General features: G+C 37.1%; 1 pseudogene; it reads right to left on the reverse strand.

The window, feature by feature from the left end:
* Window positions 1-41,254: 41,254 nt before the first annotated feature.
* On the reverse strand, window positions 41,255-42,873 carry LOC109023953 (pre-mRNA-splicing factor RBM22-like; annotated as a pseudogene).
* Between the last annotated feature and the right edge of the window lie 19,549 nt (window positions 42,874-62,422).

Raw genomic sequence — 62,422 nt, forward strand, 5'->3', positions numbered from 1 at the left:
CCCGGACTGAGTACTTGCTGTGTATGGTGTACTCTTCTAGGTCTTTGGGAAATGAAGTAATATTTCCAACAGCTATAAAAAAATAAACAGGGTCAAGCAGGTACTAGTCAAGAAAGAGAATTTTATTTTATTTTTCCTTAGGTCTTAAGGAATGTAGAAATTGAGGTTTTTCATTTGTCATAGTGAAGAAAGATGACTTTTATATTATAGAAGCAGGTTAAGAGCTAAGCAGAATGTATCTTAAAGTATTCCCCAAATGAAAATGATTTGTATCTAGTTATACATTCATCTCTGGGTCTCTCCATTTTCTTATCAATAGGCTTTAAATAAAAGTCTTATTTAAATATGTAGCCTCTTTTCAATTTTGCTACAAAAAGATATACTGGATGATAAAGAAGAAATGTCCCCACAAGCCAGGAAAGTGTTGATGGCAGGAAAAATGAGGGAGGGGTCCTCAAGGGAAAGGTGTAGTCAGAGGATTAGAGCTGGGGATAGAAGAGTCTATTTCCTCCTTCAGATGGAAAGTCTTTTTCCATGGCCAGCTTTCAAGGTTAGGGTTTGATTTTATTGGTTGTGGCAGTGTTTTCTTTTTTATGTTGATTTTATATAGTGTGAAGAACTGTGCTAGGTTCTTGGAACATAAAACAGATAAGACCTAGGCATTGCCCTAAGGGTGGTCAAGTTATCTTGATTAATTTGACTTTTTTTTATCACGGCAATTTTGATTTGCAGGGCATTTGTCGCGTCATTGCGTTGAAATATAAAATCACTATTTTAAAATAGCAATAATATTCTTAATCACACCTTACCTAATTTCTACCCCTCTTCCCAATTCTTACTCCTCCTACTCACTGGGCAGGAATGGAGCGGAGCCAAAAGTAGGAAAAGAAGCGCTCATTTTTTAATTTTAAAAGCTTGAAATATAATGGCTAATTGTTGAGGCCATGTAAAACTAGCTGTTTCATTGTAACCACATCTAAATGGCTGCATGAAATTGTTTACAGGGAACTTCCTTGGCCTCCTGACTCACAGGTTTCAGTAGAAACACGAAGCTGTCAGCCAGGTCATCTGGGTTTTCCAGGAGAAATGATTCAGAGCTATGGTTTCCAGCAGGGGAGGTGCAGTACCATTGACTGTTTTTGCAAATACTTAATGTTGAAAAAGTTAATGATTGCATCTGCCTTAAATCTAGAGCAACCTTGGAGAAGAAAGGTTTCACCCACAATTTCTCTTGCTTGATTTGATCAGAATCTCAAATGAGACCAACAACTGATTTGTTGACTTGGTTGATAGTTCCTAAGGGTTACTTTTGGCCAAATAGCTCTGTGCACTTCTGATTTAGAAGCTAAACTAGATTTGATCCTCTTTTAAACCTGTCACACCAAGGCATGTAGTTTGACTTGTGTGTTCGTGCTTGACCGCACACTGAATTGTAATTAACTACTCAGACAGTTCCTTTCAATGTAGTGAGATGTGATATCCCAAACTACTCATCTTCCCAGTGTAGAATTCTCCAAAGTATGTGCTACAGAACATTAGTGACCTGAGCTTTTAGAAACTATTCTATGAAAGACAAGATTTTTTTGGTTAAATGAGTATGGAAAACCTTGGTCTAAACAACGTGGAATGGATTTATTTACTCCAGGATTTCTCAACATTTCAAATAGCGAAGTGAGGGAAGTGAATTAGCTCTGAGTCCTAGCTCTACCTCTTTGTAATTTTTACCTTGAGCAAGTTATTTAATCTTTCCAAGGCTTAATATACTTATCTGTAAAATGAGTATACAAATATCTATGTCACAGAATTGGTCAGCGGATTAAATAAGATAAAATACCAAAAGTGATAATTTTTGCCATTTGTTTTCAGGTGTATTTTGTATCACTGTGTTTCTACATCATCATACAATTTAGGTTATGTTTTGGCATACCAAAGTGTAGATTCAGCTTTATTTTAAAAAATTTTATATTTTTTTATTTACTTTTAGAGAAAGGGTCTTGCTTTGTCACCCAGGCTGGCGTGCACTGGCATGATCATAGTTCATGATAACCTCGAACTCCTGAGCTCAAGTGATCCTCTCACCTCAGCCTCCTAAATATCTGGGTCTACAGGCAGGGTCTACAGGCATGTGTCCTCTCACTTCCAGCTATTCAGGAGGCTGGGGTGAGAGGATCACTTGAGCTCAGGAGTTCGAGGTTATAGTGAACAATGATCACGCCAGTGCACACCAGCCTGGGTGGCAGAGCAAGACCCTTTCTCTAAAAGTAAGTAAGAATAAATAAAATTTTTTAAAAATTCTATTTAAAATCCAGTTCTAATTTTAATTTGCAAACAAAGCAGAGGTATTGATGAGCATTTAAAATTCTACTCAATCACTCTTCTATTAGATGCCCCATTGGAAATCACACAGCAAATCTCTGGGAATTATCTGACCATTTAATGTCCATTTTTATGTGACCTTAGTATTATCCTATACTAGTCATTGATTTTTCTGTTGGAATTCTATAGACCTTTAAATGGCCTTCCACTAATGATGACAATGTGTTTTAAAATATTGGAAAGGTAAAGCAGTGCTTCCTACATACCATGCATGCTCTCGCTGAGAAGCTGAATCTCATCAGAGGCCCTGATCTTTGTCTCATACTACACTGAGTTGAGTTGCCCAGATTACTATTCAAGAGCCTTCAGGATGTCTGAACTCTGGGTTTCCAGCCATTTACCTTATTTATTGTCACATTATCCATCTTCATCAGGGTACAATAAACATCTCTGCAGTGGGCACTATCTTGAAAATAGTTCAAGTATTGGGTTCAGCCCAAGAAGAACTTGAGTAAATCATACCTTTTCTGCTCTTTAGAATCTTTCCAGCCTATTTCATAAGAGATCCCATTTCAGAGACACAGAGGACTTTATATATCCTTCAAATACTACTTTGTAAGCATGCCCTTTGGTAAGAAGAGAGAATTGTGACTACACATAAGAAACCTAGTGATACACTACTGTTCACCTCATAGCGTTCTCTCTCCCCCATGACTGCAAGCAATAGGCATTACATTTTCAGTTATTATATGAAGATTCTGAAGAATGGTAGCATGTAAGTCCAATTCTTTTTTCGTACATGACTGTATTAGATATGAAACCTAGGTAAGAGCTAAATAAACAGCGTTTGTTGTTTCCTATTAGGCATATATAATATCAAAGATGGGGTGTCTCATCCACCTGTGGGACAAGGAAGTTATAGTCAAGATTTTCAGGGAGGCTGTGGGCTCTGTGTGGCAGGATGATGGTCCCTTCTAAGTACCCAGCTCATGTCAGTCATAGTGTATTGAGGACACCACAAGTGCCTTCTATATGCCAAGCTCTAAAGAGTAGCACAAAGGACCTCTGTCCTCAAAAGTTTATTTTTAATACCAGGACATTCGAATGATGAAAGGCAAAAATAAGGCAACAGATAAACGCATGGTGCATCTGCAAACGCTGCGGGAAGTCAGAGGAGAAGAGATGCTAGTGGGCTGTAGACAAGCAAAATGACTTTCTCGGAAGAAAAAAGTCACTGGAACCTTTGAACCAGAGTAAGATTGGATTGGCCAAAGAGAGAAGGAAAGGATTCCTGGAAGTAGGAAAGGAGTGGCAAAGAGCAGAGTGTGAAGAACCCAGTAAAACAATTGCTGTGAGTGAAGTGAATTAAGAAAATAGCACACACTTTGGACAAGTAGCTTAGAGCAAGTTGAAGAAAAATTCTGAATCTATAATTTGGCTTTGATGGGTAGATTGTGGGTGATATTGTAGGTTCTAGAAATGACTGTAGGAAAACAGAGCCTCAGGAAAATGGATTGGGTAGTTTTGTGCAGGAAAAGTTGGAAATGAAGAGTAAGGAGAGAGGTCACTGGGATGACCTAAGGGTGAGGTTACTGAAGACTTGGATGAGGGTCAAATGAGGCGGGCAGAGACGAGATAAACAGAGAAACATTAAAAAGAATATCTTGCAATGCATGGATGATATCCTGAAATGCTTAGAAAGTGTAGTTAGTCAATGATGTGACGAAAGTGTTATGTTTGAAATGTACGTGAAATGCTGTAAAAGTTATGGAGTTTAGAATTGTACTTGAGTTTGAATCCAAGCTTGCTTCTTAACAACCAACAGTGATCTCAGGAAAATCATTAAATTATTTATACTTAAATTTTCCCAAATCTAAAAGGAGGACAAAGTTGTTTATGTGAGGATTAAACTAACACATAAAATGCCCAACACTAGTAGGCATTCAAAAAACATTAGGCCTTGTTTCTCTTAGGTAATCCTAAATCATGCCACAGGGAGCTAGAAACAAGAAACTGGAAATCAGGTTGAAGTTCAGTGGCTAGAAGTGAAGTTAACCACCATCTAAAAAGAGGCGGCAGTTTGAATCATAAGTAAGGTCCACAACTGTGTTGAGGAAATAACCAAATAAGGAAAAGAAGAAAAGGTGCATAAGATTTAGAGAAAACTTAAGATGAGAAAAAAAAGAGAAGCACTACATAAAAAGATGAGCAGTACATAAGTGGTGTCTTTAGTATGTAATCACTCAGTGAAAACTAGCTGTTACTATTGTTGTTGTTATTATTGTTAGAGATGATCAAAGGTGTAAGAATGAACCCTGGCAAGAACAATGTCATGATCATAAACCAGTAAACTAAGAGGTGATCCTCTGTGTCCTAAGGTGCCAAGAGATTAGGATAGGATTGCAAAGCCATTTCATTCAAATGAAAGTAGTTGGTGACCAAAGTATTCGACCTTTGTAATTCTCATCTCTAGTGGAAACTCCATCTTAATTTAGGAACAAGACTATGTGATGCTCACATAACTACCTGAAATATGAATGATGCATGATTGGGTTAACCATCACCAAAAATACCTCTCCAGCTGATACCCAACCTGCCACAGAAAGAACAAAGAATCAGGGTCCTTAAAATAAATGCAACTGGCAAGCTTTTCTAACATAGAGAAAAATAGGAAACTATGAAATATCAAAAAATATAATTCCCTGTGATGATTTTTAATAAAGCCAAATGCCAAATATTGGCTTTCCCTTTTGTTGGAAAATGAATAAACAGTTTTGCAATGACCTGGAGGCTTGGATAGAGAGAATAAATAAATTATTGACACATGAGGAGTAGACAATTCTCCATCCACTGTTGAGCTTTTCATTTTTTTGTGGAGCAGATGGTCTAAATAAAGCAGCCAAAAATAACAGGTGGGTTTTATTACATTAAGCCACTGAAAATACTAAACATCTACAGTTTAAATCATGTTCAAAATATTAAGCCTTAAAATAACTTTTTGAAAATAGTCTTTCATATTTGCAAGACACCTTTGTCCATCATCGATGATATCAAAGCACAGGGACCAAAGCATATATGAAAACATTTTTAGGGACAACAGGGGAAAGGCAGATAGGAAGGAACAGCTGCTCTTCGTAGAAATGATTTTACATGGGGTTGTTAAACCATGTGGATACACACTAACTGAAATGGATAACATCACCTCTTCTGGGGCCAAACAAAGCTTGAGTCTAAGTCATTGCTATCATAAGTCTGGTGGTTTCGCATGTCCTACACATCGTCATTCAACATATGAACAGCAACTACAAAGAACTCAAATACATTATTCCTCCTGTAATTTGTCAAACACATAACTTTAATTAGAATTCAAACTTCATTCCAATAACACCTAACCTATATGCTATGTATGTGCCTTTTAATGTATATTTTCACAAGTCAAGGAAGGAAAAAAAGAGTCTGCAACGTGGGAAGAGATAAGAGAAAATACATTGCCTGGCTCCTCAATGGAAGAGATAATGTAGCTAGCACTGTTCAGAGATTGTTGTTGTTGTTGTTGTTTGTATAGTATTCCTTATTAATTAAATACATTTATTAATTAAATAAATTACTATACATTTTGTATAGTATTCCTTATTAATTAAATACTAGTTTTAAAAATAAAAATCGTGTCTTCTTACCATCCTTCTCCAATCTCCCTCTTCCCTGGAATAACTACCATTAACATTTTCAAGAGTAACCTTCAGAATCTGAGCATGTACCTTGACAGTTGAAATGCTCAAACCATTAAGCCTACAATGAATTTTAAGAATCTTTTACATTTATAAAACATCTACATCCCTATTGAATAATTTAAAACCATAGGCACCTTCCTGGGTATGAAGCATGAATTATAAAAAATGGGATTATGTCTCTACTCAATGTTTGAAACTTGCTTTAAAAAAATTTCAACATTGCTTCATGGATCACTTTTACATGTACATGGAGATCTACTTTATACATGCCCTTTCTTTAGGTATATCCTGTTTATTTGATTATTCCCCAAAGGATGGGTATTTGTTACCTTCAAATGTCACTAACATAAAGCTCCAATTAATACCCTTGCTTATATATGCTGTTACTTGTGCAATCACACAAGTATTTCTAAAGAACTTATTGCTAGAGGAAGGCTTGATAGAGCAAAGATTTTGTGGATTTTCATTTCAATACCTCTTGGAATATCCATTTTCAAAACTTCCTTTACTTTCAATAAGTCATACTACATTTTTTCCTCTTTAAATCTAAAGTCCCTATTTATATATAGACATCTATGCCTCTTATTCTTTCATCTCAGGCTGGCTGCATTTGAGAATCAATTAAGAATTATGTACTTTTGCTGATCATCTATGGGTCAGGGAACAGGATCTGGTGAAAGATAAAACAGTTTAAACTGTAAGTCATGAGCTCAGATAAATATTGGCATTGTCACTGGGACATGGAAGTAGTAATAATTAGGATTAATGGTGTATATTTCATTGATAAATCACTTGATGTATAAATATGCCTTTTGGGCTTTGATTGCCAAAAAATCTATCTTACATAAGCTCAGTATGAATACAGATGCTTGCAAAAGAAAATATAGGGGGTGGGTATGTGGTGGTGGTATGGGTTAAGAGATAATTTCTGCCTGACATAAAAAAGGAAAGGTGTGACAAGTTGTTATTATGGTAGTTGGAATGAGCCTATATATACAAGAATAAACACAGGAATGAGAAAAATAAAGAAATCGATCCTTTAAGAAGATCCTGAAGAATTGGAAATAAGAGCACCTTTTGATATGCAGAATACAGAGGTGTTAACTAGCTATGAGTGTCAAGGAGCTACCTCAGGTCTTGTCTCCCAAGAATCAAATTATATTACATGAAAATAGACAGTGGAATTGTGGTAGAGGCAGACTAGAACTAGAAAGCACAGCAAGTAAGGTCTGAGCAGGGCCAGCCTCACAGCAGGAGACATGAGAAGGAGAATCTGGAACTCAGAAGATCTGGAACTTGGAAGATTCTTCAGTTGCTTAATGCAACAGTCCGGTGCATCTGGACTCTGAGGAGTGTCTGCAATGTGATTTCTTTTATATAGGTTTTAGACTCAGTGGAGCAAACACAGATAGGGCAAATAGAACTGTCCCCAAATAGTGAGCTATTGAAGCCAAGAAAGGTCACATCACTCATTTCTACCGAGGAAAGAAAAGCCAGACCTGGAGCACACTCCTTTGACCCATTGAACTTATTTCCTTTTAGCTGGGATCTCACTGTCCAGACCCACAGAATACCTCCTTTCTGTAAGTAATATTAGCACTGAAGCTAGAGGATATTAAGTATTGTTGGCTTATGTTTTCCTAGTGTAGACTGAGTATTTTGTGGTTTTGCAGATACATATACAGATACACACTGGTACATGTGTATCCCAATTTAAAGCTATACAGAAAACTAACTGAGGAACGGACTATGGGGTCGTTGATCTTCCTTCTCATCAAACTTGCATCCCACCAACTTCGGGCCTGCTGCAGCTAATTATTCTTGGTGAGTCAAGGTGACTGAGTTTCCAAGAGTTATTTTGGTCCATATGGAGTACTGTTGTATTCTTCCCATGTTTACACTTTCTCCAAGTGTTCAAGAAAATGATTGGTCCTTCTGTGACTGACTTGTTTCACTAGCATGTCTTCCAGATTCATCCATGTTGTCATATATGACAGGAATTCCTTTCTTATTAAGGCCACATAACAACCCATTGTATGTGTGTATCTCATTTCATGTGAGCTAAAATAATTCAACTTATAGAAGCAGAAAGTAGAATGATAAGTGCCAGGAGCTGATGGGAGGGAAAGATGGAGAATTGCTCAAGAGGTGTAAAGTTTCAGATATCCAAGATGAATAAGTTCTAGAGGTCTGCTGAACAATCTTGAAGTATACTTCACCATACTGCATCATGGACTTAAAAATTTTGTTCAGAGGATAGATCCCATGTTAAATATATTTACTGTAAAGAAAAAACCCCAACAATAACAACAACAAAAATAACCCAGGAGCATGAGACAACTTTTGGAGGTGATGGATTCATTTATTAGCTTGATTGTGTTAATGGAAACGGTTGTATTCATATGTCCAAACTCATCACATTATATATATTAAATATGTGCAGTTTTTCGTATATCAATTGTATCTTGATAAAACTGTCAATCAATCAATCAGTCATCAGATCTGTCCCTATTTACATATTTAAAAGAAAAGAAAAGATAAGGAAAGCCAATGGTAGTTAGGAAGGCAGGGATTAAGAAAAACACTGAACAATTTAAAGGCAAATATTCTCCCCATATCATTGTCTACTCTGCGTATGTCCATAATTACCTGCTCACCACTGGCAGGCTGGCACTGGTTTCTAATCAAATGTTTTTGTGTGTTGACTTTTGTGTGTGTGCTTCACGCTCCCTGTCCCCCTAGTGCCAGAGTCTGTACAGCAAATCTGTGCTTTCCCATTGCTGCTCCAAGATCAACCTTTCTTCTTTTCATACTATAATGCTTTAGAACCTTAAAATCCTTGCTTATGTCAATCATTACTCTCACTGTAGCTTCCTTTCTTCTGTCCTTCCCTTCGTCCTTTTTTCCATTCATGATGGTTAAACACATGCACTCTAGAGTAAGATAGCATTTGTTCAATATTGGCTGTATCTATTAAACAGTAGTGTAATTTTGCTTATTTACCTTTCTGAGGCTCAGTTTTCTTATCACAAAGATCAGGAGGAGTAAATAAGTTGCTCATTTTGTGTGAGAATTAAAATGTGATAATGCATATCAAGTGATTGGCATAGTGTCTGGTACCAGTCTGCAGTAACAAGAATAATAACCTATTAGCCATATTGTTTATTATTCTTGTTAGTATTAAGCACCTTCTATTTTCTAGACACTGTGTAAGGTACTGAAAATACAAAGTTAGCTTATTATTTAAATAAACTGTGGCCCCTTGAGAAATTTATAATCTGGTCAATGTTTCCAGCTAGACTTTATTTATTTATTTATTGAGACAGATTCTCGCTCTCTCGCCAGACTGGAGTGCAGTGGCATGATCTCGGCTCACTGCAACCTCCGACTCCCTAGTTCAAGTGATTCTCCTGCCTCAGCCTCTTGAATGACTGAGATTACAGCCATGCGCCACCATGCCCAGCTAATTTTTCTATTTTTAGTGGAGACAGGGTTTCACCATATTGTCCAGGAGGGTCTCAATCTCCTGTCCTTGTGATCTGCCTGCCTCGGCCTCCCAAAGTGCTGGGATTACAAGCGTGAGCCACCGTGCCCAGACAACTTTATTCTTATTGCTGGTGCAAACACCTGGCGAGGTTTCTAGCTACCTTTAAAAAAAGTTTGAACAGAACTAGAACCTCCAAAGTATGTTGCTCATATTTTAACTCTATAATAAAAGTTTATTTTATAAAGAGTGCAACATAGCAAAACCAGCCCAGTCTTTTGGACATACGGTCAAGCTCCTGACTCTGTATTTCTCTTCTTGTGTGAGCAGAGAAAAAGCTCTTTATAACCATATTTATTGTGTTTTATCCTGTAGCCATACCTCTGGTATCAGGACAAATGATTTTATCCTCCTCTACCCCAAATTTTCTTGGGCAGAGGTAGTTGGAAGAATTGGAAAAATGATCCCGTGTTCTTAGTTCCTACAATCGGTCTGTTCTAAGCATTTGATCTCTCCCAGGGAAAGGAAGCCACTCCTACTGAGAACTAATGGAGAAAAAGAGGTTTTTACCTCCAATGAAACAAGGAAGTTTTCACAACTTCAAACTATAAGCACACCTACCAAATACTGCAACAAATATTCCTGTATCACAGAAGCATTCAACCTGTTAGGTTTCAATGAAAAGATCTCTGAAAAGGTCTCTGAAAAGATCTCAGGGTAGATGTAAGATTTCAAAGAAGAAATTATAAGACAAAGGATGAAGAAAAAAATGATCTAGCATGATCCAGAGGAAATATAAGAGAAAACTAAACCATGATAAAGATAAAAGTCATATTAGGAAAAAAAATGATCCATGGAAACAACAACGATTGCTTGGAAGTTGATATGTATGAAAGAAAAAGAGATCCTGTCTATACGTAACTGGTGTCTCTGAAGAAGAGTATGGAAAAAATGGAGCAATTAAAATTATAAAGCAATATCACAGGTGAAATGTCACAGAAATGAGAACAAACTCAAATCTGCAAATTGAAAGTGCACCCTGAAAAATTGACACAGAATCATCTGAGACATTTTGTGAAACTGGACTTCAACAATGCAGAAAAACATAATATGAATGCTATGGACTGAATGTGTCCCTTCTGAAATGTACACGCTGAAATCCTAATCCCCAATGTGATGGTATTAGGAGGTGGGTCTTTTGGGAAGTAATTAGGTCATGGAGCTGGAGCCCTACGAACGGGATTAGTACCCTTATAAAAAGACAAGGGGCCGGGGAGAGGACACACAAGTGGGCACTTCCTTTATCTCTCTCTGCTCTCCCTCATGAGAAGGTACAGAGGTAAGAAGACCATCAACAACCAGGAAATGTGCCCTCACTAGATACCCACCAGGATCCATTGGTGTCATAATATTGGACTTTTTATACTCCAGATGGCGAAAAATAAATCTCTGCTGTTTAAGTCAACCATTGTGTGGTATTTTTGCTACAGCAGCATAAACTGACTAAGACAATGAGCATGAGACAAGAAAGGCAAATAGTGTACAAATGGGAAAATTCGGTTGGCTACAGATGTCTTTAAGGCAACATTCAATTCCTGAAGACAGTAGACAATATCTGAAAAGTCCTGAATGAGTGGCCCAGTAGTTTATACCATCTTCTCTTCAAACAAAACACGAGACATTTCCATGAAGTCAGCAACTTTGTTAACAACTTAGGGACCAAAGCACTCTTTAGTAGAATGGATACCAGTCAGACAAGAGATAAAGCATAATAAAAACTCAATTATGAGCCAGACATGGTGGCTCACACCTGTAATTCCAGCACTTTGGTAGGCCAAGGCAGGACAGCTTGAGCCCAGGAGTTTGAGACCAGCATGGGCAACATGACGGGACTCTGTCCTTACAATTTTTTTTTTTTTTAATTAGCCAGGCATGGTGGTGTGTGCCTTTAGTCCTAGCTACTTAAAAGGCTGAGGCTGGAGGATGGGTTGAACCCAGGAGTTCAAGGCTGCAGTGAGCCATTGTCGCATCACTGCTTTCCAGCCTGGGTGACTGAGTGAGACCCTGTCTCAAAATAAAAACCAAAAACTTACATATGGAGAAGACATGGTAAAAAGACTGGCTGTAAATAGTGAATCAATTTAAGCACCAAATTATGGTTTCAAATCAAAAATAAAAATAGATACAATTTAAAACAGAAAAGTAATTTTGTATAAATCCTTTTATATTAAAATGCAAAGATTTTTAAGGGATTGAATATCTCTTGAAGAAACCATTATTTCAGTTTTACTTAGTTTCTTTTTCTTTATTTGAATTCCACAATTTTCATTTTAAACAGCAAATATAGTATGATAATACTTTACATAATTTTTTTCATTTTAGGTTCTGGAGTATATGTGCAGGTTTGTTACATGGGTAAATTGCATGTCACTGAGGCTTGATGGATGAATGATTCCATTACCAAAGTAGTGAGCATAGTACCTGAAAGGTAATCTTCAAACCCATGTTTCCTCCCACCCCCTACACTCAAGCAGTCTCCAGGATCTATTATTCTCATCTTTATGTGTACTCTTGTTTATCTCCCACTTATAAGTGAGAATATGTGGTTTTTGGTTTTCTGTTCCTGCATGAGTTTGTTTAGGATAATGGCCTCCAGCTGCACCCATGTTGCTGCAAAGGACATGATTTCATTATCTTTATGGCTGCATAGTATTCCATGGTGTGTATATACCACATTTTCTTTATCCAGTCCATGTTGATGGGCATCTTAGTTGATTTCATGTGTTTGCTATTGTGAATAGCATTGTGATGAACATACAAGTGCAAGTGTCTTTTTGGTAGACTGATTTATGTATATAACCAGTAATGGGATTGCTGGGTCGAATGGTAGCTTTGTTTTATGTTCTTTGAGAAATTATACTGCTTTCCACAGTGGCTGAACTAATTTACATTCCCACCAGCCATGCATAAGTGTTTCATCATCTCTGTTACCTCGCCAGTATCTCACCAGCAACTTAATAATAGTCATTCTTACTGGGGTTAAATGGTATCTCATTGTGGCTTTTATGTGCAATTCTCTAATAATTAATAGTGATGAAGATTTTTCATATATTTGTGGGTCATATGTATGTCTTGTTTTGAAAAGTGTCTGTTCACATCCTTTGCCCATTTTTAACGGGTTATTTGTTTTTTGCTTGCTGATTTGTTTAAGTTCCTTATAGATTCTGGATATTAGACCTTTGTTGTATATATAGTTTGTAAAAATTTTCTCTCATTCTGTAGGTTGTCTGTTTACTCTCTTGATAGTTTCTTTTGCTTTGCAGAAGCTCTTTAGTTTAATTAGATCTCATTTGTCAATTTCTGTTTTTTTGTTGTTGTTTTTTTTTTGAGTCAGTCTCACTCTGTCTCCCACGCTGGAGTACAGTGGAGCAATCTCGGCTCACTGCAAGCTCTGCCTCCTGGGTTCACGCCATTCTCCTGCCTCAGCCTCCCGAGTAGCAAGGTCTATAGGCGCCCACCACCACGCCTGGCTAATTTTTTTGTATTTTTAGTAGAGATGGAGTTTCACCGTGTTAGCCAGGATGGTCTCGATCTCCTGACCTCGTGATCTGCCCGCCTCTGCTTCCCAAAGTGGTGGGATTACAGGCGTGAGCCACCATGCCCGACCAATTTCTGTTTTTGTTGCAATTGCTTTTCGGGACTTAGTCATCAATTTTTGCCAAGGCTGATATCCTGAATGGTGTTTCCTAGGTTTTCTTCTAGAGTTTTGATAGTTTTCAGTTTTACGTTTAAGTCATTAATCAATCTTGAGTTAATTTTTCTATATGGTGAAAAGAAGGGGCCTAGTTTCAGTCTTCCCTGTATGGATAGGCAGTTATCTCAGCATCATTTATTGAACAGAGTCCTTTCCTTATTGTTTGTTATTGTCAAGTTTGTAGAAGATCAGGTGGTTATAGGTGTGTGGCTTTATTTTTGAGATCTCTATCTTGTTCCATTGGTCTATGTGTCTGCTTTTGCACCAGTACCATGCTGTTTTGGATAATACTTTTTGCTCCATTTCCTACTGATCTCTCTGTAAGGAGGTGTATGAAATGGTGCTCAGCAAATAATAACTAGAGTGATGTGGAGGTGGTGAAAATTCGTATGGTTTAAAGAACATGTTTTCTTTATACTTTTTGAACTGCTTGGCTTTTTCTAAACAAGCAACTATTAATTTTACACAAAAGGCATTTACTTAGCTTCAATTCTAATAACGTAGGAGAAGAAATGTGAATGGAAAGGAAATAAAGCAGTAACTATCTACTCTTTCTGAAATATCATAACTCAATCAGTGAGTTCAAAATCAGTTTAGAGACTGGTCACAGAATCATACTATTCTGTCTACATTTGTATATATTTAATATTTTCCTTAAGACAAATTTTTAAAACACTCAGTTTGTAAGTTATTGAATAAAAGACCAAACTTTGGCATACATATAGTCCAAGAACATCTTATTATTGTGCCCAAGTTTCGCTGTGAAAATAAAATGTCCTTCCTTTCTTTTGTCTAGTTTGGCTGTTTCTCATATTAATGACAAAAATATTAGAGTCAATCAGGGATGAAAATTATTACTTCTGTAGGTTGTCATTTACAGAGGTGAATTTGTATATAAATTTTTTAGTCAGGAAAAACTGAGTTACACAACCTTTCTTTATAGTTCTCATCTTAAAAAATTGTTTTTCATTTGATTTAAAACCAGACTAATTCAATGACAAAGTAACAAGGCAAGTAAAATTATGACAGATGAGGCTGGGCAGGCAGATGAATTTTGATGTGATATTTGAAGCTAAAACCATGTTATAAAACTCATGTGATTCTATTTGTTTTAGTGGAATTACTAAGCATTTATTCACCTCTCATGAGCAAAGTGTTTCATTACTGTATTACAGAATTTTTGTAATGTCCAACAACCTTTTGTGTGCCAAGAGAAAGAGGGAGGGAGGGAGAGTTGAATAAAAATTTAAAAACAGCAAACAAAATATTTGTCTCTCTTTTACAAAACCATTTAAAATTCATTGAGTCCCCTTTATTAGCTAACCCAGTGTCACAAACAAAATACAAGGGAGAAGACCATAATGTAACTTTCTGAGGTCATGTAATGATCAGATTCGTGAAATGCTGAAATAGGAACTTTACTCTCCTGACTCTTCTTCCTTGTAGTCAAGCAATGAAAGGAAAGAATGTCTGAAGTGACAACTTATGACCTTATTGGGACTCTGAGTGGTATAGTAAATGTGATTTTAGGGCAGAGAATAGAAAATATTCTATCTGCTATTTTCTTCAAAAGGTTTTAAGAAGTGCTTACCAAGTCCCTGCACTACCTAGGAGGTGACACTAATACATTTAAGCAGATACAACTCCAGTTTTTCCAGAGCAAAGGTTTTTAACTTGGAGACCATGGATCTGTTGAACCAAGAATAAGTTTCAGAGGGTCTATGAAACTTTTACGTTTCTATGTTTCTATATATATGACTAATAGAGGAGAGGATCAGAAGTTAAGAACAAGTGCTCTAGAAGTTATGTATCTGAATGATATTACAAGAAGCAAATAATTTTTAAAATTACATTAAATATTAATTTTTTTTGGAAATAGCATCCCATAAAATGTTGGGCTCACAGGAAACCTCCGAATACTAAAACAGAACTTGTTCTATACATTTTGTAAACCTACAAACTAGATTCTCCCAACCAAGAACACTCATAAACTGACATGATTACAACATACCTCAAAAATCCCAAGTGTACGTATATCTTCTGGGCTGGCGAACATGGCCTCCAACTCTTCAAGTTTTATGCACAGTAGTAGAGGCTAGAAGAGGAAGCTCAATTTGAATCCCAGGCAAGTCTTTCCAAATTCCCCCACAAACAAAATGTAGTTAGCATTTACAGAATAGAACAGTGCTATTGCATTCTTTTGGAATTTTAGTAAACTATTGTATGAGCCATGATATTTTTTACTTCTTCTCTTACGAGACTTATCTGAGAGGCCAAGAAAAAAATAACGTGTGTTATCAACATTACTTAAAACTCTATAAGTCAACTTTATGGGTTGCAGGTATGAAGGGAGGGTTACAAAGCCCACCAGCTACAGCTTTTCATATATCTCAGTAGAACATCTCTTGGGTCATATCTAAGAGCATATTAATTTTCTAGTTCTTTTCAAAGTAGTATATCACTGAGTAATGGTCTTCTGTTGGCCATTTAATAAATACTTCATCTGTTCTTGTGATGTTGACGTGTCAGAATTTCAAACCTAACTGGAAGAATGTTAAGGTGGAGGAATAATAAACTAGATCACCTTTGGAGCCAAAAACTGACGTGATCATGCCAAGAAAACATAAAGTTACAGTTTAGTGTTTTTGGAAACACTGAACTCTATACTTCCATTTTTGTTCCTCAAGTGCCAAAAGGCATTTATTATGTTCTCTAATTGTTTGCTGCTCATATATGATGGAGTATTAAGTATAAAAATGGCACATCTCTTTTTTTTTCCAAATTATACATGATTTGGTAGAAATGGGAGGGAAAAGAAAGGAACAAGTTAGTTATGTTCTTCCCTATCCCTATGTCTCTTGTCTTTCCAAGTGCAAGAATATTGTCTTTCCAATTCCTTCCATTAAGTATGCCACTTTTGGATTCTGTATTTGTTCTGTCTTTCTAAAGAGTAGCTGACATGCTACTATTTTCATTATCATCTAGAACTACAGGAGACATTCTTCACTGAGAAAAATTCTCAGCTGAAAAGCTATGAAGTAAGTTAAAACCGCAGTTCTTCTAGACAAAGACGTGACTACAACAGCAATTGACTTAACTGGCAATATTCTAAGCCAAAGAATATGATTAATTACTTTTCTCTATTGTTTTCCACCTTTTAACAGGTGTTACTATAAATTTGGAAACAATAGGATTCCAACAGCTCATGAATTGTTCAATGTTAATGCTGTCCATGAAATATTGTGTCCTGCTTTCTACAAGCAGTGAATGTGTTTGCTTTCTTTTAACACTCTAAAATTTATTAGCATATAGATTATGATGTGAAACACACTCATCATTCCACCAAGTTGCTATAATCAACGTGCCTAGAAGACCAGCATTATTAAGTCACTCCATATATCTTGGTGACTGAATGGTTGATCTTTCTCATCCCATTGACTAATGAGGAGACACTTGAAGTGATCTCTAAATTGGTATGCAACATGCTGTTGATTTATAGCAGCACCAAAACTTTATACTTATGAGTTCTATGCCGCAGAGGTACCTGTAACTATAACATTTCTTCCAGCGAAAATAACTATGGCACATTGACAAGTCAGCAGAATCTCTTGTCCTCAACTCTTCTTTTTCTCCCCTCTTTCCTTCAACCTTTCAACTATTACCCAAAGTCCAACGGGACCACATTTTGATATTTTTATTTTGAAAGCATTGTAATTCTAAGCTTTTAAGAATTATCTTTATCACTAGTAGATAAAGTCCAGATAAAGTCACATGGGGTAATTGTGGTATAATGGTGGCATTGACAATACCTGTTTGCAAAACACATTTCAGTTAATAAGGTTTTATCACAAGCATAATTATCTCTGTATTACCAGTAATCAGACTGGATCTCTAGGAGGTTAATTGACATGAGCTATGTCATGCCGGACTGACTGGCGGATCCATGATTTGGGCTAGTTCTTTGAGGTCTAGTTAGGTGCTCTTTGTACTACATCATATTGTGACTATGCAGCCATTTTGTTCCCAAAAGCAACATTTTCAACAAGGAAAGAGGATTTTATAAAGGCCTACATAAGGAGACAACGACAGGATATGATTTGAGCACTGCTATGTGACAGCGTGACAGAAAAACTCACTCATCTTTAAATCCCTCTTCAACTAGACTATAACAAATGTCTAACATTTTAACATTAGTAATACATTCCCTCGAGCAAAGACTTATTTTTCACACATACCCCTGTTAAAATGCAAATATTCCAAAAAGGCAAAAATTCAAGTGACAAAGAGAGTCCATTTGTTACATTTATTTTTAATGCTAGGTGAGAAGAAATTGAACACAGGCAGGTGAGTATTGAGTTTAGGAAGATTTGCTATAAATGTGTCCTGCTAAGGAGGGCAGTTCTGAGCATTTTGTGACAATAGGGTTTTTTTTCTGGATTAAGTCTTGGCAACATTACAGTGCTAATGTGGGCCTCAAGTGTTTTTTTATTACTGTTTATTAGTCTTGAGTGTTTGTATTAGTGTTTCTTAACACACTAAAAAGAAGCCAGATTTTCCTAGCAACAGAGTCCAAGGGAAAAAGAAGAAAAAAATAATAAAAGGGAGTCAGAAACATTGTGAGATTATTTATTTGGCATGCTGTTTAGTGACCACTTTTAACCACCTCCTTTTTCAATTATTCTTTTCATATTTTCTTGGGAAATTCTACTGCTCAGGGTAGAAGGTAGACAATGGGGACAATGAAAGGAAACTATAGGCTTGGTGTATTACTCAGGGTTTTCCAGAGAAACAGAACAAATAAGATATAGATAGATAGATAGATAGATAGATAGATAGATAGATAGATAGATAGACAGACAGAGAATTGGCTCACCAGAAATTGTGGGGGATGAGAAATCCTAGCATCTGCTGTCTGCAAGTTAGAAAACCAGAAAGCTGGCGATGCAATTCAATCCCACTCTGAAAGCCTAAGAAAGGGGTGGGGGAACTGCTGGTATAAGTCCCAGACTCTGAAGGCGCCAGAACTAGGAGCTCCCATGTCCAAGGGCAGGAGAAGATGGATGTTCAAGTTCAAGAAGAGAGAGAGAGAATTCACCGTTCCTCCTCTTTATGCTCAGGTCCTCGGTGGATTGGATGATGCCTGCACACATTGGTGAGGGTGGATCTTCTTGACTCTGGCTATGATTCAAATGCTAATCTCTTTGCATAAACACATTTAGAATTAATGTCTTACCATCTCTCTAGGCATCCCTTACTCAGTCAAGTTGAAACATAAAATTAGTCATCACACTTGGGGTCTGGAATAAGGTGGAGGAAGCAAGACTAAAGAAAGTCTGTTGAGATCTCTCTGAGATGGAATTATCACATCAGCAATGCCTAGTCTTTCGAGTTATAGACATCTTTATATATTTGATAAAAGCAATCACTCCTCTCTCCAGAAGAATGTATATAACATGGCACAAAATTTTACATAGAATTTTGAAAGAATCATGAGCTACCTGAACACCAAACATAGACTACTAAGAGACCTATGGAACTTACATATTAAAATTTGCACCAGAGGCCATGACTCATAAATATAGGCACATCAGTCTTTTTATTATTGTAGCCTCAGTGCCAAATATCATGTCTGAGCACATGGAAGGTACTCAACAGCTAATTTCTAAATAAATAGACTTCAATAGTAGTAGGCACCAGCAAGAAAAGAATAAATGACTGCTATATACAAACACATGTGTTAATCTTAAGAAAAAATAATGCAGTTGGGAGACAATTGTCCTTGGATATCTCAGGGTGTATGCATGACCTAGGCATTCTGAGTAAAGGAGATGTTTTGGCAAACATGCCCTAGAAGCTAGAGATGGTGTCTCCCTAAAGATACAAACCCATAGAGACATGCAAATTAATAAAGTCTCTTTCCTCTCTTTCAGATACATTTGTTCACATTACAGGTTAGTAACCTTATCTTCTTCTTCTTTCCCAGAAGATATGTTTAAATTGCAGAGTAAAAGCCTTTCTCTCTGGGAAGGAGAGTGACAGGTGTGCCAGCCAGTATATGTAAGTTGCAAGTCTCATAATTTGGGGTTCCTCCCTTGTGATGCAAGCCCATTGCATATGTAGGTAAGCATCTGGCTGTCACTGCATCAGCTTGTGGGGATTGGAGAACAGGAAACTGCTGCTGAGATGCTGCTTTGGCTACTCTTTTCCTATAAGTAATAAACAGTCTGTGTCTCTTACATAGAGCTTTGTTTCCTTTGTCAGCACAGGTATATAAAACTATGACAAACTAATTTGTTATATTACACATGGAGGTAATCACAGTTCTGTTATAGTTTCAGACAACATGAAGGAAACCAGACATTAATAGAGAAAATTTTGTATGATTTCTCTTACATTCAGGAAAAAGCAAAACTAATCTTCAGTGATAGAAATCAGAGTTGTGTTTTATTCTGGGGTATAGGAACTGAAAAGAGAAAGGAAGAAGTCTTCTGGAGTGTTTAAAATGATTTATATATTGCTTTAGATGGTGGTTACATGAATATAAATATTCAATTATCACCTAAGATTTGTGTAGTGTACTGCATGTATGCTATACCTCAATAAAATATTGCATAATAGAAAGGCCTATAGAAAAATGCCCTTTAAATTTCAGCAAGAAGTTAAGCTTAAGAAGAGAGCATATGTCTCCAAAAGCTTTTTATGAGGTACCTGACCCAACTTCTCTGACATATTTTCACTGTTACATAGCATCAGAGTGTGCCATACATCACCTAGTTAATTATTCCTGCTGCCAGAGCTGGGAAACTTGGAAGGCTTGTATAATGGCTAATTTTATGTGCTGACATGGCTAGGCCACGGGTTGCCCAGATATTTGAAAAGATCAAACATTATTTGGATGTTTCTGTGGGATGTTTCTGGGTGAGATTAACATTTAAGTTGATGGACTTTGAGTTAAGCAGAAAACCCTCTGTAATGTGGTGGGCCTCATCCAGTCAGCCAAAGGCCTGAATCAAACAAAAAGATTAGCTTCCCTTGAGCAAGAGAGAATTCAGCAGACTGCCTTCAGCCTTCATCGGCAACATCAGCAATTCCTGATTCTATAGCAGATGGCCTCAGACTCGAACTGGAATATCAGCATCAGCTCTCCCGAGTCTCTAGCCTGCCATCCTACATCCTGCAGATTCCGGACTTGCTGGCCTCCATAGTAATGTGAGCCAATGTTTTACAATAAATATTTTTATACACGCTCCCATACACAAAGATGATCCCTGACTTACAATGATTTGACTTATGATTTTTTGACTTTACAATGATACAAAAGACATACGAATTCAGTAGAAACTATGCTTTGAATACCCATAGAACCATTCTGTTTTTCACTTTCAGTACAGTATTCAACAAATTATATAAGATATTCAACACTTTATTATATGATAGGCTTTGTGTTAGTTTTGCCCAACTTCAGGTTAATGGAAGTGTTTTGAGCACATTTAAGGTAGGCTAGGCTAAGATATGATGTTTGTTAAGTTAGGTGTATTAAATGCGTTTTTGTCTTATGATGGGTTTATCAGGATATTACCCCATTATAAGTCAAAGAACATCTGTGTATACACACACACACACACTTTCTACATATATATGTATGTGTTCATACACACACACACACACACACACACTTGTACCCCCACACACATGCACCCTATTGGTTGTGTTCTCTTGAAAACTCTAATAGAGCTTATCACTCTCAAAACTTCAATATCACCATTGCTTTTACTAATTATACAGCTTTGCCTGTCCTGTCTGATTGTCTTCAAATATGGCAGAAAACCACTTCTCAATCCTTACTATATTCTGCCTAAAGTCCATTCCTTCCTTCTGATTAATCATCTCTACTTCTGCTTGGTGTTTACTGAAATAACAGGTGTGCATAGACAAAATCGTGAAACCATATTGAGAATATCATGTGATTGGGAACTCAGAAGGGCCAAAACCTGGGATGTCATCAAAAATCAATCAAAATTTTCTAGAAATCAATATTGTAACAGTATCTTTTTTTTTTTTTTTTTTTTTTTGAGACGGAGTCTTGCTTTGTTGCCCAGGCTGGAGTGCAGTGGCATAATCTTGGCTCACCGCAACCTCTGCCTTCCAGGTTCAAGCAATTTTTTCTGCCTCAGCCTCCTGAGTAGCTGGGATTACAGGCAACTGCCACCATGCCCAGCTAGTTTTTGTATCTTTTAGTAGAGATGGGGTTTTGCCATGTTGGCCAGGCTGGTCTTGAACTCCTGACTTCAGGTGATCCACCTGTCTCAGCCTCCCAAAGTGCTGGGATTACAGGCGTGAGCCACCGTGCCTGCCTGTAACAGTATCTTTAAACTAGCCTGCTCCTCAGTTTTCCCCTCTCCTTTCTGCATTTTGCTGTATTCTTCATTATATTCTTGCTAAATATGCTACCTCCATTGAACATATGACAAGATACAGCGTTATTCAATAGTGGATGAGGATTGGAACATATAATTCTGGCTTCCTGATTATCATGACTCTTTTATATCCATTTACCTAATGTCTTTAGAAGGTATAGTATATAGAATACATTTATTTTAGTTGAGTTTTATATCCAGTAACAGCTATTAAATTTTACATTTAATCCTAACTAGACTAGTTCAAAATTCATAAGACTAAACACATTTCTCAGTTTTTGCTTTTTTCTTTTAGTTGATTTTATAAAGCTATATAAGACCAACATTCACATAAAAGACAACTTTTACCAACTATTGTGTTTTCTGGCTCCTAAGTTAATTGTACTAATACATATTTTAAAAGAAATTTGTCAATCAGATAAATGTCTTTTTAGATAAAAATATAAGAGCGGCAGTGATGGCTGCTGACATTTATTGGAATATGCACAAATGTCTCACCAAAGCTTGTTAAATAACTATTTTCCTGCTGAAAATATGTTTTACTTTTACCACCTTAGCAAAAGTGGATCTGATAGCAATTCTCAGAGCAGGTCTCTAATTTGGTAAATAGCCCACAGAGGTATTTTATTGACATGTTTCAAATCCTTTTTCAAAAATTAAGGTCTACGTCAATAAAATGGAGGGATAATTTTTACACATACACACACACACACACACACACACTCTCTCTCTCAGACTTTATCTCTAAGAAGAGTATGGTGGCCATGAGAATGGATTTCACAAATCACAGAGCATAATTTTCTGATGGCTTTCACTTCTGTATTCTGAAGTTTATCTCCACATTCTGACTGAGGCTATGGCTTCCACCGGCTGCACCCAGCCAGTGCCTGATCGCATCAGGGATGTTAAAGCAGGCCCATTCCTGATACATGTAGATCTCCTTTGATGATGACTTTGGCTCCAGACCTCCCCCCAGGGAACTTCCCTTTGAACTATAGGGCAGGCTAGGGGCTTCCACCTGGAGCATCCTCACCCCCGTCTCTCCTCTCAGGATGAGACCTCCGCCACCGCGGTCTAATGGCTTTCCAGGTCTCCCCAGTATCCCTCTCTATTTTCTCTCCCTGGTATCTTCCATAATAGGTCATTGGCATGTTTAATTCTTGATATCTGATTCTCAAAGGACAAAAACTAACAAATACAGAGTTATATTTTATTATTGAAACAGTTTCTTGAGATAAAGACTATGTTTTTAATGACGTCTATATAGAGAAAGAATACACTAAAGGATAACAGAGAAAGGGAAATAGAAAAAAGAAGATGGTACTCAAAGGGCTGGCAGAGAAACAACATCAAAGAGAGGAGAAAGATAGAAGAGGTGAAAGAAAGCCAGAGGCTCCCAAAAAGGGAGGTGGAGACAGATAGTAAAAAAGAAATAGCATCAGATGATGAATACAATGGAAAGAAAATCTGACTCCATGTTCCCAAACTTGGCAATGCTGTCAGCTTCTTGCTTATCCTTCACCCCAGGGTGCTGGAGGTGAAGGAGACGGAAAAGTTACCGAAGAGAACAGAAACTCATCTAACATCATCTTTCATCTCTAGTCATTCTTCATGTGGTTCATCCTTCTCAGTCTGAATAGCAAAGTTTCTCTAGAAGCACCAGTGTCTACAATTTCAGATTTTAAAAGGCAAAATTTGCAGCTTTTTTTTAGTTCTTGTAAACATCTAGCATATTTTATAATTTAGATATCTATTTAAAAAGACTGGTCCTGTTTAAAATGCAGGATTGATCAATTAAGGGACATTTTCCCTCATCTTAAAACACTTAGCCAATCTTAGTCAATTCGGACTGCTAAAACAGAAGGCCATAGACTGGGTGGCTTAAACAACATTGATTTTTCACAGTTCTGGAAGCTGGGAAGTCTAAGAGCAAGGCATCAGCAGATCCAGTTTCTGGTGAGGGCTCTCTTTCTAGTTTAAAGACGATGATCTTGTATCCTCATATGGCAAAGAGAGATCATTTCTCTCTTGCTCCTTCTTGTAAGGGCCCCAATACCATTCATGAGGCTCCACCATCATGACCGAATTACCTTCCAAAGGCATTACCTTCCAATACCATCATAATAGGAATTAGAATTTCAACTCAATTTTGGAATGACACAAACATTTAGTTCATAAGAGTAGCCAAGATGTTCTTTCATTTAATCTTGTTCCTTTCTTTTATTCCTTTATCTCCTGTTGCTTAAAGGAATCATCATTTTTCTTTTCTAGGTGTCAACAATTTTGGCATTGCAGAAGACCATGGAGACAACTTTTTTATTTCTCCATCACACAAGGACTGAAGATACAAAAATGAGTTTTTCTTTCCTATGGCCTTGGACTAGCTATATACGATAGTAATTAGCAAGCAGGCTCTGAATTACACGAGCCCCTCCCACTGACTCTTGTACATTTTAGCTATAAGAACCTAAGCACGAACTTCGCAGAGCTCCAGTGCTTCTGTTTTGAAAAGAGATAATATTTCCTATGGGATAGGGTTGTCTGGGGGTACTAAATGAGAAATACATACAAAGTACTTAATGGAAGGTATGTAGGACTCAATAGAGGTAGCTATTAAATTGTATGTAAGTAACAAATCCTGATAATGTTCAATTCTGAATAAAACTTAGCAAGGTAGTTTTATTGTCTTTATTATTTTTTACTGATTAGAAAACTGATCCTAAAATAAGTTAATTAATTTTCCCATAGAAATACCCATTTATTGTACAAATTGGTGATTTTCGAACCCAGATCTATTTTCCACTGTCTTGCAGCAATGCTGTGCAGAGCTGGGCCTGCCTCATGCCCTTGGCATAGCTGTGAGTTACTGTGTAAGCTGTGTTCACCTGCTAAAGAGTTCATCTTCCAGAAAAATCAGAGAGATACTATGGGCAAAAGCCCAGAATTCCTTAAGAGTATAGGAAGATGTACAATGAACACTCCCACCCACTAAGAAGGAAGAACAATTAAAGGCTGAACTATGGTGATGCCATATTTTTACATCCGAAGGCACTGCACCACAGGCCCACAATGAACATTTAGCTCTCATAAGTCTCCACATTCTTTATTCTGTTTTTGGAAAAGCTTCCTGTTTCTAATTTGACAAGCCATCTGCCTTGTTAGCTTTGCTTCCTTTATCATTTTTTTTTTTTTACCTTTGAAAATAAACTCTAGAAGCAGCCCCACGTAAGGCAAAGAAAAATAATGAAGAAAAACATGTGCCAAGGGCTTCACTGACACAACGTTCATCCCTAGTGTTTTTAATTTGTCGATTTGTTTTGCTTGATTGGAGGTCCACTGAATAGGAACATAATTTCTATGCTACTGCCTGTATGCAAATACAATCATTCACTATTTCTTAATATAAAATTGCAAGATGGCTTACTTTTAGAAATACAGAGGGAAATGTAATTAAGTATTGAAAACAGTTTCTCTTTTCCAGTCAAAAGTGTCTGAATAACTTCTATTTATATACTACTGTGTAATTGCCAAAGCACTTTTATATGTATCATTAGATTTAATCCTCCTATTTACCTTCTCTGGGATTAAATTAGCTTGTAGTTGAGGATGGGGTGGGGTAGATTTTGTGAAAGTTCTACAGATTCTACTGTGTGTTCCCTTCTTCTTGTTTAAATATTGGAATTTTAGGAATCTGCACAGGTCTCTTAATTTATCACATAGGCTTCAGGTAAAAAAACTGGTTTAGGCACAGGGTAAAAACAGACTTAACCTGTCCCTTCCAGGTAAACATTTGTATTTTAAGTGCATTTAATTATCTCTGAAATTCCACATTTGACCTTTTCACCTTCCCCAAAAACTTCTTGGGAAAGAAACCATTGGTTTGTACTCCTTGAGAAGCCTCATACAAGTTGCTTAATATTTAAAGGTTAAAAAATAATTACTTGGGCTCAAAATTGACAGGTTTTTGCTTGTATTCCCTGTGATGTATGAGCAGATTACTTTATTAGAAAATCATTAGAGCATAATTTGCTTCTACTTGTTGCTGACATCAATTTTTATTTCTTATAATTAAAATACAGGTTCTTATAATATGTCATTATTGTAAATAGCATGCTGCCAGATATTGATGTGAAATTGTCATTAACCCTAACACCTATGCCTTTTTTTAAAAGCGTGTGAGTTTACCAAGGTTATGCCGCATTTAGACCCCTTCACCCTACTTATACACAAAGTGCTGTTTCTACAGACAGCCTGGGATGGGTCTCACAATGAATTTCCATAAATATTTCCTTTTGTGTTGTCTTGCTTTTATTCTCAAAAGCCATGAAAACCCAACTGAATTGGTCTGGATGATTGTGAATGAGTTTCTTACTGATGTAGGAAACACAATATGAGCAAAAGCAAAATCAGAGTCTAAGCAGGACTGAAGAAGATGGGAAGTCTGTGATTTATGCTATTATAAGAGGGAGGCTGGAAATCAGGATATTTAAGAGACAAGGATGCACAGAACCCCAGCTTAAACTTTCTGTTAGAATTTTAGTCTTGTCGTCAAAGTCTTGCCTTACAAGACAAATATGTCTTAGTTTTACAGTTCAACATGCACCAAAAATTTTACCTAGCTAGAGTTTCTAGGCTATTCTCTCCTTGGAAATAAATTATACCTCTCAGAAAATTCAGCCCAAGAACCAGTTCTAATGCTTATGAGAGGGATTCAATGATCAGCCCATATGTGACGAGAAATAGAAACCAGAAGAAAAAAAGAAAAGGTTATTATTTTAACATGCACACTCGGTAAGAAAGCATGTGAGTGTATGCATGCAGACAAAGTGTAAGTCTTCTACTGTGCGCACTTTCAAACTAAATTAATTTGTTTAAAGTTTAACAGTCATTTTGTGCATGCCCCTTTTCTTCATTGCCCATGGTTTCACTTGGCTATAATCAAATAAAACTGGATTCACTGGTTCTCATAACAATAGAGCAGATTTGAGAGCAGAAAATAGGCCTTTGGGATTCAGCATGTGTCCTGCTTTGGAAAACCTTGAAATTTAGCGAAGAGTTCTTGACAATATATTAAAACTTCTGTAGCCTCTTACAGACCCATTTAACTTACACTTAATCTCTTTTTTTAAAGACATGAGTCCATTCCATGAGGTTTTTTTTTTCTTTTCATGATAGCTGATTTGTAATGCCTTCCTCTGTGTCACATGGTTATAGAAATCATTATAGACTCTAGATGATAGAAGAAAATGTAAGCATTCTATATCCAATTCTCTGTGCATGAAGAAAAACAAGCCAAACAATGTACATCCAATAGCTATTGGCTGTGCTGGAACTAAAATTTAAGCTATTTACTCTGAAATAGTATGTACTGTACTATGCTGTCTCAGGAATTTGTCTTCTGAAAAAAGACTTCTAGGAAGGAAAAACTGTGTACTGTTCTATTGGAATCTCCTCTCTGGTAAACTTTCTTCCTGCCCTGGTCTCCAATCTGGGAGTTCCCAGCTGACAAGTGTGTTAGTAGCCTTGCCTGTCTGCCATTCAGGAGCTGTAACATGGGGGTTCTGTATCTTAGCTACACATTCCAAATCACCTGAGGAGTCCAACAAAAAAGAGCTTCTATTTCTGGCCATAATTCAACAACTGGTATTGAACTTACCCTAAGTAAGTTGTAAAGAAGTATAAAATTGAACAAAATACAAGGCAATTGTTTTCATACATTAGACAGTCAGAGTCAGAGGACTGTGATATTAGAGAGGATGAAAATTTAAGAGATATGACTCATTTTGCCCCAGGTTTTGCCTGGTAGTACTTTCCCAATCTAAGAATAGGAAAATGGAATGTGAGTAGAGGGCAGGTGCCTCTCTGAGCCACCGGGCTAAGGATGGGAGACAGAGAATGCAGCTTAGGATTGCTGAAGCAATTCGGGCTTGTGGAGCAGGATGCAAGAGAATAGGGAGTCATGTAGATGGTTGTCCCAGAAAATGGCACAGTTTCCCTGCAACACCCTAGCCAAAAGCTGCTCTGCATGTGCAGACGGGAGATTGTCAGGCCCAGCAGAGAGCAGATGCTGCAGGCCCAATTGCTGTACAGAAATCCCAGAGGCCATGAATGTCTGGGAGAGGTTAGTGGTCTAGGCTGGCTAGAAAGGTGCTGAATTTTGTTCTGGCAGCTGGTTAAATTGCTAGTATATCCTATTGTATCTGTTAAGCTTTGTCTTAAAATAGGAATATAGTGTTTTATTTTCTTTATCCTAAGTCATGGTTAAGGTATAAGTCCTTACTCTCATTACATAGCCTTTCTGGATCTCAGCTGCATGCTCAGCAAACAAAGAACACCACATCTAGGCATGTAATAGTTACACTGCTAAATACAAAAGATAAGCACAAATTTTAAAAGTGGTCAGAAATAAAAACATATATGCAAATGAACAATGATATGAATGATGGCTAGCTATTATTAGAAATAATGGCAGCCAGGAGTCTATGAAATGGCATATTTACAGTGGTGAAAAAAGATACTGTAAACTCTCTCCTTCAATAATGATAGTGAAATGAAGACTCATTAAATAATAGCTGGGAAAATTTGTTCCCAGCATATCTGCACTAATAAGAAATGATAAAGGAAATTCTTGAAGCTGAAGTCAAATATTATTACATAGAAACTTATAATAAAAAAGAATTTAGAGCACCCCAGAAGTGGTTAATATGTGAGTAAATAAAAAGAACTATCTTTATTTAAAAATTAAAAGAGTATTTTAAAAAATTAATATTTATTGTGAGATCTACAGTGTATATAAAAATAAAATATATAAGAATGATAGCACAAAGGATAGGAAATAGATGGAGTTAGCCTATTATGAGGTTCATACATTTCACATAAACTAGTATAATATTAATTTTAAGTAGACAATGAGAAGAATGCATATTGTAATTCCTGAACAGCACTCAAAACTACATAAAGAAATATATCTAAAAACACATCAGAGAAAACCAAGTATAATAATATTAGGATTTTATGTATATGTATATGTATATATAAAAAACATACATATATCAACACACACACACAGACACACACACCCACATACACATATTAAGACAGCATGGCTAAATTTTCAGGATCCAGTAACACAGTGCTTAAAGGGACACTTGTGTTAAATGCATATATTATAGAAAGAAAATTGATTGAAAACAAAAATCTAAGTTTCCACATGAAGAATCTAGAAGGAGAAGAGTAATACAACCCAAAGTCAAGAAAAGTTAATAATAAAGGGAAGGGGAGAAATAAAAAAGAAAAAAAACTAAAAAAAAAATTAAAGTCAAAACTGGATATTTTGAACAGATTAACAAATTAACAAACTTTTTGCAAGATGATCAAGAAGAAATGAGAAATACTAATTAATATAAATGTTAGTAAAGAGCCTATAGATATTAAAACAATAAAACACTTTACACCAATACATCTGACAACTTAGAACCACAATTCAGAACCACAGGTTATCAAATTTGATGCAAAAGAAAAGGAAAGCTAAAAACTTTTTATATATTAAAGAAAAAAACCTTGAAAAAAAACTACAGGCCTTAATGATTTTACTGGTGAATTCTTTCAACCATTTACTGCAGAAATAATACTAATGTACAAAGAATCTTTCAGAAAACAGAGATGGAGGGAGGGAGCACTTCCCAACTCATTTTATGAGGTCATCATAATTGCAGACCAGTATTACTCATGAGCCCAATATTACTCAAAAATCCTCAGACCAATGTTACTCAAAAATTATTAACAAAATATTCATAAATGAACCCTAAAATATCTAAAACAACTTATATTTAAACTTTTTCATAGGAATGCAAAACTAGTTTGTTAATTCAAATGTGAATCAATACAATTCATTGTGCTAACAGAAAAAGGAAAAAATGTCTTATAATCACTTCAATAGATATAGGAAAAGCATTGAACAAAATTCAATATTTATTCCTGAAAAGAGAGCGAAATTAAGATGGGAGGTCGATTTGTCAATCTGATAAAGGCCATCTATGAAAAATGTACGGCTAAATATTTTACCACTAAATAGTAAAATATTTAATGCTTCCTAAATACATGCAGTGATATATCATGTATATTGATGGATAAACACAATATTGTTGAGATGTACATTTTCTCCAAAGCAATCTATAAACTCACACAATTCCAACTTCAAAGGAATTCTAAATCTGATTCTAAATTTTACATGGAATAACAAAGATTCAAATAGCCAATATGATCTTGAAAAAGGTCATCTAAATTGGAGTATTTATACTACTTAATATCAAGAGGTACTATAAATTGAAGTACAGTGTGTAAGGGCAAATAGATTAATAGGACAAAGTGGAGTACAGACATAGACCCAGCTGATTTTCAGCAAATGTTTCAGAGCAGTTCAGTGAAGAAAATACAGCCTTTTCAATAAATGGTTATGAAATACTTCTGTGGAAAAGTAAATGTATGAATAAGTAAACTTGATCTCTTTCTCATATTGTATACCAGGGGTTGGCAAATATTTTCTGCAAGGTTAGCGAAGTAAATATTTTTACCTGTATGATCTCAGTTATTACAACCATTGAACTCTGTCATTATAGGGCAAAAGCTGCCATTATGTAACTACCTGAGTAAAACAGTTTCGATAAAACTTTATTTTTTTAAAAAAAGGTGATGGGGTAGACTTTGTCGGCAGGCTGTAGTTTTTGCCCACCTTTGACATTGGAAAGTTTTAGATGAATCTCATATCTCCATCCTAAAGCTAAAATGGCAAGTTTCTGGCACAAAATGTAGAATATCCTTGCAACCTTGAGGTCAACAAAGATTTTTAGATAAGGCACAAAAGTCTCTAACCATAAAAGGAAAAATAACCAGAAAAATAACTTCTTTAAAATTCAAAAAAATCTGTGTATCAAAAGACACTATAAAGAAAATATAAAAATGCAATCTACAGGTTAGGGAAAAAACAATTACAATTAAAATGACTGGCTACACAAAATAGAAAAACCATTTGTAAACATTTGTCAGCACTCACTGAGTTACACGCTAAAGATCAGTGCATTTTGCTATATGTAAAAATTTTAAAGCACACTGAATTTCAGCTTTTAAGTGAAAACAAATGATAACACTGATTCCACAGCTCCCTTTACCCATCTCCCATCCCGATATTCTGCTTTGATAGATATGGTGGGTGGAGCTTCAGTGTTTCATGGCAGGAGAGGATGGATGTCCCAGTTCAAGAAGACAGAGAGAGAGAAAACCATTTTTCTAAAGGTTGGTTTTTGTTCTATACAGGTCCTCAGCAGATTGTATGATGCCACCTGTATCAGTAATGGTGAATTTTCTTTACTCAGTATGCTGATTCAAATACTAATCCCTTCCAGAAATATCCTCAGACATACCCAGAAATAATGCATAATATTTTACCAACTATCTGGGCATCCAGTCAAGTGGGCATATAAAATTAACCACTACATCAATAAAATACATTTTTTAAACCTTCACTAATATTACCTGTTATTTTTCAAATGGGATTTTCTAACAAACGCTGTGCTTTTCTGATGGTGAGGATGTTAATAGGAATAGAGTTCCTTCTCTACTAAAAGCACAAATTCATTTTATCATATCCCTAGTAACACTACTCAAAAAATTAAGGGATTATATTCTAATGATTTATTTCCTAATGAAATTCTTTATATTTTAGTAAAAAGGCTATGCAAACTCTTGAATGCTCTAGACAAGCAGATAACAGGAAACAGAAAAAGAGGTAGCTAAGGAAAAGCAATGGTCCAGACTACTGTTATTTAAATAACTACATATGCAAATTATTTAGTAAAGAATTACTAGAAATGCTTAATAAAAGTATAATAAAACCTCTATAGTTCATAAATATGTATTATATAATTGCAAATTGCTAAAAAAGAAAACTGGGAGCTTATGCATATTCCTTTTCTGTAAACACATTCATTCTTTAATTCAACAAACATATTTTTAGCCATCTATGACATATCTGGCATTGTTCTGGGCCTAGGGTTTTATCAGTAAACAACACAGCACCCTCTACCCATGGGGCTCACATGAGGGATTTGAAATGTTGGTGAAATATAATAGATCCACATGATGGAGTCCTAGTGCTTACAGAAATAATTTAAATGGAAAGTAGCACCTCTGGTATAAATACCAACCTAGGGAATCCAAATTGAAAAGAAAATATGAAATGCCCAGAAGAAGGCCATATATAAATTTTGAAATTTATAATGTCTGGAAAAAGTGAGACTAACTCCTCAAAAATTTATGTCTACTTTTGAAAATCTAACCAAGATTATGAACATCATATATAATGCAAACAAATTCCATGGGGTAAATGAATATTAAGGTAAGATGACATGTACTAGATGTTGGGGTGTTATGAAAAGTGAATCCTAAAAATAACCAATTTCCTTTGAAAATATTGTGAATTCTACATACACGACTATCTTTACTATCTTTTAGCCTAGTATATTCTGGAGAACTGTTGCAATGGAAGACAGACAATGAGTTCCTGGTTTTCCAGCTGAAAGATTTTACTACTTTAAACATTTTAAAATCTTAGGAAAATCTACATGATATCAAAACCATTATTTGTTGAATACTCCTTGTATTCTATGCATTATGATAACTGATTTATGTACATTATCTCATTCTATCTATTCTTCTGACATACCTGTGGAGTAAGTTTTATTGTCCCACTTCATAGAGAAGGAATTTGAACAACAGAAAAGTTGTTCACCTGTGATCACAAAGGTAGTGAATGGGAGAGCTGTGATTCAAACCCATATTATTATGATACCCAAAACACTGCCATATGTTATAGGCTCCCCAGGCTGTTGTTCATGACATTTGTTCATGTGTTCATTCAACAAATATTTTATAGAACATCTGCTATATTTTAAGCGAAGCGCTTTACATTCCATCTTACAGTTTATTTAACCCTTGTGACAACATGGATAAATGCTTCTCATTATCCCAGCATGGCTAGGATAAAAGTGGGCAGAAGAACATGGAAGGACTAGACTGACTGAATCTTCTGGCCTCCATCTTTCTCCCATTCTCAATGCTTCCTGCTCTCGAACATCAGACTCTAAGTTCTTCAGCTGTTGGACTCTTGGACTTACCCCAGTGATTTGCCAGGGGCTCTTGGGCCTTTGGCCACAGACTGAAGGCTGCACTATCGGCTTCCCTACTTTTGAGGTTTTGGGACATGGACTATCTTCCTGGCTTCTCAGCTTGCAGATGCCCTATTGTGGGACTTCACCTTGTGATTGGGTGAGTTAATTCTCCTAATAAATTCCCCTTCATAAATTCATCTATCCCATTAGTTCTGTCCCTTTAGAGAACTCTAATTCAGTAGGTGACAATGTTTCTCAAATATTTGAGCAAAAGCTCCTTGTCTATTTGGTATCTGAAGAAGACAGACACCTAGGATATAAATTAGTAATTCAGGCTATCATTTTAGCAGAATAATAAAGCCTCAATGGGAAGAAATAGAGGCTAGTGTCCAGACTGATTTCAAGAGAGTGGTCCCAGGTGCCCAGAGATAAACAGGCACTGCCAAAAGGCAGTTTGCTTCAAGCATTTATAGGAAAAATTTCTGAGGGAGTTACAAAGAACTGTGTCCCTCCTTTTTTCCCAGGAGGTATGAGCAGAGGGGAACAGAATGATGGCAGTAACATGCAGTCTCAGCTTTACGCTTGTTTTTCTCTCTGAGGCTCTCATCAATGTAACATGCTATAAATGCAAGCTGGTGTCTTTGATGGAAGAAATGGTGAAAAGGTAAAAAGGATTGAGGAATGCCTTGCAGGACTCTGACAAAATAAGAAAGCCAGGAAGAATAAGTCCCCAAGGAGACAACAGGAATGAAAACAGATGTCCAGAGTTGTAGCTATAAAAATGCGACATAAAAGAAAAAAGAAAGTTCTTCCATAGCATGCATAATGGGTGGTAATTCCAGGCAGCATACTAAACATAAGCAGTGTCAAAACTCTGAAAAAAAAAATAAAGTGATTAGCTAGTGCTGGAAGGTGTAAATGTAATCTAAATGCCTTGTTCAGTAAAAGGTTAAGGGCAAAGTTATTCTCCAGTTAAATGGTAAGCCCTTTTGAGGGCAGGAACCATGACACATTGTATTAGTCCATTCTTGCACTGCTATATAGAAACATCTGAGACTGGGATTGGGTAATTTATAAAGAAAGAAGGTGTAATTGGCTCATGGTTCTGCAGGCTGTACAGGAAGCATGGCTGGGGAGGCCTCAGGAAACTTTCAATCATGGCAGAAAGGGAAGCAGGCACTTCTTACAGGGCTGAAGGAGGAGGAAGAGAGTAAAGGGAGAGGCGCTACACACTCTTAAACAACCAGATCTCATGAGAACTCACTCGCTATCACAGCAAGGGACAAATCCATCCCCATGATTCAGTCACCTCCTACCAGGCCCCTCCACCAACACTGGGGATTACAATTCTACATGAGATTTGGGTGGGGACACAGATTCAAACTATATCACACATATAAGTTTCTATCTTTTGAAGCTTGCACAATACCTAACACATTAGTGTCTGTTGAATTGACTAAACATACACAAACACATACAAACAGGAACTGGAAGGCATGGTAGATATCTTCGAAGGATATAATAGCTCTGCAGATCTCAGAGTGCTTAAAAGAAGCAAGAAATACAGAAATAGTTTGTCCTACCAGGAAGAACCAATCAGCAGTTACAAATAAAATGGAAAATCATGAACTACGGTGAGTAATACCTAATGTGAATGATAACAACCTCAAAAGTATGAAGTCAGTGGTTCCTTGGGAAGGACACAAACAAAGAGAGCCAGCAACTGAAAGCCCTTCTGAAGGCCTGGGGCCCAGAAGCAGAGAGCAAATATTAGAGGAAACAATGGCCAGTTTGTAGAGAGCAAGAAAAAAATGTATGGAAAGTATGAAGGAGAGAGAATTCACAAGAGAAACAGACTTCATAAGGGATTAATTAAACAACAAGTGAATTGCAAAGAGTATGCCAATTTTCTGCAACATAAATAACAGAGCAAATGAAACATTTGAAAACCTAGAAAATCAGCAGTGTCTTGAGGCACTAGCCTAGTCAGGCTGCCTAATGAACTGTTACTGACCATCAGTGTGGAACCCCAAATTTAAATTACCGGATCATAACTGACAGAGATATGGATGTAATTAGTTTTTGGAAAATAAAAAAACTATAATTCATAATATTTAGTTTCACTATATAAACTTTTATGTTCACCCACAGCTCAAGTTGTATTTAGATAACCCTATTTTGCCTAAATGCATAATATTGAAACTATAATAAGGCATCTCAGAGTAAACTGAATTGAGTAAACTCTGATTGCCTTGTTATAGGTCAGAGATGGGCCATGCCTCGCTGAATTTTCTGAACCTCTAGTCATTTGGCAGAGAGGAACAAGGGGTTACAGCCTTGGTATCCTGACATGAGGAGACATTCCAATGAATCCTATTAACCAGGAACTAATAGTTGGGGGAAGTGGTAATTTCTGGGTCTCTATTAAAGGGTATAGAGGTAGCTCACCAGGAGGCAAAAGCATGAGGTAGGATGGAGAGAACTTTTAAAATTCATCACTTTCTTTTGGTGTCATTTACTTTTCAGGAAAATTGGAATTGAGGCTATCTTCATAAGAAAGTTGGAATGCATTTCTAATGGATGGTTAATAGATTTTTTTAAGGTTATGAAATCATTTGAAAGGTTTGAATCTTCTCCCTGGAAGAATTCATAAAAACAAAAATGAGCAATTTTATGAAATTCTCCAAATCTTCTGAAGTTTATCCATGAAGTCATATAGATTCCATAGAAGTTGGGTTAAGAAGCCAGCCTCCAGTGACTTTCAAGTCTTTAGTTAAAAGCTAAGAGACTTGGAAAAGTAGAGAATTTATATTTTTGACTATGTTTTAAATTTAAAGTTGTGACTTCACAAGGTATGAGAACCTAATGATGTCAAAATTACAGTTTAATTTTTGAGTCCAGATAAAATTTTTATGACATTGAGACAAACTTTTTTTGAACCTTTACCTGATAGTTCTGAGGCTAATATAAACTAACTAAATAAAATAGATTGCCTCTCTAAAGGTTTAAGTTAAGAATTTTGTGTTATATCAAAAGACAGAATTGAGTCATTTAAAAATAAATTGGACAGAATAAACTGAAGATCATAGAAATGTTTTCTCTAGGAGTGAGAGTCTAGAATGAAGAACAGAACTAAGAAATAGTGAAGATGCTGACCTAAAGAACAATGGGAAAGAAATTAACTCAAAAAAATTCAATGCTCTGACAGACAGGAAGAAAGAGAAAGAGAAAGAGAGAGGGAGAGAGAGAGAGACACACACAGAGAGAGAGAGAGACAGAGAGAAAGAAAGAAAAACTCCTGCTTGCTTTGTTTTCCAGAGAAAGAGAAACTCCTGCTTGCTTTGTTTTCCAGACAGTTAATTTTCTATAACATATTAACAAATTGGAAGAAAAGAAAAACCATCAGAGGTATTAAAATTACCAGACAAGGCCTAAATCAAAGCAGGAAAAACTAAAAAGTCCTTTCACCCTTGACAAGTTTCAGATTCCCTTGAAATATGAGCTTTAGCCTCAGTGACAGTAATGGGAGTTATACGTGCACCTGGAGAAAGGAATCACCCAGTTATGACAGCTGCATAACTAAACACCATGAATCATGTTGGAAAAGTTCCTAGGAGCCAGATCCATGGCCAAAAGCCATGAAAACCCCCAAGGAACGAATGAATCCTGACTTTTTAGAGGGCTGACTGTTGGGAAATTGAGGGCCCATTAAAATCGTTTGAATGCCGCTTTTTCAGATGGTGAAACTCTGACATAGAAAGAGAGCCCGAGTAGTTTGTCCCCTACTCTGAATATAATTTCTAACAATGCCAAAGGAGGAAGTCTTACTTCAAACCATGGGCAAAGGACATAGCCTGCGGAGTAGAACAAAACAATTTTCTTAGCTCTTTGTAACATACCAACAAAACAGATAAAATTGAACTATCCTCACCATAAGCAGTTTCAAACCATTCTAACAGTAAGCAAAAACTAGTTGTTTGCCTAAATGCTAATGATGATTCTTCACTATCACAGTGGATTAAATTCTATGTAGTTTGGTGTTTTGATTTTAGTAAGGTAATATATTTCCCAGGATCGCTGGTGCAAAAACGATTAGTCCACTCATAATGGTGAAGAGTCAGGGCTGGCCTTGTGTGGGGGAAGTCATACATCTCATTTCAAACCCACTGGAGGGTCCCTTTGCTTAAACAGTGACCTACTTACCCTGCTCTCTGATGTTCAAAATGTCAAAAGTATATTCTTTTATTTTTTTTTGTTTATACCAAATAGACACTTTGTCTTAAAATGTAAATATCTCTTAAAGAGGGAATACTTCATGCTTTCTTAATCATTTGCAACTCACAAAGATATTATGTGCAATATCTTTTTTTTTGAAATTCTGTCTTCATAGATCTGATTCCTTACATTCTGTGGCAAGATAAAGAACCAGAGCTGGAGACAATGCAGGTGGCCAAACAGTGTGCTGTGGGGTCAGCCTAATACATATGCAGAGTAGGGAATGCCCATGAACCTGTTGGAAATTGGCGTGTTACTATGATTTTCAGTCTCTGCAATCATATTTTCCACAGGTACATATTTTTAGTCTTTTTTATGGCAGAGTCACCATTTTGGACATTCTTATGTATTAGATACAAGAGGGTTAGTGAAATGCATTCTTTTTTCTTGGTCTACAATAGTATATTTTAAAAATCTTTTGAGATTTATATTAAAAATAATTCATGTTGAAAAAAGTTGCTTTTTTTGTGGAAAAAAAATGCAGTTAGCACTGATGGCTAAACCAGCTGAAAGTGCATTATTAACTACATAGTAGAGAAAAATATTTTAATATATTTATTTTTTAAATGTGATTTATGCCTATAGTTGAGCACGGATATAAAATGTCCTTCAAATTCATTTCAAACAGTCTTTGAAAATGCACTATTTGTATCAGTCAGAACACTGGTGCACGTATTCATGCTGATCTACTATAATTTTTTTAGGATCCCCTTAATTTAAGGAAAATAGCTCCTTACAGACCAATGTAAAAGCGCAGCCTGAGATATCTCCCATTACTTGTTCTCCAGTCTACTATGTTCTATGAAGTTATAACACATTAAAGTTGCATAAAAAGACTTCTGAGACATCTGAAGATTTGAAAGAAAAAAGGCTCTAAAGGCCAACTGTGCCTACCGGTACAGAGATTTGAAAACTATGGCCGTCATGCCTATGCACCTCATACTCCAACAAGTGAGTAGTGCAAAGTTCACCAGAGGGCCACAGAAGCAGAAAACAACGGCTGTAAGTGCTTTCTTTGTACCTGGACTCCTGGACCTAGGGAACCCTAACAACTGTGTATTAGATCCAAAGGTAAAAAGGCCTCTGTAGGGAAACTGAGTAGAAACTGTACTGAAATGTACATATCATGATCATTGTATAAATGACCAGACCGAGACAATCAAAGTGAAATTGATAACATGAATGACCCTATAACCATTGAAGATTAAATTTAATATTAAAAAGCTCCTAAAAGGAATTTCCAGGCCCAGATGGCACTACTTGATAATTCTGCTAAACATTTAAAGAGGCATTAACATAAATTTTACACACTCTCTCCCAGAAATAGAAGAGGACTAAACACTTCCCAACTCATTTTATGAGGCTAGCATTTTGCTCATACTAAAATTAGACAATCAGGTAAAGATAGTTTTAAAAAAGTAATAAAGAAAAAAAAGAAAGATGGCTACAGATGAGTATCTCTCATGAATTTAGATTCTCAAGTAAATATTAGCAAATCAAATCCAGCAGTATGTAAAAATAATTATACACAAAGACCAAGTGGGATTTATTCTAGGTATGCAAAGCTGATTTAACATTAAAAAATCAATTAATCTAATCTACCATATCAACAGGCTAAAGAAAAAATCATAAATCATGTAATCATATCAACTGATGCAGAAAAAGCATTTGACAAAATCCAGCACTCATTCATGATAAAAGCTCTCAGAAAACTAGAAGAGAGGGAAACATTTTTAAGTGGAAAAAAGCCCTATACAAAAACCCTGCAGTGAACATCATACTTAATGGTGAAAGACTGAATGTTTTTTCCCTAAAATTAGGTAGGTAGAATAGAAGAATGTCTGCTCTCATCATTCTTATTCAAAGTATTGGAAGTTGTAGACAGCACAATAAGGAAAAAAAAGAGAAAAGAAAAGAAAAAGGCATCCGTATTGAGAAGGAAGAAACAAAACTGTTGTTATTTGCAGATGACATGATTGTCTATGTAGGAAATCCCAAGGAATCTACAAAATACCTCTTAGAACCAACGAGTTCATCAAAAGCAAAGGATAGATCATCCTAAAAAAAATTAATAGCATTTCTGTAAACTAACAATGAACATTTGGACATTTAAAATATAGTATGATTTGTAATTGCTCTAAAATAAAATATTTGATATAAGTCTAACAGAACATATACAAAATCTGAATTCCAAAAATTACAAAATGCTGATGAAAGAAATCAAATATCTAAATAAATAGAAACTCATACAAAGTTAATGGACTGAACAAATTAACATAGTATAGATGCCAACTGTCCCTAAGTTGATCTACAGGTTGAATGAAACACCTGTTAAAGTTCAAACCAGTGGTTTTTGGTACAACACAACAATCTTAGTCTAAAACTTATATATAAAGGCACTGGAGCTAGAATAGCTAAAATAATTTTGGAAAAAGAGAATAGAGTGGTAAATATAACTCTATGTGATGAAAAGGCTTATGTATAGCTACAGTAAAATCAACACCTATCATACACACATTGATCAACAGATCAGAAAAGAAAACTCAGAAATAGACCTATACCAATATGCTGAAGTTATTTTAGATTTTTGACAAAGGTGCAAAAGCAATTCAATGGGGGATAGTCTTTTTAACAAATGATGCTGGGGCTATTACAGACAGGCAAAAAGAAAATGAATTTTGACCTAAACCTCACTTCTTATACAAAAATTAACTCAAAATGATAACATACCAAATGTAAAACATAACATTATACTAATTTTAGAAAAAAAATAAGAAAATGTTTCAGGACTAAGCTAGTCAAAGAGTTCTTAAACTTGACACCAAAAGCATAATCCATAAAAGCAAAAACTGATAAATTGATAAAGTGAATCTCATCAAAATTAAAAACTTTTGCTCCACATAGACCCCGATAAGCAGATAAAAAGACAAGCTACAAACTGCGTGAAAATATTTGCAAGCCACCTATCTGACATAGGAATTGTATCTAGAATATGAAAAGAATTGTCAAAACCCAATAGTTAAAAAATCAGTTTTAGAACATTTTACCCACCCCAAAAGAAACTTAATACTCATTAACAATCATTCCCAATCCTACCCTCCTACTATTCTCTCCAGACCCAGGCAATGGCTAATCTAATTTCTGTCTTAATTGATTTACTCAAATGTAATCATACAATATGTGGCTGGCCTCTTTGACTTAGCATAGTATTTTCAAGGTTCATCCATGTTGCCACACGCATCAGTACTTCATTCCTTTTCATAGATGAATAGGATTACATTTTCTGGATATATCACATTTTGTTCATCCCCTTATCAATATGAATAATTGACTTGCTTCCATGTTTGGCCATTAAGAATAATGCTGCTCTGAACACTCACGTCCAAGCATTTGTATGGGAGTGTGTTTTCCATTCCCTTGGATATATATACATAGAAATGGAATTGCTGGGTCATGTGATAACTTCAGGTTTAACATTTTGAGACGTTGCAAAACTGTTTCTGAACTGGCTGCAAATTTACATTCTTACTAGCAATCGTACAAGAATTCCAATTTCTCTATATCCTGGTCAGCACTTGCTATTGTCTGTCTTTTTGATTATAGCCCTCCTAGGGGATGTGAAATGGTATCTCATTGTAATTTGGATTTGCATTTCCCTAGTGACTGAAAATGTTGAGCACTATTAGTGATACATATTTTATCATTTGTATATACTCTTTGAGAAATGTCTATTCAGATACTTTGCCCATTTTAAAATTAGGTTCGCATTTTATTATTATTATGAATGTTTAAAAGCTTTTTTACTGCAGATCAATTCCCCGTCCCCCCTTAAAAAGAAACAAAATGAACGTATACATAGGATGGGAACTCTGTTGGATCGTTCAATTCACCCAGCCCCTTGTTGACCATAGAGATGGGGGAACAGGCAGTAGGTTTTATTAGTCAGGCTATCATAGCAACCAGATGTTTTGATGGCAGCTTATTTGAGATCCACTGATGTTTTGAATATGCAATAGGAAAGCATGACTGTCATTTCTCACCTGCACATATCTGAACACATTCAGATGCCAAGGAAACTACAAAGAAACAAAAAAGTATATTCATTCCAAGATTCATTGATTGAGATTTTTAAGTGCCCCTTTTTTTCCCACAGAGGACCAGAGCAGTGATAACGTGCCAGGAGTGCTGTGTTTTCTGGCATGAGCTCCCATCCTCTGGTGGTCCTGAGACAGTAGATTGATCCTGGAGCCTTCTTGAAATGAGCAGGTGGTCCAGTTGGGTAGAATGTGTGTAGCCCAAATACTGGGGGTGGAGGTGGGGCAATGTTCACTATAGCTGGAGAGCCACTTGAGAGTAGGTGGAAGGAGTTGGCAGATGCATCTTCTGCTGCTGCAGGAGAAGGAGCTCCTAGCAGAGCTGGAATGAGCTCTAGCTGGATCCCAGAGTCTGTGGTTCTGTCCTTTTTTTCTTTTCCTTTGGCTGCTTGTGATCTTCCCCATTTTACCCTGAGCCTGCAGCCATTGACAGTCAATTTATTAAAGGACTTCTCAGTAGCCACTTCTGCAGCCTGCCCTGTGGAAAAGCAGCACACTGCTGGCCAGGCATGGTGGCTCATGCCTGTAATCCCAGCACTTTGGGAGGCTTAGGCGGGCAGATCACCTGAGGTCAGGAGTTCGAGACCAGCCTGACCAACATGGTGAAATCCCACCTCTACTAAAAATACAAAATTAGTTGGGCATGGTGGCACATGCCTGTAATCCCAGCTACTTGGGAGGCTGAGGCAGGAGAATTGCTTGAACCTGGGAGGCAGAGGTTGCAGTGAGCCAAGATCACACCACTGTACTCCAGCCTGGGCAACAAAGAATAAAACTCTGTCTCAAAAAATAAAATAAAATAAAATAAAAATAAAAATAATTAAATAAAAATAAAAGCACACTGCTGTCTCTGTACAGTGATCATCCAGCTCTCTCTACATAGGTAGCGATGATTTGTTAGCTTGGTGTCAGTAATGATACCCTCCAGACCATCAACATATAGTGTGGTGATAGCCTTATCCTCTGGTGGATCTAGATGAGGCATCATTAAAGCCTGCTTTAGAAGCTTCTATGCTCCAGCTCCAGGGTCATTGTTTCCATAATACTTGTCTTTAATATGCTTATCAGCAAGGGTATCATCTGGATCTGTAGGCCTCTCATGCCTATATGGACACGCCTCCTCTCTCATTCTCTCCTTTCATCCAGAAGGAGCAAATGTGGGCCTTTAGGTGATAGGATATGGTCTGGGCCAGATTGTTCAGCATGTCACTGCTAGATGTGACTTTCCCCAGCAGACCAACTGGCTGTGTTCCATCAGAGTTAGAAACCTCTCTTTCCATATTCTGAATGGAGTACTTTTGCTCACCTCCAACTTTGGCATGTAATCTTTTAAGGATAGACCTGCGTCATGAACCTGGATGGACAGGCCATACTCTGCCACTAAGAGGCAGGTCTGACAGAAATTAGTTAATTTGCTGCAGCTTTGGTACCCTTCAGTCTTCTTGAAGTGCATGTGAACCCCAGAGCATCAGCCAAACACTGAATGGTTTGGCACAGATTTTGCATTCCTTCCCACACTTTTCCTTGGTTATTTGGATATCTGGGTTTTCTGCAAGACATGCCTAGCACAGAATGGGGAAGTCTGCTTCTTCCCAGTTCTTCCTGCTGTAGGTGTGGAAACGCAGAGACGTCACCATATTGAGAGCATCTGGAGGCAGTGGTAGCTTTCGAGGTGGGAGAGAGGACCACTACACAAATCCCATCAGGCCCAGCCCTAAATTTCATGATTTTTCTGCAAGAATAGTAAAATGGATGACCTTGGAGTCCCATTTCTTCATAAGTGACTTTATGCAATATGAGATTAATTTCCCTGTTAACAATAGTTTCAAGACAGAAGTGAGTGCAGAGAGAAGGGGATGAAAGAAGAGATTTTCAGTTTATAAAGATCTGTATGCTTTGTCTTTTTTTTTTTTTTTTTAGTGCATGTACTTCTTTTATAAATGGAGATAGAAGAAAAATGATGGCAGATACTGTTTGGCAGCAAAGCAGCAGTGTTACCCTCATCACTATTTGCATTCAGATAGCGGGAACCTTGTCACTGTGACACTGTGTCTCCGTGATATGCTGCGTTTGTGACTAGTTGTGTCCAAAGTTTGATTTCTCACAGATCAGCAAGGGACTGGGATCCTGTCACAGCCTGTTCAAAGTTGCTATGATTATACTTGCCTTCCAGGAGCTGGGTGCACCCCACCCCTTCCCTCTGCCCTTCCTCTTCTCCTCTTATTTTGTTATTGAGTTGTAAGAGTTATTTATATATGCTGGATACCAGTCCATTATCATATATATGATTTGAAGCTAGACAGGATTTTAAGTATCAACAAGCATAATCTCCATCTTTCATAAATGTGTGCCGAGGATTAGAGACATTAAAAGAGAAATGATAGATCATTGATTTGGGGCAGAAACAGACTTGCATCCAGATGTTCCTACTATCAGGTGTGGGAGGATACTGCAAATGCAAAATAAATGAAGAAGTATATCTTCCAAGCTTCATACTTCTTCACTTCAGCTCAGCACTAAACTAAATGCTCTCATGAAGTAACAGAAGTGTTTAACTTCACTGAGCCCCATATTAGGAGTCACAAAAGAACTTCTCTGTGAACTTCATTTAACCTTTCTGACCAAGGAGATCTTTTCCACTGAAGTAATACCTAATGGAGCATTTTCCAAGATGTTTTTTATTGATATGCGTAGCAAGAGATCCATCCTGATGGGTATAAACACCCTTAAAAGGAAAACATGTACAAAACAGTACATTATTAATGAAGATTGTACTCAATGTATAAGACCACATGAGCAATGTTAAAAATCACAGAAATGGTGTTGGTTTCATTTTGGGGCTTTAAGAAATACTGTGTCATTAGAGCATATGTGACAGTCTAGTTTGAAAAATATAACAAATTAAAGTGGGACTTTTCAAAAGGGATTTCTTTCCGAAAAGGTCAGCTATAACAACAGGGAGTGGGGGAGATTTCTTACTCCCAAGATCACCAAAATAACATCATTTATTGGACTTGATGCCCATATGTGAAGTTTTACAATGTTCATCACTAAATGTAACAAATGTAGTTAGAAAGCAGTAAACTTAGAAAAGAATCAGTACCAATGATATAGGTAATAATAACAGAGAAAATTGAAAATTTTTTGCCCTTTTCCAAATACATATATCATTTTGTTTTTAGGTTAGTCATTTTAGGATAAAAACTAAGATTTTTTTGGGGGGGGGGTGGTTTGCAACCTCCTCCTCCCAGGTTCAAGCGATTCTCCTGCCTCAGCCTCCAGAGTAGCAGGGATTACAGGCGCCTGCCACCACGCCCTGCTAATTTTTGTATTTTTAGTACAGACAGGGTTTCACCATGTTGGCCAGGCTGGTCTCGAACTAAGCTCAAGTGAACCGCCCACCTCAGCCTCCCAAAGTGCTAGAATTTCAGGCATAAGCCACCGTGCCTGGCCGTGTGCACAGATTGTCTTTGTGTCTTACAGTTCACATTTTGATGTAAAGAGACAAACTGCACCTCATTTTAATGCTAAAACCCTGCCCTAAAGTGAACACGTGATGTATGTTACATGTATGTTTACCTGTTATGCATGCGCTCAGCTCCCCTCATAAATATGTATAGCTTTTTCCCCAGACATGCTGAATATGCATGATACAGACACTGTAATGCATAAAACCCAATCTGTGCTTCCCCTTTTCAAAGAGAGATCACCTTTGTTCCACACTGGAGACTTTCTTTTCCCAGCTTGGAAACCGTTATCACCAATAAAGCTCTCTTTTCTACTGTTTAGCCATCCTGGTGGTCTTTTGGACAACAGATGCCAATAGGTATTTCTGCACTTCAGCTCGTACAGGCAGCATTCTGGGGAGAAGAGGTGTACTTTCAGGGCCGTTTGGTCCCAAACTTTGGATGGAGGAAAAGATGGAAATAACTAAAAGGAATTTATCTAGAAATAATGAAAGAAGTCTCTTTCATGGTAAGGATTGGGGTTGAATTCCTGCAGAAATTCCTAAGGTACGTGAAAAATTTAGTTTTTGCTGGTGGGCCCAAAGACTAAGAAGTGAGAAGAAAAGAGAAACCATGTGTACCTAAGCAGGAGAGGGGCTCTGCAATGTGCCAATATGCTGAGGTGCAAGAGAGAGACAGCTAGCATGACATCTCTCCATCTTTGACAGACAGTGGTTTAGGGGCCCTCTAGGAGCAGCTGAATTCTGAGTTGTGCTTTTTTGTTAATTCTCTTATGATAGTCTCAAGTCACTTCTAAAGCTTTTTGAACACAAAAGTCTAAATTCAGTGGGGCTTAGGCAAATGTAAGCTGGAGCTCTGCAGGTGGGACAAAGCAGACCAAGGAAAGTAATGCAATACAAGAAGCAGTCAGGAGACAGCAGGAAGAAATGAAAGAAGATGCCCGGATGGCAGTCTGGAGGGAGAGGTGACAAGTGACACCCAGTTTGCACTAGGTACTCCCTAAGCATTCTTAACACTTCTTAGGAAAGGGCCCAGGATATCTTCTGAATTAGGGACTAGAGTTATTTTATTTTCTCCAAATAATCAAACCCACAATAATTTTCTTGTCCAGAAGACAAGAAAATCTGGAGAAACTTAGGGTGCATTTGTAAATTCTGGATTTGCAGTGCTAAGCTGGAAAAGCTCAGGTCTTCTACATCACTTTAACAATGCCACGCAGCCATGTGCTGGCCTCATTTCCAACAACAAAAAAAGAAGAAACAAAAGCTGCAGATCCCTTTGTCTGAATTTTCTGATACCTATTTTTTATAGAGTGATCTTTCTTTTCCTCCTGGCTTGATCACGTCACTCATGGTGCTCAAGAGTGCTTCATAGGGAGATTAGCGACTTTCTCAAGCACGTGATTGGATGGCACATAATTCTCTTTGGCTGAAGGAGCAGTAGCTTCTTTACAGTTGAATAGATTTCATAGTCAGCAATCTCAGAATTATATTAGAAGATAATTTCTTGCTGACTAAACAAATCATGGTACAATATAAGTTAGACACCTTCTCTGGAATTAAAGCAGCCTTGGTTGCTCTAAATATAAAAAGAGAACATTGACCTTTCAATACTGACCATACAATGGCCAAACATCTTTGCTACAACATTTGCAATTTGCAGAACAAGGAGTTGCCATAGCTCTGCTGAATGATCATTTGTTGGATTCCATGAATCTCAAAAAAATGAAAGGATCTCTCTTTAGGTGTGTCTGGGGCTATCAAAGTAAACAAGTCAGATGAATTATTGATAGGCTTTGGATCAATGAAATGCCACTGGAATGACAAATGATAAGCACAGTAAAACTGTCACAATCCTTATTCCCCAAATACTGTTCACCAATTCCTCCCACCTAGCCTTACTTATATCAATCTATCTCAAATGACTTCTTCCCCTACAACCACCACACACATTTTTCCAACATCAATTAATTCTGTCTTGTCTCATAAGACCTATTTGTAGGGTCAGCTACCCCATGAAACCTTCTCCAAATAATCAAACCCACAATAATTTTCTACCTTCTCAACACTAACTTTTAGAACTTCTATTATTTGTACTAGGAATTAAATTACCTAAAATCTATAAGGTTCCTGGTACATTCTAGCCCACCCCATGAAAAGATCATTGAGTTAAAGTCTAAAGCCTTCATAAAATTGTTAGTTCCCTCCCGATCTTCTTCTCTGTTGGCACTTAGCATAGGGTACCACATCTGTGTATTATGACTTCTTAAGAATCATGTTTTCTAACTTTTTTTTCTTTTGTACCTACTGTCTATCCTCCACAAATATAGAGAGTATTTTAATTATACATTTCTGCAGCTTCCATTTCCACCGTGACACTGAATTGCAGAGAAGTGTTGGACTAAATGTTGCCATAGATCAATATTATAAAAAGGCCCTATTCTTAGTCTGGTGCCACCCATGAAATGGAACAAATATTAACTAACATGAAAAGTGACATTCACCTATGGATTGTGCCATAAAGTAGTGAGCAGTATGTCAAACATAAATGTGTTTCAAATGTGTATTCAAATTTCAGGTATAGTTTATTGAAGTTTACCTATAGCTTCTCATCCTTGGCCTTTGGAGTATATATTTATAAGCTTTTATTAAAAGTATATTAAAAGTTCTAGGAGAGCAAATCTATGGCAATGTCAGACTTACTGTGTCCTGAGAAGGACCTCTTTAAGAAGCTCTTAGGAATTCCAGGAGCCCCACTAGTATCCTTTTTTATTCTTAGTTAAGTGCTACAATTCATTAGCATGGATGGGTGGCAGAAATTCTGTCATGACATGTTTGCACCAGTAAGCTGAATGTTGAGTTTCTTAAAATACAGCTAGCAAAAAACAGGGGAGGCAGGAATGCCTGTTTAATAGAGCAGAATCTCCATCCTCCAACCCCAGTTTGAACCAAATATGTTAAGAAATGCTTTACAACAGAGAATTACTACAGAGTGTAAAGCACTACTATACTTCGTTATGAACTAACAACATTTTTTGTTGCTACCTTTAAGAAACTAATTTTAGTTACATAGTACATATACATAGGTTTAATGAAGCAGAACGCCCCCGCCCCCGCCCAAATATTTTAAATGTAGAATTGATTTGCTAAATAATCTAGGTCATTCACACACACCCCAAAAAAATCCACCCCGAATACTCTAAGTTGTAATGGTTTTATAATGAATTTTTCAGATGATAAAATCTGTGTAAACCAGGGTTTCATAAAAGATAAAACAATGTGACTTATTAGCTACAGAACAATGATAAAGCGTGCTAGTCTCCAGATATAAATATCACATGAGAAAGCTCCATAATATGATGGTGCTTGTTTCGGCCTTATTGACACCAATTGACAAAAACCATTCTAGCCCATAAATGGTTCCTCAAGTTTATATACCTGTGTCCTCAGATATTATTTGCTGCTACTGATTGTAGGTCTTTGGCAATGCTGTCCCTCCCCATTTGCATTTGCCAAAGTTGGGTTAAGAGGATTGGATGCCTTGGTGTAACATTTTAAACCCACTCCCTGCTGTGGTCTTTAGATGTTGGTCTTTAGAGGCACATTTGTTGAGACATGGTTGAATAACGGCACTGCACAACTGCTTTTCTAGAGAATATATCCCATAACAGAATTTCTTAAATTCATATTTTCAGTTATTTGCTACAGAGACATACAGATCCACTTTATTGCACCCTATTATCTACCCCCTACCATGCCTTTGGCACATTAAAACCTGCTTAGCACAAGATAAATTACATTTGTACACTTAAACTCTTAGTGTCCTGGGGAGTTTCCAAATATAAAATTTATTTTTTTTAAAGTACATCTTTGAAAACAACCAAAATGTGGTGAAACAGTCTTTGAAATGCAACATGGCAGATGGACAGAAAACTTTACTAGCATGATGGATGGGTCCTTTATTTATTCCTCTGTGAATGGCTGCTGATCATAATCACTTTTATAGCTTGACTGCAACGAAAAGGATTATTTCTTTTGTTCTGGAATCTCAGGATGAGCATATTTGTTCAGAGGATGAAGGGGACCAAATTAGACTGAACTACTGGGGCGTAATAAATTCACAGCAGTCACAAGCCAATGTTCTTTAATTCTTAAGACGCTGTCAACTTTAAATATTCTGATCCTCTCACAGTTAGCTCACTTATCCTTTTGTCCTTATTGAATTAACTTCCTTTTCTTTTACATTGTCTCCTGAGGGGACCTCATTTTAAATCTTTTCAGTTTAATTCCATTAATTGGCATATTGTCTGGTCTCATGTTCTCCTCTTGGGTCTTGAACTTATGTTCTCCTCAGTTCTTAAACTCCTTAGCTATATTTTGCAGCTTTGAATGACAACTTGCTCCATCTGTAGACAAAGCATGTGCATTCTTATCTTTCACTTCCAGGCTAATGTTTAACAATGAATTCACAATCCTGGCGGTTTATCAGCCCATTAAGTAAACCAAAATATAGAGTTCCTTGATTTTAAAGCCATCATACTGAAATCCAGGGAAATTGGCTCACTAATTTGAGCATAACTTAAAAGCTAACGATTCTAAATTATGGTAAGTAGATCCAAATAAGACATATTTATCTTTGCAGGTCCTCCTGCCTACAACTGAGACAGATCTAGAGGTCATACTGTCTTGGGCTTATATCCATTTCATCTTCACCACTTATTAGCTAAGTAATCATGGGAAGGTTATATACATCTCTAACTCTCAATATTTTCCTCTCTAAAATGGGGGTAATGATGAAAGTTCATTTTAAACCATAGAGATGTGATGAAGATTTAATAGGATAATTGTCACGGAATGCTTAATATAATGCCTTGCATAGAAAATAATCAATGCTAGCTATCATTATTGTCATTACTATTAAAGTACCATCACACCTATTAGTGGTGTATTTATATCCTTCCTGCAAAGCACATCTAACTCTCACCTTATCCGAACCCTCAGACTCCACATGGAGAATGTCATGTTGGGAAGAAGGCTCCGTACAACTTGTCACTTATTCTGTTCCACTGTTATAGTCATCCCTTCTCTTTAATTAAACTGCAAATCACTTACATAGAGAGAATTTGTCATACCTTTTTACAAACCATGCTCAGCACAATGTCTTATTCTCACAAAAAAGGTGGCATACTCATCTATTATCAACAATAAAAGTATGAGAAATCAGATATTATTTTCAACTTACTTTTAGAAAGAGGCTAAAACTAGAAGCAGATGGTAGGTTATTATAGGGAGATGTAAGGATTATTGAGTTAATCAGAGGGGGACAGTTTAGGGAAATAAGAGGAGAGATGAACCTATCTCTCAGCCAGTCTTGATTATCCATAGAAGATAAAAAGAACAATTGAGTGATAAACAAAAATCATAGTGCTCATTATCACAAACTTATATTTAATAATTACATGATCCCATTGCATTAAATCATCAAATACTTACACAAAAGATTTGGAATTGACAGTGATGTCTGCACGAGGGCTGACTAGAAGCTCCTAGTGCTCTCCTCCCACGTAAAATAACTCAAAACAATGAATAAACAACTACATTTTGCCCAACATATCTAAAGGAGTACCAAATACTAGCAAAGCAGCAGCAGAAATCCTGTAGAACAAGAAATCTAGGATGGCTGCATAGAGAAGGGCAGGGAACAGCTTGCTTTCGCCACCCACTGCTCTAGTTGAGATCAGCTCAGCACCAGGAGGGACTTCTCTCTGTGGAGAAAAGGTAAGCAAGAGGACCCCAGAAGCCCCCACCACTGCTGCAGACACCTGCAGTTCTCACAGGCTTGGAGCCCAGCTGAGGGAGTTCCCCAGAGTCTACTTGCCGAGCTACCCTCAGAGAAGGAGCCAGTGATGCTGTGTCTCCCCTTGTTTGGCCAGTGCTGCTACTGCTCTGTGCCATTTTGGAACTGGAGCCACTGCTACAGTGCATCCTGCTTCAGAGACAAGTAGCCCTTGCATCCCTCCATCCCTGAGGCTCAGCCTCTGCTGCATTATGCTCACTGACAAGTGCATCGTCCCCAGACCAAGCTCTTGCTATTGCCAACTCCCTAAGGTTAAACTTCCATAGAGCCAGTCCCTCCCCACCATCCCAGTCACTGGTGGACCCTCCCTTTATGGCTGACCTGAAGTGTGCCCTACCCCAAGCACACAGAGCCTCAAACTACCAGAGCAGTCATGCCTCTGGTGTCATAGCTGAGGCAACATCCCAATTCCCAGGGACCTCATGCCTCCTACACACCAGACAGTCACCATCTTCAAACCACAAGAATCCAGAAGCTCCACTGGCCCATGTAGCACCACTTTCTGGGTCCAACCACATGCGTTGTCTTGCATTCCAGGGAATTAGAACTTTGGCTGACCTGTGCCACCCACCCTCCAGAACAAACAACTGCAGCACCCTGCCTCCTAGAACTAGACTAGCTCCCCTAGTACAAGCTGCTGAGGCACCCCACTCCTGAGAGCAGTCATCTGTGCTGCTCTCCGACCACTAGGGTCCAAGCCACAGTGGCATCTTGTCATTCTTGGGTCTTTGCTCCTGCTGCAGCTGGCCTCACAGAGCCTAACATGCTGCCATATCCCACCATCCCAGGTCCTGATTCACCACTGGATGGTACCTCATTTCCTGGAGCCTGAGTGTGCCCTGTTAGTTCTGCATCATGAATTACATGAATTACAGCTGTCCCCAGGGCTCAAGCTTCCAGAGAACTTCTTCCCTGAAGCCATACCAGTGCCATGCCCTGCCCTCTACAGTTCGGCACTACAGCTATATCCCAGCCCCCTAGGCCTAAGCTGCTAGGTGTGCCTCAGAACAACAGATCCTGGCTTAGTAGAATTGCATTCTCTAATGGCTGTGCCTCAAGTGCTTGGTGCTATAGTAGTTTTACAAGACCCCAACCCCAGGAACTGAGATTCATAGCTGCTCTGAGCACCTGTGCCCTGGATCCCAGTGCTGCTGTGGCTGCCTGTGAGCCATGCGACCCAGAATCCAAGGAGATTCTCTCAGCTAAGATGCACCACTATGAGAAAGACAAGAACAGGATAATCCCTAAAACCCTTGCCCTAATAACCTAGGCAGCCACCATATTTGTCACAAACTCCTGCAAACTAGATGACTGAGGAACCTCCCATCATTGCTAACACTGATCACAACTGAAGAAGCCGCATAGAGATAGAGACTACATCACTGCACCCACATGGAACCAAAATCACTGCACCCTGCCCAATGTGCACCCTCAGGTTCATCTGCAGGTGAAAGTCTTCCCCTATGAAAACTACTTTGCAACATTTGGAAGACTGCACAACCAGATCACAGACATCAAGGCAGAGACACAAGAAACATGAAAAAGCAAAGGAACATAATGCTACAAAAGAAATGCAGTAATTCTCCAACAACTGATCCCAAAGAAATAAAAACTTAAAAATTGCCTGAAAATAAATTCAAAATGATGATCTTAAGGAAACTTGGATACAAGAGAATACAAACAGACAATTCAATAAAATCAAGAAAGCAATTCGTTGTCTAAATGATAAATTCAACTGAGATAAATATCACCAAAATGAACCAGACAGAAATCTCAGAGCCTAAAAATTCAATCAATAAAATAAAAAATAAAATTGAGGGCTTCAACAACAGACTAGATAAAGCAGTAAAAAGAATCTGTGGACTTGAATATAGGTCTTTTGAAATTATCCAGTCAGAGGGGAATAAAAGAATAAAAAAGAGTGAAGAGAGCCTATGGGACATTAAGTGAAGAAGTATTTATACTATGGTATTTCTAGAAGGAGAAGAGACAGAGAAAGAGACACAAGCTTATTTAATGAAATAATTGCTGGAAATGTCTCAAGTCTTGGGAAAGATATAGACATCCAAATCCATGAAGCTTTAAGCCTCCCAAATCGATTTATTTGAAATAAGTCCTCTTCAAGGCACATTATAATAAAACTGGTAAAAGTCAAAGACAAAGAGAATTTTAAAAGCAGCAAGAGAAAAGCATCAAGTCACATAAAAGTCAGTCCCCACTAGACTGTCAGTGAATTTCTTTGCAGATACCTTGCAGGCCAGGGGAAAAGGGGATTATGTGATCAAAGTGATAAAAAAAAAACAAAAAAACAAAAAAAAAAAAACTACTCTTTGCCAAGAATACTATACCCAGCAAATCTGTTCTTCAGAAATGAAGGAAAAATAAGTCGTTGACAAGCAAAAATTGAGGGAACTCATTACCACTAGGCCTGCCTTACGAGAGTGCTTAAGGGAGCTCTTCAAGGGAAATAAAAAGATGACAATTGCTAGCATAAATACATATGACACAATAAAACTCACTAGAACAAGTGAATACAAAGTCAGATCCAGAATACTCCAGTACTGTAATGGTGGCATATTAATAATACATACCTCAAGTACAAAAGCTAAAAAGAAAAATGGTCAAAAACAACAATAAGTTGTGAAGTATTATATGATGATGTAAATTGTGACATACAAAATGTAAATTGTGTGCATGAGGGATAAAGGTCTAAGGTTTTTTATGTGATATAAGTTAATTTGTTATCAGCCTAAAATACAATAAGTCCTCACTTAATGTCATTGATAAGTTATTAGAAACTGACTTTAAAAGAAATGATATATTATAAAACCAATTTTACCATAGTCTGATCGATATAAACAAGAGTTAAGTTCCCATGGCATATTTCTGGTCATAAAAGCATCACCAAACTTCTAAATAAAGACCCCAAACACTTCTAATATTACACATTGAAATAAATGTGAGTTAAACATACATTTAAGAAAAATTAATTAAAAACTAAGAGATAATTATTTACCCAATTACTCCAGTTCAGTTTCACAAGTGGCTAGAGATATTGCATGATCTTAAGAAAGATTCCAAATTACAGAGACAACAAAACAGTGGTTATCAGAGGTGGAGAGAGAAAGTGGAAACATAGGTCAGAGGATACAAAGTAGCAGATATATAGGATGAATAAGTCTAGAGATCTAACGTACAACATGAAGAATATAGGTAATAAAATTTTATTATATATGGGATTTATGCAAAATGGGTAGATTTTAGCTGCTCTTGTCACAAAAACAAAAACAAAAACTAGGTAACTATGTGAAATGATGAATGTTAATTTGCTTAAGTACAGTAACCCTTTTACTACCTATATATATCCCATAATATGTTGTATAACTTAAATTTACACACTGAAATTAGAAAAACCGTCTTGATGAATATGTTCATTTGCTTCACTATAGTAACCTTTTAACTATCTATATGTCCCATAATATTATGCTATATAACTTAAATTTACACAATGAAATTTATTACAAAATAATTTGGAACATAATCTAATACATAATTACATATGTAAATACATTATGTAAATACATTATGTATGTATGTAAATACATTATGTATGTATGTAAATACATTATGTATGTACATAAATACATAACAACCTATCAAAGAGACTAATACCCAACTCAGATAAGTGACAAGTGCTTCAGTGATAACATACTAAAATAAAATGCAAAGCTGTATTTCATCACTTGGACTATAAAAATGGTGCTGAAAGATGGTGTTCTTAAAAAGGTTATGTCCTGGAGAGATCAAATTCTCAAACAGTAATCAACGCTCACCCAGTTTCCTCAAGAATCTCTTGTGGTGACATGGAACAAAACTCGATTGATAAGCCTGTTCAACAATCCAATTGTTCTCCACATTTGAAAATTTAAAGGTGGGCTTAGTTCAGGTTATCACAAGTTTAATCTTATTTCACCTCCATTTCTGCTCATTAACACATTTTATCAGCATAAAGACAGTAACAGCCAAAAAATAAATTCAAAGGTTTCATATCATCTACTTAGAAAATAACACATTTTTGATATTATAAGTACAACTACTTGGAGATAACAGAATTCAGGACTTTGAAATCAGATTACAGAGTCAGAAACTTATAACTTTGAAAGGGTGGTAAAACAGCTAATATATAAACATAATTAGGAAGAAAAACTAGCAGAATTTCATCTTGGACCAGTCATTTCATAAAGTCAAGCAACAAGGCTAATGAAATTAGCCAGTAGGACACAGTTCTCAGGTAGGCAAGTCACCTTGGTTTTATCCCCCAGCCCTGCTAAAACCCAGGGGGCCATCTTACTGTTACTAACAAGGGAGCTGCATATGCATAATAAAGACAAACAAAAAAATCTTCTATCATGATTACTATGGTTTAAACATCCGGCCTTTAAAAACTCTTGTTGAAATTAACTGACACTGTGATGGTGTTGAAAGATGGGACATTTAAGAGGTAGAGCTCTCATAAGATGGTCAATGCTCTCATTTCAGGAGTGGTTAATTATAGCAGGGGTCTGCCTACTTTTTCTCTCTGTCTCTCATGATTGCTTGTCCTTTGCATTCTGCCTTTTGCCTTCCACCATGGGATGAGGCCCTCACCAGATGCCAGTGCCATGCTTCCCAGCCTCGAGAAGCATAAGCCAAATAAATTTTGTTACCCAGTTTGTGGTATTCTGTGATAGTAGCAGAAAACAGATTGATGATTTAGATGGCAACTTTAAATGCAGACATCAGAAATGCCAGACCAGGATCACTCCCTTTGGAATGAAAGAAAAGGAAACAATAAGTAGAAGTTTGAGAATTAAAAAAAAAAAATCACTGAAGTAAAAAGTATAACATTAGGATTCTGTTTAGCTTCATATAACAGAAACACAAATAATGTCTTAATTGAGTAGGAAAAACGTTTATTTCTCTCTTTTTTTTTTTTTTTTGGAGATGGAGTCTTGCTCTTGTTGCCCAGGCTGGAGTGCAGCGGCATGATCTTAGCTCACTGCAACCTCCACCTCCCAGGTTCAAGTGATTCTCCTGCCTCAGCCTCCCAAGTAGCTGGGATTATAGGTGCCAGCCACCAGGCCCGGCTAATTTTGTATTTTTAGTAGAGACCCATGTTGTTCAGGCTGGTCTCGAACTCCTGACCTTAAGTGATCCACCTGCCTCAGCCTCCCAAAGTGCTGGGATTACAGGTGTGAGCCACTGTGCCCAGCAAAAGTTTATTTTTCTTACACAATGAGATGGCCAGAAGTTGGAAGTCCGAAGTTTGCCTTGTGGCTCCACAACACTATAAGGGACAAGACTCCTGTTCTTTTTCTGCTTCCCCGCACTTAATGAGCAGATGTCACCTTCATGATTGCAAGGTGTCTGCTATATCCCCAGGTATCTGTCCCTACAGATATTTTAAAAGTGAAAGAGCAAAGGCAAAGGGGAAAATGCAAAATGGTGCATGCTGTGAGTGTCCCTCGTTTAAGGAGTTTCCCACAAGTGCCATCTGGTGACTTTAACTTACATGCCACATGGCTTCCTTACCTGAGTGCTTGGGAAGCTCAGTTTTTCCGCTGGGCATAATGCTACCCAAGAAAATATTTAGGGTCAGTTAGGAAAGAGGAAGAAGAGAAAGGATCTGGGATAGATAATTAACAGTGTCTATCAAAAACTCCTATCTTGTCAACATTTTTCCTTCAATGAATAATGTGTTCCAATTATTTTACAATCTATATTCTCTTGTGAGTAATAGGCTCAGAGATCCAAATGGGAGTAAACTCCAATGCCCCCAAGTTTTCCAGCCCCCAGGGGTTACCTGTCTATTTAATGTCTAACTAAACAATCTAAATCTCAGAGGAAATGACCTCACAAACTCTACACTCTCTACTGGGAATTTGTTTTCTATCATCATTTCTGAGAATCCCACAAGACCACTGATGTTTTTCACAGATTTATTTTGGTTGTCTTTTACCTTAGAACTTATCTGGAGATTCTCTTCTCATCACTTCTAGCTAGTTCACAGCTGCTTTTTCAGATGTGCCCACAGTTTCTCTCCACTGATTTCCCCGAAGCACAGTTAACACAAGTCTATACTTTAAATCTTTGTTAGTTTGTTTGTTTGGTTTAACTGAGGCTTGAATTAACATAAGAATCTTACAGCTCAGAAATGAAGACCTTATGTGAGATATCAGACATCACTATTCCTAGAGTCTAACAGCCATGTCCCTTTAAGTGCTCATTCCTGGCGTAACTCTCCGCTAATTTCCTGCCTGATACCACATTGCAGAGATCAGATCATCTTGTATAGGTGGAAGCCCCTTTCCCATGATCTTTCTTCATTAAGCCTAGAAAACCCCATTTTTCCTTTTCTACCCTAGCCAAAAGAAGATCAAAACAGTTACCATTATAAAAATTCATGCAGGGATGCCCTGATACAATTAAATCTATGGAGAATGATTTAAAGTTGGTACTTTGAACCTTCATCTTAAGCATCTGCATTTGGATCATTTTCCTCACTTGGGGCTTTCCCAGGACCTATCTGAGAATAAAGCAAATGAATATTTTTTACCTAGAAAATTTATGAATATGACTAAAAGGCTTGCTCCTAGAATAAATTGAGGGCCTAAAACCTTTCAAGTATCACTTTCCAGATGACATAATTTTAAGATCAAGGCTCCAACTACAATAGGAAAACAACATTAGCCTATCTAAAAATGCAGTTTGTTCACACTATTTAGAAATCTACAGTGCCATTAACATCCAACATCATGAATCTCAGCCCCACGGAAACCACAGAGACAATCTAGTTTGGCCTCTTCATTTTAATTTGAACCAACTGAAACTTGAAAGGGTACCTAAGGTTATTCTGAGAGTCAAAAGTAAAACCAAAGATGAAGGACCTGGAGTTTTCAAGCACTGTTCATTGATAACAACACCCAGGATGGTGGTGATCTCTGGCTTCTAGAGGTAAGGGGGGTTATTTAGGAAGTCCATGACCCTAATACTTTAGGTAGTTTTCTAAATCTCTTCTTACATGAATGCTTCTGTTGCTTCTAAAAGCTCCAGAAGGTGTACTTCTGGGCATGGGAGGAACACAGAGTGAGAAATATCTGTAATAGAGCTTTCTCTAACACCAAGAAAATATTTCATCAACACCCATGTTCAAGAAAAATGTTACATCAACCTCCATGTTCAAGAGCCCTATCATTTCTTGTAATCAGCTAAATCTTATCCTGGATTTCAGTATGCTTCCCTTTACAAGAGAATTTCTCAAAATAGTTTTTTATAATCATGGATTCCAACTCCTTTTCCCCCATCCTCTTTAAACTGACTGCAATTAGACTTTTACTCCCATTACATTACAGCTCTCTTACCAAGGGCCTCCATGTTACATAATCCAGTGACTAACCTTTAATCTTCCTACTTGACTTATCATCAGCAGTTTGGAATAGTTGAACATTCCATACCTAAAACGCTTTTTTCACCAGATTCCACAACACTTTCCCGGTTTTTTCCTATTTTACAATCAATCCTCCTTAGTCTCCTTTGCTGGTTCTTAAATATTCATGTTAACCTTTTACCACCGGAATTCTCTAGTGATCATTCTTGGGTCTTCTCTACTCTGTCCTCTGTATCTTGGTGACCTTTCTCAGTTTTATGGCTTCAAACACCATCTTCATTCTCATGGTTCCTGAGTGAACATTTCTAGCATGGAACTTTCCCCTGAACTCTTGTTTTGAATATTCAACTGCCACTGGCTATCTCCAATAGATATCTGATAGAAATCATATAATTCATGTTTTAAAAAACAGAGTCTTGTTCAGTTCTATCGCATTCAACTTCTCTTATGCTTCTTCCCATTGTGGATCACCGCAACCTCCACCTCTTGGGTTCAAGCGATCCTCCTTCCTCAGCCTCCCCAGTAGCTGGGATCATGGGCACCCACCACCATGCCCAGCTAATTATTTTTAGCAGAGACAGGGTTTCACCATGTTGGCCAGGCTGGTCTTGAACTCCTGACCTCAGGCGATCCACCCACATTGGCCTCCCAGAGTTCTGGGATTACAGGCATGAGCCACTGAGCCCGGCCAGTTAATGGCAATTCTATAGCCCAGTTGCTCAGGCCAAAAAGTTTGGGTCATCCTTGATTTTCTCTTGTATGTAGCACTGAATCAATAAGAAAATCTTGATTATATATTACATTATACATATTGTATTACATACTCCACATGTATTTAGCATCCGTCCTCTTCTCAACACAGCATTACTACCCCCGATCCTAGCCTCAATTATTGCAATAACTTCTTAAGCGTTCTCCCTGCTTTTGCCCTTGCCTACTCACCTATCCCAAACAGCTTATTTTATTATATAAAGGAGAAAGATTCTGTTAATATATTCAGAACCTGTCACTGCTCTGCTTTAATCCCTCCAGGGCTCTTCACCATTGATTAAAAGCTGGAATCTTTTCAACATCCCCAAGGCCCTCCAAAGCTGGAATCTTTTCAGTGGCCCCCAGACCCTCCTGCTCTGCCTATACCTCTCCTACCTCCTGTCTGAACCTGTCTCCTCCTCATATCCTCACTGACTCTGCTCCACCACACTAGCCTTCTTGAAGTTCCAGGCGCAGTTTCCTCTGCCTAGAACCCCTTTCCCTGAGATGTCTGCAAGAGTTCCTTCCCTCTTCTCATTCAAACCATTGTCCAATGCCTTTTCCCTGAACATCTGACTTCAAATTACCCCTCCTCTCTCCCCACAGCAATCCCCTCTCCCCATAGTGATCCTTGCTTTTATTGCACTTCCTCTACTCCACCTTTGCAGCTCTCTCTACTTTATTATCTTCTAAAGTTCTATGTGATTTTCTTGTGTATTGTCCAGCTCCTCCGCACCTTAGAAAGTAAACTGAATCAAGGCAAGATTTTGTCTCTTTTATTCACTGCTGTCTAGATAGTTACGGGTGTAGAATTATTAGTGCTTAATACGTATTTTGGAATGCAGAAATAAATGAATGAATTACAGTGAATAACAATATAATTAGTTCAAATGAAACAAACACAAAATGGAAAGAATCTGTGACCTGGAGTTCCCTTAGTTGGTAAGCACTGCCTGGAATCTAAATGATATTGGACTTTTCCAGGAGGTAGCTGCTGTCAGTCATTGGATGTTCAGAGGGCTGAATTCAGTTAGATGGCATATTGAACATGTGAAAATCTGTACTAGTTTAAAAAACTAATTTAAAGCACGAGACTTTTTGTAGAGAATTCATACATAGTGGGTGACTCTGAGAAGAATTTCCTATTACAAAATCTCTAAAAGCAGTTGTGCATTTGGTTAGAAAACTCCTGTAAACTTGACCTTGCAAAAAAGGGCATATTTTAGACCATCTAATAAATAAAAGTACCTGCATTTATACTTTTTCTCTATAAAAACTTTAAAAGGAAAGGTTTCAAAACATAAATTCAATGTCTGAGTGAATTGGCTGCAGTTTTAAGATCAACAGTAAAAGCTGTCATCTGGTTTGTCAATTATATACAAACTAAAAGGTCTTCGAGAAGGTCTCTACACAAAGGACTTTAATGACTCACAAAAAGTCTACATCGAAGTATGTGTCAAGGAACAGCTAATTAATAAGGGTCTGGTAAAGAAAGACTGACATTAATGTAAATTAATGACATTATGGAGTTTAGCAACAATTTGCAATTGAGGATTTACATAATCAGTCATTATAGTTCCCTGTTGTCTCTCAGGTCAATAATGTACAGTTTGAAGACATGCTAATACATATTTACTCATTAATCTACAATGCCTTCTAAGAGAGAGGCTGGGTCTCTGGTTGAATTAATTCATATTTAAATTATAATAGCAGATAATTGTTTCACAGATTGGAAGAAAAATACATGAACTTAAAGATGTAGATTAAACATTGGTCATTTATAAAACTCTTTGTGTTTATGATTAGCGTAGTAAAGACAGCTTATGATCTACCAAACATTATCGTAATTAGAGGCTCAAATGAGGCAGTGTCTCAGATCTCTATTTGCTTTAGATTGCCTGAAAAGACTGAAGGGTATCTTTGGTGAGCATGGAGGAGGCAGAAGGTGGGAGGTTGGAAAGAAGAGAGAGATTTGTTACATTTTATTTGGTCATAGAAGCACAGCAGAATCTCAAAGCAAAAAGGCAACAGTGACGAGAACAAATTATTCCAGGTCCTAGGTATTCTCTGTGACCCTTAAAAGTGAAAAATCACTAAGTGATAATTGCATTTGACACTTTCAAGTAAGTAGTCTGTTTCTTTTGCTCCCAAGTTACTGTAATCTATCACCAAAATGAATTAGAAATAAGGCTTGCTACTTTGATGGGGCCAATCATACTGACCTATTTGTTTACATAAATTCAATACTCCCTAAACAATGTACTAGCCAGAGAGACTTACTCCTACTTTTTCCAAGTACTAATTTCCTATGTGCTATACAGTACTATTTCATAAATATCTAGGGGCTATTCTGCTGCCAAAGTCTTTACAGCCCAACCTAGAATATGAAAAATATATGATTAACAGTGACTGTGGTCATCGTTAACATTACTTAAACATGAAAGCTAAGCACTACTTCTTACTGCTAGTGATAGGGGCCAAACCTCTTCTTTTAAGATCTAAGCAAAATAGTGTAGGCTTATCTCTTAGAAGCTAAACAAAATGTTTTCAGGTTCCCAAATGGCTTATGTTTTGGATGAATGGCCTTTCCTGCTTTAGTGAGTTTACATAGACCAATGTGAGGAAATTGATGATATCATGATTGAAATGCCTCTTAAACAGGTTGCAAGGCAATGCTGTCACAGCATTTGGCTGCACCAACACTTCATTTAGGGATCAGCATTAATCCCTCATTTGCATGGACACTGACTTCGCTCCTCAAATGATATTAATAGTCATTGTAAATCTACTTTTCACATGCTATCACTATGCCAAGGTATAATGGAATGGGAAAGAATTATATGGGAATCGCTTTGGACAGCTACTCTATGTACAAGGTCAGCATCATTCAACGTCCCTGACAGTCAGAATTTGATACCTTAAAGACAGGACATAGAACATACAAAAAATAATAATTTATTTGCTCAAGTTAAGGAAAGGCTGGTGCATAAAAATTAAAACCAGACCATCTCAACTGACTGACTGGTAAAGGCGGCATACTACGTTTTTACATTGTGTGAGAACTTCAAAATCCAGGCAGGAGAGAATTTTTGAGGGGATAAAAAAAGGGGGTAAAATGTGTAATAATGAATGACTCCTAGGAAAAAAAAACTGTAATCAAAAGCATTAGATAATTTATAATTAGCTCTATAAATTTGAAGATTGTGCCCCAGATAAAATGGTTGCATACTATATTAATTAGCCATTTTCAGTGGCAATATAATCCACGTTCAGGACAATGCTTTCTTAAGAGACAAGTAGGGAAGGGAGAAAATAGGGCAATTTTCAGCCTAAACCCCACAGAAACTTTTTACATAGGTGTTGAGATAATATTACTAAAAATGAAACTTCACATAAAACTCAGCTGGATATAGGTCTAGGGTGATCATGTACAGTGGCCATCCTCCAGATTAGTCTTGTTTATCCTTAGAGTTTAGAGTTATTTTACTTTTGTTACTCTTCCATAGGATGGATCATGCCTGAGTGCTCTGCCCAACCCCCCCGCTTCAATCTACTTTTTAAAAGAACTGTTCTCTAAAATAGGTCTAAAGAGTAGCTCTCAAAATCCATAGAAGTGTGTATTTCCTGACTAGGTGGATTCGTTTGTGGCAGATCAATGCACACACTATGAACAACTATATGTAAATA

Source organism: Gorilla gorilla, chromosome 17, assembly GCF_029281585.2.
Source record: "Gorilla gorilla gorilla isolate KB3781 chromosome 17, NHGRI_mGorGor1-v2.1_pri, whole genome shotgun sequence".
Taxonomy (NCBI): domain Eukaryota; kingdom Metazoa; phylum Chordata; class Mammalia; order Primates; family Hominidae; genus Gorilla; species Gorilla gorilla.